General features: G+C 45.7%; 2 protein-coding genes across 2 annotated transcripts in view; one reads left to right on the forward strand and one right to left on the reverse strand.

Moving 5' to 3' along the window:
* Positions 1–9,242: 9,242 nt before the first annotated feature.
* Positions 9,243–31,436, reverse strand: LOC8024707 (acid-sensing ion channel 4-B). The gene is made up of 12 exons (XM_040210424.3): positions 31,201–31,436; positions 30,773–30,839; positions 29,389–29,519; positions 25,523–25,635; positions 24,803–24,960; positions 24,191–24,289; positions 24,009–24,123; positions 19,729–19,801; positions 14,060–14,123; positions 13,528–13,565; positions 13,300–13,372; positions 9,243–9,389 (listed from the first exon to the last, which is right to left on the reverse strand). Exons 1-12 carry the CDS (start codon positions 31,434–31,436, stop codon positions 9,243–9,245), a joined length of 1,314 nt encoding a protein of 437 aa, XP_040066358.3.
* A 14,791-nt stretch (positions 31,437–46,227) lies between these two features.
* Positions 46,228–51,313, forward strand: part of LOC8024546 (COP9 signalosome complex subunit 1) — a 26,028-nt gene continuing 20,942 nt past the window's right edge. Inside the window, exons 1-4 of the mRNA XM_029993851.4 lie at positions 46,228–46,370; positions 47,498–47,587; positions 48,355–48,536; positions 51,000–51,164. Of these exons, the coding sequence (XP_029849711.1) occupies positions 46,332–46,370; positions 47,498–47,587; positions 48,355–48,536; positions 51,000–51,164 (476 nt within the window). The 5' untranslated portion in view covers positions 46,228–46,331. The remainder of the gene's footprint in view (positions 46,371–47,497; positions 47,588–48,354; positions 48,537–50,999; positions 51,165–51,313) is intronic.

The following is a 51,313-nucleotide window of genomic DNA, read 5'->3' on the forward strand; positions in this document are numbered from 1 at the left end:
AGCTGGTAGGGCTTGGGGATCTTTTCCCCGCACGTGCTGTATGACCCGTTGGTGCTGTAGCACGCGCTCGAGACGTGCAAGAGGGAAACAAGCGCAAGGAGCGACAGGTGTTTCAGGAATGAGGCCATGCTCGAATAGCGTCCGGTGGGAACCTTGGAACACCTTTGAAAGAGGAAATCAGAAATTGTCTGTGACAACACACACTAAGATCGTTTGGGTCTAAAAACACTTTTCTAGAAACTTACACCCATTACTACACCCTTTCAGGACCATTGTTTTACCTAATGCACCCTTCTCAATCTTAAATGAAGGGTGTAAAAAAAAGGATAGTAAATTTTGATTGTGGAAAACGATAAATGAATACTCCTGCTTGGCAGCGATATGTAAATATTTTACCATGTTCAATTAATTCCGAATTTAGAAGCATACCATTAAATGGCTTAACCTTCCTTCTTTTTTTTTTCTTATGGAATATTAGTTAAGTGTTGAAACGAACGTTTTGGCTAGGTGGTGTAAGCCGCCGCCTGATTAAAAGGGTTCAGCACCATCCACACATCCATCCATCCATCAATCCAAAAGGTCGTAACGCAGTCAGCAAACGCAAATTTATGCCACTTACCTGTTCTAGCTTTTGCTTGTAACCAGCGCGCTCCCAGTCGCGTAGGTGCGACCGTCGTCTTCCGCGCTGCTCCGACTGATCAGCCGCAAACACAACGCGTTGGGAAGAAACGGACGCGTACACACTCCGTAACGGAAGCCACGCCCTGTTTTTTCCTCCTCGCAGCTGATTGGATGGTCGGCGATCCCACCGCGCGCGACCGAAGAGCGAAGTTGGTTGAACGGTCGGTTTGTTTATTGATCAGTTCAGCGGCGTATAGAACCAACAGGCAGCGAGACAGATGCCATAGGTCAGTGGTCTAACTTGTGCTCCCGACAGCTCCGAACACAGGGTGATTTATTTCATTGCGCCGTTTACATTGTGGGACGCATAAAGGCCGGTTCACATGAAGGGACATCCCTTCCTAGAACCGACCAGTTTTAAAACTTTTCAACAGGCTGTATCCACGCTTTACTTTTTTTCTTTTTTGCGAGAAGCCGCCTGATTGATTCAGCCCAAGTATTGTCGTTGTATCATCACTATATCAGTGATGACGACGGGACACACGATAAATAGACAATACATCTTTCTGAAAGACAGAAGAAAGCTTAAAGGGGTGGTGCAACAATTCTTGTACCTCGCGCGCATACCGCTTAGAAGGAATCCCTAACGTTTATGACCAATGAAACACGTTGGTTCTTTTTACGCAATGCTGCCGACGATGTTGTCAATGCCGACAATGACAATGCCGAGAAAACGAGATATAACAGGGGACGAGAGCGCGGCGTGAGAGTCGCGAATGATTAGGGGGAAGACTAAAGCTATGCGGACAGCAAGTCGTCTGCTTCTTGTGCAAGAGTGGCGGTGACGTCAGAAAGACACCGAGCTCTTATTGGCTGATTGAAAAAAAAAATTAGTGGGTATAGATCCCAATGCTTGGTGCTTTGAGGTCTACCCACTATTTTGTTCAATCAGCCACTAAGAGCTCGGCGTCATTCTGACGTCACCGCAATTCCTGCGCAAGAAGCAGACGACTTACGACTGGAAGAAGACTTTAAGCACTGCTCATAACGATACAGTAACCGCGCGCAGGCGTCGACGGAATATCGGGTATCGTTATCGGAACTATCGGAACGGTCTAGTCAGATTCTCCCATAATCCGTTTCCTGATGCCTCATGCATGCGGAAGTACATTCATAAGATTTATGAGGGGACATTCGAAAGCAAAGATGACATAAAAGAACTGTGCAATCGTGCAACAATCCATCTCAAAGAACCGTGATGTGACACTCAATCAGACCTAAATCCCAGTGTACAAAGATTTTTTTTTGGCATGTATGTGTGTATGTGTGTGTAGCGGGTACAGTGAGCCTCTAAGGCATGGGCAATAGCCTTTTCACTGCCACCCGGGCTTTAGAAATCGAATGAAGCATTATTATTACTGGAGAAAGCGTGTCACTCAGTACAGGCAGAGCAACCTTGAGAGCGTTGGGCGTGATGTCCACGTGTGCATCCCTGGCTCTTCCAACGATTCGGGGTACTTTCGGCTCGCGCTTGCGTGTCGTCTGTTGAGCTTGCTTAGTGCGGTAACGGAGCGCGCACTAAAAAGTGCTCCTTCACCACGCTGCGCTTCTTGGGCAACGTGAATCTGATAGCGGAAGAACGAGGCCGAAGGTCATGCGATGCGAGCGCTCGGGCAAGCAGTTCGAAGCAAGCCAGCAAAGAAACCGGACGTCTTGTCCGGCTAGCTGGCAAGCGGAACCCGCTTCATTTGGTGTCAGAAGTGGAGCTCCGCTCTGGTCAACGCCTTCTCCGAATCATGGAACCTGCTTCCGACCCTCAACGGGACCACACCACCAATACTACCGCTGAAAATACGGCCCTGTCGGATCCGCAAGCTTCTCAACTCACGGTTTTAATCACGAACCACTTGGAGCGACTCGAGGCCTTCTACGCCGCGCGGGAGAGCAACCTTCTGCAGAGCTCAACGTCAGTGCTTCAGGAAATGACCGCCTCCCTCACTGACCGTCTGGAACGCTTAGAAGCCCGGCTCCCCGCACTCGAGGAACCTCATACCGGTGTCGTTCCAGCCCAGGCCCTCGTCGGACTGCCAAGCATGAGGCTAAACTCGTCAACATACGACGGTACCACTCCTTGGGGACCTTACAAAACACAATTCATCCTCATCGCGGATACGAACAATTGGGCTGAGGCTCAAAAGGCTCAAGCCTTGGCCGCTCATCTTGCCGGACCAGCGTTTGATATACTGCATCACCTGCCATCTGAAGCTCGCCAATCCTAAAAGGCCTTGGTCGCAGCATTGGACGAACGTTTCGGGGATGGGCCGCTCCACTATCTCCACCATACGCAGCTCCGCAACCGCCGGCAGTCAACGGTTGAAACGATCTCTTAACTCGCCTATGACATCGAACGTCTAGCGCGTCTTGCCTTCCCCGGTTGCCCAGAGGACGCAACTCAAGCAGTCGCCAACATGTCATTCATCGATGCTATCTCGTCTGTCGACGTGCAAGACGCCGTTCGCTTAGCACGCCCCCAGACTCTGCAGGCCGCACATCCTTGTGCCCTGGAGGTAGAAGCTGCTCGACAGGCCTCACGGTCCACGTCACTACGACCCTTTATGCAACCACAGACTCCAGCTCTTGCGTGCTGGAACTGCTACGAGCCAGGTCACACGCGGGCACAATGTCCTAAGAACGACCCTCGTATTGCTAGCCGGACCCCAACAATGCCAACGCAAAGCAGAATAACATCAACTCTTGCCTTGGCCTCGTCCATGGCATCTATCTATCTCCAGGGTATCGTCGACGGTGTGCCCATGCGCGCACTTGTCGATACGGGGGCAACAACATCTGTCATCCGCCCTGAAGTTCTCCTCAAGGAGAGCCGACTCGTCCCACCAAACCCCGAAAAATACGCTCTGCAAACCGCCACAGGGGAGATGGTAACTGCACTGGGCTGCACGACCCTGCCTTTTAGCGTGGGAAGCCTTCAAGTTACGCTGCCTGTTGTCGTCGCGGCTGTCGATGAGCAATGCATCCTCGGCGTCGATTTTCTTAAGGCACACAAGTGTGTACTCGACTTTAACGCTGGGCTACTGCATTTGGGAACTGAGTCCTTTCCCTTGGGTGCTGCCACGGTAAAACGCGGAAACGTTTTAAGACCTAGCTAGAAAATTCTTTTTCAAACCCCTACAAATATATATATATATATATATATATATATATATATATATTAATGCCGGGCCGGCAGGAGAAGGCATGAACAAGTTGACGTAATGAAGCCGAATGATTTATGGCGGAAGGGCCGTGTGCAGGGGCTTAGCGCGGTATACTAGTAATTACCACTGCCGCAGCGGTCGCCGTTTTTATCGTCTCAACGTTTATATATATATATATTTGAGAGACGCGTCTTGCCCAAGTTTTCGAATTCTCCATAGCACCATCTATCTTCTTCTTCTTCTTCACGTATAACCAATAATGTTTGGACTTATTCCATAATTATTTGAATTTATGAACGTTCAAATTAATAATCAAAGGAGAAAAAAAAAACGCCATCAGCGCTTTCGCACGCGCGCCAGATTAGAGCTGCCATTGCCGACCTTCCCTTGCCTCACCCAGATGCCGAGCCACTGAATCGGACGTTGATCTGCCTCCACAAAGGCCAATCCTGGGAAGAAGGACGGTATATTCCAAAATGGCAGTAACCTGCCCCGCTGTAATAATGATGCAGTGAAGTAAACGTAACAAGAGGAAACAAACAAAAAAAAATGGAAGGCCCAGTCATGGCGGCGCCCATGTGCACAGCTGCTGCAAAGCGTCTACATAGCGCTCGCTCCAGCCGAGAACAAGTCGTCTGGTTCTTGCGCAGGAGGTGCAATGACGTCAGGACTACGCCGCGTTCTGATTGGCTTTGATTGAAAGGATAGTGGGCAGACCTTAATGCCAGATGCTTTGAGGTCTATACCCACTATTTTTTTCAATCAGCCAATAAGAGCTCGGCGTTCTGACACAATCGCAACCCCAGTGCAGAAAGCAGACGGACTTGCGCTCCGCATAGCCTTTTTTTTTTTTTTTTTTTTTTGTGCGGCCAACGTGGCAGGACCATTATACGAGGAAGACCCGCCACGGCTTTAGGGACAAGAAAAGGCAACACTCGGAATCGCGCGTGTTCGCAGCTGCTGCAGAACTGTCAAAGAATTCTACGGCGTGTGTGCGCCTCTGGAAGACGCGTGTTTGCGCAGCCGACCGCCGCTCGTGTTGTAAGCAACGCTGCCATTTATTTCGTTCGTTTCTTTCGTGGATCCACGCCGGACTTTAAAATGTTGCCGAACAAAAACGAAACAAAGAAAATAATCGAAACCCACTATAAATGTTCATTGAAAGTGGAGAATTACGCAACCGTATGACATTGTTCCCAGAGGGGAAAAAAAAATTCAGTTTTTCTAACTCGTTTATGTAGCTTACGTCCGGCGTTTATTACTTTTTTCAAGTCGTGTCTGACTTTTTGTTTTTGTGTGTGTGTGTGTGTTTTTAATCAAACTGGCAGGTGGCATGATAGTGTTGAAAAAGCAACGTTGTTTTATTGTTGTTCTAAAAAAAAAAAAAAAAAAAAAAAACGAGTTCCACGAAGAGAATAGTTTTACATGCATCGGTGGGTGTCCTATTAATGGGCCTTCCGTCGTACAGAATAGAGAATAACAAAATGGTCCCGAACAAATGGATCGCAAAAAGACAAACACATCCACAACGTCGCTTTAACCTTTTTTTTTTTTTCGTACATTTCATTTCAAGATTTTGTTTAGTCTGATAAGGTGAGTATCTTATTCCTACGTTCTGAAAGACTGTCTTTGACTGCTTGACGAATGCACTTGGGACGACATACGCGATTACAGAGAGACAACACTTATTGCTTGCGCCGCGTCTGTCATGTAGCGTTTTAAGTTCCTTTTTCTTTTTACCTAGAACTACGTCTTCCTCCGCGCTTAGGAGGGGGTGCAAAGTTGGAAGGTCGACGTCACAAAAACTTGGTCACGGAAGTGACGTCAAACAGATAACACCGGAGCGCCGCGCGCCCTTTCTTATATGCTGGCTTGCTCGCTTCAACGCGACGCCCTCCTGTCTCATTGAAAAGGCGACAGACGCCACGGGTATTCGTTTCTTGTGCACAACATCGTCAAGCGGCAGGACCCCGTGGACGTTTTCTTTCAGCTGAGGCCGTAGTTCTACGGAAATTTATACAGCGTAGGAAACCTACGCACCGACCCATTTGTTTTGTTTTGCTTCAAATCGATATATATTAAAGCATCAGGGCACAACAACCGATCGGGACTCAAACCCAGACTGAAAATGATAAAGGACAGCTGAAGCATGATTCCGCCGTTTGAAATGTATTTCTGGTTTGATTGGTGTAAATTAAGCAGGGAGGCAAGCAGAAAACGCACTACTCAGTAAGACAACTGTATACTGCAACCACGGCTGCAATAAAAGAGCAGCGTGATTATGAACTAATGTGGCGATGCAGGCGAGTTGGTTATGCATGTTGAAAGTAGTGAAAGCGCACAATAAAGACGAGTACGAAGACGGAGAGGCAAACAGGACGAGCGCTGACTATCAACTGAATTTTTTATTGGAAAAAATAAAAACAGCAAAATAAAACCAGGAAAAGCCACAAATACTACAAATGTGACTAGTCATCAATGACTCGGCCACCACACGTGTCAATAAAGTCCACTTCCTTTCTGTGAAGGAAAAGTGAGGGTTGACTGATACACTTATCAGGACATTCCTTCTTTATCATATAAGCCTCCAGTACCTCCCTCGCCACCTTTTCTTTACCTCTCCCAACGATTGTAGTGCCTTGGAAGTTGGGAATGCAGCGGCAATCTCTGCAATGTATGTGTAAATGGGCTCCTGTTGTTGAACGCAGTGATAAAGCATGTTCGCGCAACCGTTCATTCAAGCACCTTCCGGTCTGGCCTATATAAACCTTGCCGCAGCCCAATGGAATTTTATAGACCACGCCCACCGCACATTCCACGTATTTGTTTACGTGCTTCACTGTGCATTGCCGCTTATCTTTGTTTTTTTCTTTTATCCTCGGACATAGTTGAGCCAGTTTACGTGGTGCTGAGAATACCAGAGGTACCTCGAACCTTTCCGCTACTTTTTTTATATTGTGTGACACCCTGTGTAAGTATGGCATCACGTGGGGTCTTGCTCTCTTTTTTTGCTTGTCCTTTTGGCTTTTGCCCCTGAACTTCTTCAGAAGTTTTTCAGCCACTGCGAGCATAAGGGAAGTAGGATACCCTGCAGTTCCAAGTCTCTTGACCTGACTACAGAGGCTGTCGTGCATGGCATGGTGACATGACTTTTCCTTCACAAAAAGGAAGTGGACTTTATTGACACGTGTGGTGGCCGAGTCATTGATGACTAGTCACATTTGTAGTATTTGTGGCTTTTCCTGGTTTTATTTTGCTGTTTCTATTTTTTCCAATAAAAATTCAGTTGATAGTCAGCGCTCGTCCTGTTTGCCTCTCCGTCTTCGTATTCGTCTTTATTCTGCGCTTTCACTACTTTCAACGTGCTTATGAAGATGCACTCCTGAATCTTCAGCGTGCGTCCACTTCCTAGTAGAAGACTCGCTTTGGCGTCACATCCTCTGGACTGCTAACTCTGGAAGAAGAAATCTGAAATTACTGACTGATAACTAAATAAGTATAGATGTTCAACTTAAGTGCACACTAAAACCCGTTCAAACACTTGCAACAGAGTACGACCAAGTGAGACAAGACCGATCCTAAGCTTTTTGCGACGCGTAAAACCAGATACGCAACCAGACGTGGCTGGTTGCTGTTTCGGCCAACGTTCACAAGAAGCAAGATATTTTGAAATTTACTGCCTCTATCCTACATGGTCTTGGACACTGTCTGCGTTCTGCATAGTCTTGGAAGTAACTCGAACTGCGTAGTTGTTAAACATATTTTAGTCCAAGAGCATTAATCCAGCATGTATACTTTGATTGGAATAGATTTATCAACGTTTTGAGGCAAACACAATCGTTCGTTTCCAGGCGCATTTCCCAAATTCGGTTTAATATAGTTATCCGGAACCCTGGTATCACCCTTGTATCTGCCGTAAAATCCATTCAAAACCGAATTTTGGCAATGTGCGGTGATAGTTAGAAAATACTATCTCCGCACAGCCAGCACCACTTTAATAAAAACATCTCTATCCTTGCCCACTCTTTCTCTTCGTCGAAAGATATCCCGTCTATGCTTGTTCCATAAGATTTATCACTGTAACCTATACCCTCCGCCAAGCGCTATTTTCTGAACCATTTTACAGATCATCACGCACTGATCATCAACTAAAAGTTGGGATCCCTCATTGTTGCACATCTACCTTTAATGCCTCTTTTTTGCCTCAAATCTCGATCGACTGGAACCGCCTTCCCGCAGCCATTGTCACAATCACTGCCTCAGATAAATTTAAGATTGCCATTACTAGCCTGTTACATGATGTTTAGTAGTCATTTTGTGTATTTGTGGCCTTTTCATTGATATTGGTTTTATTCCATGTACTGTGCCATTACTAACCTGTTAAATGATGTCTAGTAGTTATTTTGTGTATTTTTGCCTTTTCATTGTTATTTGCATTGCTCCATTTACTGTGCCCACTCCTCTCTGTAATGTCTTTGGGCCCTGAGAGATATAAATGAAATGAAATGAAAACTGGATTAACGGAACAATAATGCTTATCTTCACAAGCCTTTGTTTGTTGAGCAAAATGCTGCATTGGTTTTGTTTTTGTCTACTAAGAAAGTTTTGTCATTTTTATTGTATGATTACTGTTTTACGAAGTATGTGACAAGAACAAGGGTTACGTACCACGACAAACTACATTTTAAAAGTACTTGTACCCCTTTACTCAGGAAGCATGCTCGAAGTACTAAAAATCTCATGGGCAAAATGCTGTCTGCTCTCAGTGCCTACTGTAGTCTCTGACAAGATGCGAAAAGCAGAGCGTCCCTTTCAGAGAGTCGGCCTCTATCACGAACTCGTTGCTTTCCATCGTGCTTTGGCTGCGCATGCCTGCTCGAGTCTCACAAGACGCCAAAGCATTGTCGAAGGTAGAAATCTCGCGCTGAAGGTAACTGAAGGACCTCCTTGCTATTCTGGTTCTGACAGTGAAACGAAAGAAGCGCAATCACCCATCAACGTTATTAGATCGACTCACTTACGGAACTGCCCATGGACACTGCTTGGACGAGCAGTACGTACCTCCCTCTTTCCCATGGTCCGCCTCCCGTCGTTCGACGCGCCACCGTTTTGATGACGGCTGCAATGGTAACTGCAGTGCATTCTATGGGATGCATATGTTTCGAAGCACAACGTCTATAGATGGCGCTTCAACACACTCTGCTCTATGAAATACGCAGTGTTAAAACAAAACTCTAGATGGCGCTTCAAACGACGGGAGGCTAAGGCGGCTGGAGGAGTATGAGTCAGTATGAGTTGGGGAGTATCCTCCTTCGCGAGAGTTCCAGAACTGAGCTAATCTAGTAACGTTGACTCGGTTGACAGCCATCGAATTCCTGGGATGATGTGACGTATTCGATGTGGCACCTACTCGATCGGCCTGACTTTCGTTTCCTGGATCTTGCGGAGCTGCTTGTCCCTGATGTAGAGGATGAGCGAGTCCAGGACCGAGAAGAAGGACATCCCGAGCCAGATGCCCACGTAGCCTCCCAGGTAACCGAACACCTCGATGAACTGCCACCAGAACGACAAAATGATCGCACAAACAAGAGCCACTTTGTTAAGACTTCGTCCAGCCGCGTTCACGGACAGTGGCAAGTCGAAAACTTGACTCGGCGTAAGACAACACACTCTAGTCTGGCAGTCTAAAAAAGATTCGTCTGGCGCAGATGCTCTTATGTAGTACTTGACATCGTTCATTTGGCGCATATATCAATCAATCGATCAGCGTTTATTTCAGCTTGAAATACAAACTGAGGGTGGCAAGAAAAAAGCAGTGTCGTCCACTGCTTGACGGGCCTCGCCACCCTTACAAGTCAGCAGTGTAAACGCGGTAAAAAATAATATATATACAAAATTAACAGTACAGACAAAATGAGTACAGAAAAATTATAGAAAAGCGTTCCTAAGGACAGTAGAAGACATATCATTCAAGTGATCACCATAGAGGAGTATTAAAAAACTTAGGCAAGATATATCGCAACATTGTAAAGCCATAGTTCGTTCTACATCTAGGTAAAATAAAGGTGCATTTTTCCCTGGTTGCATAAGGTGTATTGTGGGGCACAGTAGAAACAATACGTGAAAGAAAATTATCATTTTTTGCTATTATATTTTTGTAAAAACACGCGAATCTATATTCAAATAAATTATATACAGGCACAATTTTAAACTGTAAGTAAGCCTGCCCGGTTGGGGAATTATATGGAGCTTTTGTAATAGCACGTAGCATTTTCTTTTGCAAGATCAGAAGCTTCTGAATATTGGATGTTGTGGTATTACCCCAGGCAAGAAAACAATAGCTTAAGTACGAATAAAAGAAATCGTAATACAAAGTAAGTTTAGTGTTTTCAGGTAGAACATGCTTATTACGTGAGGTGATTCCAACAACCTTGGAAAGGGCAAGACAAACCTCATTTATGTGGGCGTCCCATGTCGTTGCAGTAAAACTTACATTGAGAGATCTAAACCTTTCTACGTACTCGATAACGGTGTCACTCAAAACTAAAGGCGGTGGGTGCATTACAAGTTTTCCTTTAGGACGAAATATTACGGCTTTAGTTTTCCCTTTGTTTATTTTCAATGAGTTCACTAATGACCACCGTGCTAATAATGTCAATACTCGGTTAGCGGTGCCAGTTAGTTCTTCAACGTCAGAGGAGGAAAAGAAAAGGCTTGTATCGTCAGCATAAATAACGTATTTTGCAAGAGTACTAATATTGGAAATGTCATTTATATATATTTAACAAGGGTGGTACAAGGATGCTACCCTGAGGGACACCACTAAACATTTAAAGGGAATCGGAGCGAGAATGATTTATGGCAACATATTGTAACCGCGAGCTTAAATATGACTTTATAAGGTTGAGGGCGTGTCCTCGTACGCCGTAATGCTCGAGCTTAGCGAAAAGTATTTTATGATTTAGAGTATCGAACGCTTTACTAAAGTCAATAAAAATACCAAGAGTAAGACGTTGTGATTCAAAACTGTTCAAAATATATTCTTTTTGGGCAAGCAAGGCATGTTCCGTTGATCTATTTTTAGTAAACCCATACTGGCAATCGGATATTACAGAATGCTTTAAGAAGAGACCATTGAGGCGGCAATGAATTATTCGTTCTAACCCTTCAGCAAAAAACAAAAGTATAGATATTGGTCTATAGTTACCGAAGTCGTTCTTATTTCCTTTTTTATAAATTACGGCTACTCTAGCTAGCTGCATAGCTGTTGGAAAGTGTCCCGTCATGAGCGCTACATTATAAATATGTGTCAGGCATGGTGTAATTATTTGCAAAACATATTTTACTGGGTGACTTTGTATATTATGGGAGTCAAGGCTATTCGTATCTTTTAAACTTTTGCAAATTGAAAAAAAAACCTCAAGCTCGTCAGTCGGTTCAAAGAATATTGATTCCGCCAACCTATCACTTAGAAAACCAAAAATGTCGGAATTGTAGTGACTGTCACCTACAGTCGAACAAAAGTAATTGAATGCTGTAGCGAGATCTGAACCCGATAGCTCAGTTCCACTAACCGTTAAGCTTGTGATCACTTGGGTATGTCTATTCAGGAGCAAAATTAGAAGCCTCCATTTTCCCTTGAGATTACTTGAAAACTGGTGACCAAAGAAATTATTATAATACATGTTTCTCGCCGATTTCATTTCCCTGTTTAGTCGGTTGCGTAAGGACTTATATTCTGCTAGCACGGTAGGATTTTTGTTTTTAATAAACGTTGCAAATAATTTGTATTTCTTCTTAACGAGTCTAATTAAACGTCTGGTCATCCATTGTTTACGCGCACTTTTGAATGGTTTTATTTCTACAGTTATATTCATTATATACGGATGTGAAGAGCTCTAGAAACTTGTTAAAAGCATCATCTGCAGCGGTCTCATTGTAAATAGGGCTCCAATCCATTAAGGAAATACGGTTCTTAAATAGGTCGAGCCTTTCTTGAGATATTAGCTGACGTCTCAATTTAGCGATATCGTTCGAACGAATTGTTTTTTTCTATCCGCAAGAAAACAGGTAAGTGATCGCTAATATCGGCGGCAATGCAACCGGAAAAGAATGCGTTGTCATTATTAGTTATAATTAAATCTAAAGTAGAAACAGAAGAAGCTGCAATGCGTGTTGGACAGTTAATAACCTTTTGAAACCCCGTTGAGTGAAGTGTGAGTAACATTTGCTGCTGCATTGGGCTGTTCGTACCCATATCAATATTAAAATCGCCAGCTATGATAGACAAATAATTTTCAGAACTAAATAAAAACGTTTCACGTTCAAATATTTCCCAAAATTCGCCGAAGTTCCCATGAGGTGGTCGATAGACAACCGAAAATATGTTACGTCCAGATTTCACGGTAAGCATTTCAATATCACAGTTAGAAAAAGAGTGGTCAGATAGCATATCACAGACATAGCTACTTTTAATCAGTATAGCAACGCCCCCGCCACGCTTTTCTGTGCGATTGATAAAAAAAGAATTATTATAATTAAGTGTATCTCACGGGGCCCTTGTACTTCGCTCCAAGTCAGAGCGTAGCCGACGGTCGATGAGGCCCATTGAGCCGCGCCAAAAGTGCAAAGTCATGAAGTTCGATGTTGTTATCTGTGTGTGTGTGTGTGTGTGTGTGTGTGTGTGTTTGTGTGTGTGTGTGTGTGCGCGCGCGCGCGCGCGTTCGCGGATTAAATTAATCTAGCACAAAGACTACACTGTGACCTTGCGCCTGCAATCTACGTCTGTATTTGTTCTTGAAAACGTCTTATATGAATGTCTATATCTTAGATACAAGCAGAATGATGCTTTTGTGGGCCAGCTCTTTATCTTGTATCACTTGATCTGAAAATAAAAATTGAATTGAATTGAATAGGATTCGGTATGTGACGTCAAGTCATCTTTGGACAGATGTTGGGCGTCAATGTTCGTATAAGTCCTCGTGCTTTCGACTGTGTTTTTACATCAGGTGAAACACAGTACAGAACGTAAATGATTAACAACTTTCTTGTCCAATTTGTTGCTTTAGATAACCAACACCTTATAACTTGTGATGTCCAGCGATAACGTGACGACAATAATCACAAATCTTATATTAAACTTTCAATGATGAGATGGATGTTATCTGCGAGAAAAGTGAGCTCTCTTTATTGTTGCCCGTGACAAGACCTTTGCCTCGCATACTAGACCGAGTGAGGTGATATTGTTTCAGAATTGCACTATAAAGACTTGAGATGTTTACGCGGTATGCTTTGGCTTTGGCCTTCATAGACTGTCGATTCTCAGGTTGGATGGGAAACCGTTTGGCGAGACGTCGTTTCAATTCGACGCCTCCTGCCGTTTGAAACGCGGTGTGATGAAATCATCGTTTGCTAAACTAATAGGAACCAACATATTTGAGGATCGACTTTTGAGGATTCTCACCGTGAACTTCTTGAGATGTTGCAGTATGGTGTGCTTTTCACTGGCGAACAAAAGGTTGATTGTGAACAGCAAGCTGCAACAAAACACAACCGTAAAGGGTTCATCTTTAGCCCCTTTTTTGCGCACACGACACCAAGGTTCGTGCAATGTTGCTCTAAAGGCGTTTGGCAATGTTTTATTTTTATTTGGAAATATTCTTTCGTTGGAGGGCAGATGTGAAACTCTTACCTTTTTGGTTCTTCCTTAGGTTCTTCATCCTCGTAGTCCTTGGGAGAGCATGAGAAGAAGAAAAGACATTGGTCCAATCGAAGTTGCCTTGTGCGGAAACAATTAACAGGAAGAATGAAAGAGAAAGAGCAGACCACATATATACCAATAGAAAAATGAAGATCAAACTAAGATGAAAGTCTTCCAATAGTTTGTGTATTCGTGGGACATCATACAACAATAGGTATCACAAAGCAGCAATATGAGAAGACGGATTAGTTGTCGATTGGGGTACGAGACAGTCGCCGAAGCACAAATCAAGGAGTATCAAGCTTGGACTTAATAAATCATCCTACGTTTCTCAAGCTGCCATTCATTATAGTTAGGTTTCAATATTCGTAAGATTTGTTTCTTGACACATTTTATCTTATTGAAACAGCTTGAGGTGAAGTAGCGTCTAAATGTCCCGGCTGTTAGATAAAAAAAAAAAAAATAGGGGGTATTGGAGGGCCGTCATATTATTTTATTGAAGTTGCTGGGTGTCTTTTCATACCTCGTCTGTGTCTGCATTTTCTTTTTGACCTTGTGCCGTGATCTGAACCTCGTAGGTGATCTCTCTGGAAACGAAAAAAAAAAAAGAAAAGCTGCACACGTATATATACAGGGTGTTTCAGAGAACGCAGGCCAAATCGCTCCTGCGAAAACTACTAATCGCAACGAAAAAAGGCTTGTGGCGTTTTGGTCCTGGGCCAGGGGCCCTTAGGAAAATTATTAAAGTCCGGGATAATTAAGTTGTTAATTATTTTTGCGTAATTAACTTTTTTAATGTTGTGTCATGGTTTAAATTAAAAAATTGCTCAGCATCATCGAAAAACACCAAATGAACAAGTTGCAAAACGATAGAAGGCACGCGAAGCATTTTACAGGTTCCTGAAAAACAGTAAAAAATCGACGGGTTTTTAATGGTGAATTCGGGTGGTCGCCTCTCTCCTCTGACCTCGATTCAGCAGAGCGCCCCCTCCTCGCCGCCACAGCTACTCGGGATCCTTTTCAGCCGATCACAACTGCTGGCTTCAGAGCGCTCCGAGATTCTCGGACCAATCACGGAAGTAAAATTTCTTGACATTGGTAATGCATTAAAAACAACGCGATCTTACAGCGTACGGTGGACGATTGAGGAAAACTTACGCTCGCAACGTGATAAAATAACGGTTGTGGCGTAAATTGTTTTACTCATCGGCATGTAAAAAAAAAGAAAACAACAGTATGCGAATTGATTTTTGCAGAACGGAACGAAAGCCAACGCTTGGAAACAGTTGTCAACTCATCGCGTTTTCGACAGTGAACGCGCTGCGATAGCGGACATCCATACGACTGAGCAGGCGAATATAAAATGGTTAATAAACCACATTTTTCTCACGGCGAAATATCGTGCGAGCATCGCCATGTGACACAAATCACAGTGCATTATATTCGGCTCTCCCTTTATTTTACAACACAAACCTTTGAACGCACTTTTACCAAACCTCAAAATTTTCTTGAAGCGACTACAAAATCCGGTAAAACAGCGACGAGCTCCGCGAGCTGTTTCGTCGTCGGTTAGGCTTAGCGGATTCACCGCTGTGAGATGAACGATCTTGTGAAAGCACTGGGAACACTTCACACGTCGGCTTTTCCTGTCACGGTCGCAAACGAATGTCGTCCCGTCCGTTGTAATCCTCGCACCGTCGAATGCACAAGCACTTTGTAGAACCACACATCAATCACCGTCATGCCGGACCCCGCACACTACCACTATGGTGGCTACTACCACAGACCACTGCCGGCCATCGTCAACAAAACCACGTGATCACCGTCCAGCTACCACGTGACGCCTGCGCCGCTCCGCACTCCGACGGCTAGAGACGGAGTGCCAGAGAGCGCTCCGAGAGGGAGAGGCGCCCTCGGAATGAACCACCCGATCAGGCCACAGCACTCTCTTTCAACCACCCGATTTCGCGCGATCTGGAAAAAGCGTTCGAGAGCGCGCAGAAAGAACCACGCGAATTCGCCATGTGTTTCGGTTTGCTATCGGAGCGCATCTCAGCCCCGGCGGCACCGCGCCCCGTGGAGAGATAGCGCAACCTACCTCTGCTGCGCTGTCATCGCGCGACGCAGCACATATATATGTATATAACACTTTTATTGGCGCTGTTAGCGCAGCCGTCACCATCTCATCATGACACGGTGCTCTGGTGCTAGAGCATTCGCTCTGTGACGCGACGAGAGAGAGAGAAGAACTGACCTCCCAGGTCAGTTCTTCTTTCTTTCGTCGCGTCTCTCGTTATATATATATGGGTGGCAAAATCGTGCAGGCAAAAAGGGTCGAATTTTTAATTTCGCTGAAAAAAATATATGTTACGGCGTCGTTTCCAAAAACGCAGTAGCCACAAATCGCAAGTTCGTCGGATTTTTCGTTCTCGACGCCCCCGCGGTGAATTGTTGACGAACTTTGACAATTAAATACTGGCGATCTACTTGGGTTACATCATTATTTATGTCTATAGAGAGCCCAAAACACGCTCCTTATAGATATAATAAAATCACTCAGCTGCATCAGGTTTCCTTTGCGGGGCGTTTACGTTAATGTTATGCAAAAACCAAAAAATACCCATTTTAAAACCGATTTTCTCAGAAAACCCATTTTTTTTTCTGTAAAAATGTAGATATGATAGTGGTCTACTAAAAAATCAAGTCAAGAAAGTGTGTATTTTGTTTTGTATGTTCTATATTTTAGCCTCAATATCGGAAAAAGCCGCCTTCGTTTTGCAAGACCTAGGTTAGACAAAGCAACCCGTGCGTTTCTATGAATTGTGAAAAAGTTTTCTTGAATTTTCGTCTGCGTTTTTTAATCAATTATAAACGTATTTAGTGGTATTGAATAGTTATTTATGTTTTGATAAGAGCGGGAAACCACGAGAAACATATCTAACCAAACCAGCAGGCCTAGTAGATCTTCAATACCCAAGAGGCACAGACGCTGTATTGTTTTGATTTATAAACCTTTCATTGTAAACTAGCATGAGTAGCTATTAGATGTCATATTACTAAGACATAGTAAGTCACCACATCATTGATATATTATATACAATTCTTTCCGAAACCAGACGCTACGGTTTGTTTACCGCACATCGCACAGATCCCCAGGGAATGTCCCTTTCACTTCCGTAATGACACAAAAGTGATGACGCAGAAACGGTCCGAAACACGCGGAGAGAGTGTCGTGGAAAAGGTTAGGGAATAAAAATAGGTAAATAAGAATAACATTACCCAATTAACTCCGATCTTAATGAAAATTGCGTTAAAAAAAAAAAAAAAGATTTAGGTTCGAGTGGTGGCAAGGCGATAGGCCCACGCCTGGTGGAGAGTCAGACAAAAAAGTCAACGACACGTAAAGCTAGAAAAAAAAAAAAAAAAAAAAAAAAAAAGAAAAAAAAACGAACACGCACAGGTGTAATAAAGACGGAAAAACTCAGCCGCACATGGCGAAAACAAAAACCAACTCCCCCGGGCATTCCCTAAACGGGACATAACTGAATGCGTGCGAACACGCTCTCTACAGCACCGTCAGGCCGCTACGCCATGACGAAATAAACTCCACAACTAAACAATGCTAACAAACAGTTAGTCATCAAACGTTAAAAAAAAAAAAAAAAAAAAATCGTTCGGCGAAACCGCATCCGAAGAACAAAGTTCAGCGGGGCGAAGAAACACGCACGAAATAAAACAAAAAAAGTTTTAACTGACCGACGCCGAGTCCAGTCCGACGACACTGAAGCCTGGCAGGATGAAGGTGTCCAGATGATGCTCGAATCTGTTCTTCACTCTATTACGCACATCCATGACGGCTGTGCGGAACAGTGGCTGTGCGGAACAAAGTGAAGAATAGATTCGAGCAACGATGCGCGAGAAGGTAACCGAGACGTAACATGCCTCGAGCCTCATATCGGGAGAGGAGCTTTCGAGGTAGTTACTGCAGTTACTCAAACTTTCTCTTTCCCCTTCCCTTTTTCAAAAGAAAACGTCAGCCGGCGCTAACTTTTCATCTCGGGAGAAGGCCACTCTTCACAATCGGTTATAGTTGACAAGGAGGCTGACTTCGACCCAACTAGTCTCCGGGCAGAATAAACACAAGTATATTTACCAACACGCTCGTTTTTAATGTCAGTCTCCGGGCTTTGCTGTTTCCAAAAGAGATAACCCTTCGGTGCTATCGGATCTCCGCGGAGAGAGATGTTCGCCGCGTCAACGACACATTCGTACCATTTCACTCCTCGCGACACAGGGTGCGCTGCTCGCTTTACTGTCACGGGCCGTCCTATCTAACACAACGAGCGTGAAAGGTCGTGGTCATCTGCTGGTTCCGAAAGGACGGGACGTTCATATAGGCCAATGAAGGCCCCGAATCAATACGACGTCTGCCGAGTTCTACACATTAAAAATTTACGACGCCTGTTGGTCTGTTTAGAAGTGTTGCATTCTCCCTTGAACTCCTCCAATGTAGCTTTCCGCCTATGATGAAATTTAAATGATCAATAAATATAACAGGGTGGAATTACTGTATTTCATTTTTATGTGGGAACGTTTAAAAAAAGCAAAAAAATATTTCACCGTTTGTGTAAGCGCGCAATTCGCAAGTCCATTTCGCGCCGTAAAAACACGATTTTGTACGATATTGATGCTTAAATATAGAACATACAAACAAAATGCACACTTTCTCGACCTGCTTTTCGTGTAGACAACTATCATATCGACATTTTAACAAAAAAGAATAAAAAATGCTTTTTTTTTTCGAAAATCGATTTCAAAATAGGTACTTTTTCGTTTTGGCATAACATTAACGTAAACGTCCCGCAAAGGATATTTAAAAAAGCAGAGTCATTGTATTATATATATATAAAGAGCGTGTTGTGGGCTCTCCATGGACATAAGAAATATTATTGTAACCCACATAAATTGCCAGTTTTGATTGTCAAAGTTCGTTAACAATTGACCGAGGGGGCGTTTTTGACATTTTTACAGAAAAAAACCAAAAAGCCTAAAAGTATTTTATGGTATTCGAGCCTTTTAAATGTATTCACATAGTACTTGCAAAAAGTTAATATAATGTGGACTGAAAATCCACTGCGGGAGATCGAGCGAAACATCCGACCCACGACGAATGTGAAAAACACTGTTTTCCGCCGCGGCTTCTTTGAAAATTCGTAAGTCGAGGACAAAAAATCCGACGAACTTGCGGTTTGTGGCTACTGCGGTTTTAGAGACGACGGCATAACATATACTTTTTTCGGCGAAATTAAAAATTCGAACCTTTTTGTTTGCACGATTTGAGATGTACCCGCATATATATATATATATATATATATATATATATATATATATATATATACGCAACGCAATAACCACGTTCCTTGTCCAGCCTACTCTTTCGAGAAGTCGGATACACACAGAACATGGAAGTCTACGGAGACACCCCCACTCAAAATAACGCGGGATTCCGACGTAACTTTAGAATGGACGTCAAATCAAACGGCAGCGCTTTCTTACATTTTTTTTTCTTCACGCCTCTTGATATTGTAAAGCACAGGAAATAGTATTTCTCATCTGTATTTTTATTGCTTTGTAAAACGGTGTTTGAAGTGGTTATGATCAAATAGTGCTGCATCACTGGTAACCTTTGCAGGGCAATGAAAAGCTCCGACATACCGGCTATTTTTGTATTGCTGGAGAGTTTGGCGGCTCTATATTCGAATCGATACAATATTCGCGCACCCCTGCTTTTTCAAAATAATGCCTAAAATTCTCATTAAGAGTACTTGGCGAAGGAAGGCGCGTGAAGAAAAAAATTACATAATAAATTCATAAAAAAAACTAACTGGCAGTAAGATGTCTCGGACCTGTACATGAAAAGGTTATCGGTGTCCGGGAAAAATCTTACGAAATAAAGTTTCGGCTTCTTGTGCGGAAGGAATGAGAACCATCGTTTTTATGGAGAAGTGCTAGCTTCTGGAGAACCGAATCGATATATGTTTTGCAGACCGATGAATGCTAGTTGTTAAACCCACAGTTACTTCCTCTTCGCAAGCCCCAGAAATAGATCGAAGCACGTAAAAAAATAACTTTTGTACTACTCTGAATTTTATTTCTTGAGATGGTGAGCCAACAATGAAAACGATGTCTTACTTGCAGGGCTGTCGGCACTTCTTTAGGCACTTCTTGGTGAACTTCTGCGAGACGTCCACTTTTGCACAGGATTCTGCAACACCAACGAGGTTTTCTGTCTTATTAAATGTGTGACATTCTAAATCACGCATATTGCATTACTTGTACAAGAAGTGTGCCATCTTGATTTAAAAATTTTTTGTTGTTGCATATACCAGTTATTTACAGGTATGTACATATGTCCACCTTTTCAACAGGCTCCCCTTCTAGCCGAATGCCCTTGCACCATCTTTGTGGCAGCCTCACCATTCCCTGCAGGAACCACTTTTTGGGAGTGCCTGGACAGCTGCTTCCAGCTTAATAACCCTCGCAGTTTTCTTTTTAATTGCACCGAACAGAGGAGGCTATGGTTATACTCACTGAGGTCTCGGTAAGACCATATACCATGCGCAACCAAACGTCTGACTGGTCATAGAACATGTCAAAAAGATGGCCGAACCCGACCAGACGCCAGTCAATCTCGGCCTCGCGTGAATGCACACGACGCAGTGATTGACCGGCGCGCGGTCGGGTTCGACCGTTTTTCTAACGCGTCGTTCGACCAATCAAAGGTTTGGTCTTGCATAAGTATTACCTGGCCGAGGCTCCATTGGTTATTACCTGTTAATTGACATGAAAAAAAAAGAAAAAAAAAAAAAAAAACTCCTGCGGGGGCAGCATTTCGCGGTCCTTGATAAGCTGGAAGCAGCTGCAGGCGTGGGAGTGAACCATTCCCAAAAAGTAGTCCTAGCAGGCCACGAAAGGCTGCCACACAGGTGGTGCGAGAGCGTTCGGCTACAGAGAAAGCCTGTAGAGGAGGTCAACATATGTAGATGCCTCCAAATAACCAGTCCCTGCAGCAAAAAAACAAAAAAAAAAAGAAAAGAAAAAAAAGAGAAAAAAAAAAAGAAGAAAAGAAATTGCAAATTAGTATAGGACGCCCCTTGCACACACTTTCATTTACCGGTGTTTGATTTCAACGCTCAGCAAGTTTGATATGGCACCCAGCAAGTTTAAAATTGTAAATATCTGTTTATTACCACAAATTAAAAAAAAAAATGATTGAACAAATCTTAGATAATTATGTAAATTAGCGCTACGATTGGCCCCCAAACTTATGTCCACCTGGTCGTATAACTCACCTGCACAAACCGCACTGAGGTCTCTTCGAATTAAAATCAAACACCCGGCTTAGCTTCGAGCTTATTGTCATTCGAACGCCGGCGTCCGGCGTCTGGCGTTCGACCGCGTTCGAGCAGTGAGGTGAGACAAAGGCAGCTAGGCTCGGCGTCCACCCGCCAATCGTTCCAACCAGAGCTCGGCGTTCAAAAATCCCCGCGCGCTCTCGTCTATGTGGAGCGCAAGTTCGTCTGCTTCTTTTGCAGGCGTTCTGGTATGGTGCCTCGATTGCGTCTTCGACTGGTGTGTTTAGCGCCCTATCCCGCCCATACATCAAAAGTGGTCCCAATGTGGCAACAAATGACGCGAGTGTCATGCTGTTGCCTGTTGCGATCCTGGCGGTTGGCCGTAGAAATGCTGGCGAAAAGCACGAGCGAACGCGAGTGTCGCTGTCGTCGCGGCGTCGCTTTAGGCGTCCCAACTTCCGGCTGCCCTAGCTTCCGTGGACTGTCACAATGGAAAGCGACCTGCAGCAGAACAGGCGTCTGCCATTTTTATCACAACTGTTGGGACGCCGCCAGGGTCGCGACCGGCGACAGCATGACACTTTTATGACGTCATCAGGCGGAAATCAAGGGACCACTTTTTTGGCCGCGGTAAACACAGCAGTCGGAGACGCGTTCCAGGCACCATAGTTCTGGTGACGTCAAAAAGACGCCGGGCTCTGATTGGCTATGACTAAAAGGATGGTGGGTATACCTCGAGGCAGCTTGCTTTGAGGTCTACCCACTATCCTTCAATCAGAGCCAATCAGAACTCGGTGTCTTTCTGACGTCACCACAACCCAGACGAACTTGCGCTCCACATTCCTCTCTCCCTCCGTTTCTACCCCTACAAGTATAACCAATTAGGCTTGATAATCGACGTTGCATGCCGTCAAATAACGACACCGAAGCACGGCACAGGCTTGAACGAAAAGAAAAAAAATATTGGCAGGGACCTTTATTTCCAGAGTACTAGGATGCACGAAATGCAGTGTTTTATGAACGCTTGCTCACATTTGATTAGAAGCCATTCAAACAGTCGCCTCTGAGAGTAAAGGACATGTGCTGTTTAAATCGCCCGGACTAGACGTTCCGTGAAATGTAACGACGAGTTTAAAAGGGCGATGCAACGATTTTTGTACTCTGCGCAAACACCGCTTAGAACGGATCCCTGACGTGACCTGTGAAACCCCCGTTCGTTTTTCGCCATACGCAATCGAAGTCGCGCAAAAAATGAAAGAAAAAAGGGAAAGCCGTTTACAACTCCCTGTAACGCCGAATTGGAGCGCAGCTCTTGAGGAGGAGGAGGGAAGGGTACTGAGGCGAGGGTAGACCCCTCCTCCTCCTCCTCCCCTCATTCTTTAATATGCTCCGGGGGGTCACCTGACCTCGGGGGGGAGGGGGTCACGTGACCTCGGGGGGAGGGGGGGGGGGTCACGTGACCTCGGGGAGGGGGGCCACGTGACCTGGGGGGGCCACATGATCTCGGGGGTCACGTGACCTGGGAGGTCACGTGGCCTTGGGAGGGGTCACGTGACATCGGGGGTCGCGTGGCCTTGGGGTGACCTTGAGAGGGGTCACGTGACCTTGGGGACACGTGACCTTGGGGGTCACGTGTCCTGGGGGTCACGTGACCTTAGGGTGACCTTGGTTACGCCGACGGCGACGGCGACACCGACGCCGCTCAATACGGAAACGGGCGCCTAAGAGCTGCGCTCTAAAACGATCAGTGTTCATTCGCCCCCGCAATTTGCCGTCAGAACAAGTGGCCACGTGATCCGGAGCCGATTATATGTCGCCAATGTTGATCATAGCCACGCCCTTGGGTTGGCAAGGCACAGGACACGCCCTGAATTCCAGACATTGCTATGGTTCGGCTATTGTCGTCACTGCAGCGATTGGACACGGGCCCCGAATGCTTCTCCAGCTATCGAATATCACGAGCCCAAATCGAGTGCTCACGCAATGCTCGTGTCCAATCTATGAGCCGCATCCAAATATCGTCACCGGGGGATGCTGCGACCCCCACGTTACGTCACCAAGTTTTGCGAAGGAGAGAACGGGAGAAAACACTCGCTTTCATTCTTGAAATTACACCGCAACAAAAGAGGTTTCTTGGTCAATGGCGTTGCGCGCGAGTATCTTTGAGTCCAGCTAGTGAAAGTAAGCTCGTGTAAAGTGAAAAAAATTCCGACTGATAATCGTTGCACTGTTCATTGAATGGGATGGGGCAAGTTCGTGTTAGTCGGACCGTAAGAGGGCAACGAAGGTGGAGGGGGAGGGAGGAGAGAGTGCATGATAGGAAGAGGGAGGGAGGTAATGGGCGGTAGGTGCAGAAGGAGGAGAGAGAAACGTTAATTGGGAGGGAAGAGGGATGGAGAGAGAGAGAGAGGAAAAGGAAGTAGGTGGGGAAGAAGGATGATGAAAAAGAGGGAATAGAGGTTGGTGGGGATAGGGAGGAAGGAAGGGAAGAAGGAAGGGAGGGGAGAGATGGAAGGAGGGAGGAAGGGAGAAAGGAAAAAACGGAGAGAAAGGAAGGGGGAAGGATGGAAAGAGGAATGGAAAGGAGGGAGAAGGGTGGAGGGGTTGGGAGGGGAGAAGTGTAAGTGGTGTCATGTGACGTGAGGTGTATAGGTCACTTGACATCAATCGCCCCGCTAAATTAAGCGGCGACATAGCATTGATGTTTAGGTCACGTGATGCTAAAGACCCTGCTAGATTTAGCAGGGGAAACTACATTCATGTCCATTTCACATTACTGAAAAAAGAAATTCTCGCCAATAGAACAGAAGCATCTTTTCGCCGGATCCGGGAAATATTCAGCAGTTCAAATGTACACAGATACGAGGTCCTTTTGTCGCAGGGTGCTGATGCCCAAGTGAAAGAAAGGCTGCGAACAAGATGTAATATATAAATGAACAACTGGATTGATATATCGGTTGTGTCGGGCGACAGCCTGGGCCATCTAGCTTACGAGCAGTACTGCCGTCATGGCTTCCGCGATTGACACAGTGCTTTTTCTTCGCACACTGGCAATCTCGGAGTTCCTTCTCAACACACGTACCCTGTCAAACCCATAATATTGCTGCGTGCATTTACCTGTCTTGGGAACGTCGCAGATCTTGGATCCGTGGAGGTCTCGGTATGCGTAGCGGCTCGAGATACATCCGCACTTCTTCAGCCAGAGTTCCATGCGGCAGCGCTCGTAGCACAACTGCGCAGGAAGACAGAACACCATTTTTTCTTCAGAATCTAAATTTCAGACGACGGCATGCACGTACGTTTTGCGTCATCATGCCGTAGTACTTCTTGGATCGCTTCATGGCCTCGTAGTTAACGCACTTGGTTTGGTACGGCTTGGGCAGGGCCAGGGTAGTTTGCTGGAAGATGGGAGGGGACAACGGTGACTTCGTTCTTATGGCAAGTGATAAAAGCGGCGTGAACACCAACACGTTACTTATTAACAAGAGTGTCTGTCCACAAGAAGAATACGAGGAGGGATGCCCTGAATAGCGGCCAGCAATGCCTCCCTGGAGTGACGTCAGCACCGAGGTGTTGTCACGGTGTGGCCAATAAGGGGGAAAAAAAAAAGCAATGCGCGATTCATGTTTATGCGGCCGAGACCACGCTCTGACAGAAGGTATTTACAGTCCTCCACCCTTCCCCTTTCGTTATGCTTTACTAAACTAAAATATAAACCCCAAGGGTGCTTCAGTAGCACTGGATGGGTGCAACAGGAGCACCCTCGTGTTTTAGCTCTATGACAAACTGAAAAGCACCCATAGGAGTGTAAAGAAGCCCATGCAAAGGCAAAACATATAATGGAGCCTAAGTGTCGCTAGTCAACGTATACCACGTGACAGCCCAATCTCCGGAACAACCGTGAACGTTACCTGTTCGACGAGGATGATGTAGCGCGAGTGCGGCTCGAAGAAGAGCGAGTGAGCCTGCTCGGCCGAGTTGGTGTCGTGCTCGTGCACCGAGGCATCCGCTCCGAAGGGGTCCACTTCCACCACGCGATCCAGGTCCCAGCCGACGGTAGAGTTCATCTCTGCGCACAAGACCGCAAGGACCTCGCACGGACGACCCACCAAAGCAAGACCGGCAAGTCTAGAGTCATCAAACTAAGCACGAACTTGGCCGGAAGAGCACGAAAAGTAACCGTCTGGAAGCCACACAACTCCAACCGCGCAATGTTTTGCTAAAAGACCTTCTTCAGGACGCCGAAGCCACTGTCTGTCGGCTAAGGGCCGATGCACTGGACCTCGCACCCTGGGGTCAGGTGTGGATATGATGGTCGGTGGCGTCATCTAGGTAGTGTAGACTTGACTAAACAAAAAATGAAACACTACACTTCTCATAGACCATACGAAAAGGCATGGTATACGCTGCAGACATGGTAGCAGAATCATCTGCGGACGCATGTCAGGCATGCCTGAATCATGTTTGCTTCATGTTATACACACATGTGTGCTTGAAACATGTCTGCAAACAGTTTTTGTTTGACCAATGTGAACGAGATTGTCATACAGCGAAGAAACACGTCTCGGACGGCGTCTGCGCAGACCGTCTTTTGCACGGCGTTTGGTTTTTTTTTAAAGCTATATACTTACCGTAATCCCAGGGGTATCGGCATCGCCTGAGGGGATGCGAGTCGTTCTTGATGCGACTGTAGTCCAGCGTGTAGCAGTAGCTGTCGGGGTACCGCACGAAGGACTTGTACCAACTGCGGCAAGCCACGAGCAGTAAACCATTACTCTGCTGTAAAAGAAGTTCTGGGTCAAGTTCTTAACAAAAATGCTCCGAAATCCGAGCGACACCATAAGAAAAATAGATAGACCGCCTTCACATAACAGAACGAGCAAATTACTTGAACGGTTTCGCTTTTTAGACGAAGGCATCATCAATAATATAGAATAACTAAGAGAGAATTATTCACCGTAGAGGCCTATTTATCGGGAAATAAAGTCCACGGTTGATAATAACACAGACACCGGTATTTGAAAAGCTGTTGCGCACCATCCATGTAAAAACTCTAATCTATTTGATAAGGCTGACAACTAATCACGTCTCTGAATAGACAGTCTTTCCTCAAATTGATGCTGCCAATAACCACCTCTCCCGGACAATGACGTAAAAAAAGGATAATATATATATATATATATATATATATATATATATATATATATATATATATATATATATATATATATATATATATATATATATATATATATATATATATATATATTCTTCAATTTCTGAGTCTAAAAGTAAGATTCAATAAACGGCTGCTCAACCAACCCAATTACAATCCTCTGGAGTCTCGTTCACGAAAACAAAACTACCAGTTTGATGCCATTTCAGGTGCGCCGTTTAACGAGGACACTGCAACCGATTTTTATTAGTTCTGTTTGCTGCGTTGGATTTTTAGAAGGTTTCCCTGTTTGTTTTTGGCTTATATTTCCTTTGCACTCCTCGAAACCCATTTGTTCTGATTGATAGTAAAGAGTGTGAATGTACTGAGGCGAGTCGATGAGAGTCGATGAGTCCCGGTTCGGCGCGGTTTGTCACGGAACGGTGGTAACCTTTAGGTGAATCGAAGTCGGATAACTCACACAGGTTCGTTCCACTCGATTTGCACTTATAGCCGCGTCCGACACGTAAATGGCGGAGCGCAGTGACTCTGGAGCCCATTGCGCACGACGATGACCTTTGCTCAGTGACCAGTGTAGTGCGTATGCTCTCTTCACGTGTTTATTGGACACAAGAGATTTCCCCTACAAATGGCTTTTTTCACTAGGGAGCTGTACAAAGTAACCAACCGGAACGAACTTCTCAGGCTAACCCGGTTGTTTTTTTCTGTTCCGCTTTGGGTCCTTTCCCACCATGACAAATTTTGACCGCAGTTTTCTTTTTTTGGCAAGGAAAATGCAAAATTGATCATGCCAGTGGCCACTGACCACATGTCGTGAGGCAGAGATTACATTTTTCTGCCCTTATACAGCGTGCTAGCGTCTCGAGTGTTTCTTTCTGTCCTTCAATGAGCACAGGCCAGCGTGGTTGCGGGTAGCTCTTTTCTACAGCCCATGGCACGCTGCAGGTGTTCGTTGATTCGGAAGTTGAGCAAAGCATAGATCATAAGCGGGAACTCCTGAAAAATGACACCTGCTAGAAACGATTACTCTATTCCAGTGTTGGGCAAGGTACTTTTAAAAAGTAATTGAAGTAAAGTACAACGTAAATAAGAGGCTATGTACTTCAAGTAAAGTAGTTAAGTACACCGGGTGCACTGTACTCGGAGTAAAGTACTATGAACACAATGTACCTTCAAGTACAAGTACTTTCAACACAACCCTACCGAAAAATCCAGTATAACTTTTCACTATCCGGATTACTGAACCGGAAATTCGTTTCTAGAAACCCGAAATCCAGATTGCAACAAAGAAATAATTTTTGAAAACCTAAAGTCCAGATAGAGTCCAGATAGAATCCAGATAGATTTCCGGTTCCATAATCCGGATAGCGAAAAATTATACTGGATTTTTCGGGAGGGAATTCCGTCATGATGCCCTTTCATTCCTCTATACAATGTCCTTCTTATTTTCTTTAACTGGTATGCATTACCCCAAGGGAAATCTGGGGTGCATCAGTTACTTTCGGATATGACGGCGAATATCTGGCAAACTCAAGTGGTTTCAGAGTTGACCAAGCATCGTTTTGTGATACGAATTTAACGAGACCAAATTGGGGAAATGTACTATGAAGTCGGGAGTAGTACACTTTCAGAAAAAGAAAAAAAGTATATTCTCACACCCCTTGTCCCATATATAAGACACCCCAAAACTTCAGTTCAAGTACAAGTACAAGTACTTCAACACGCTGATGTCGAACCAACGGTACCAACTTTCACGAGCGGTTTGATAGCCGTGTGATTCAACTTATTAAAGTATCTAATGCATGTGTTACTGTGTACAAAAGAAAATCTTTTTTTTTTTTGGCTTTACTGCAAAACCTTAGTAGTTTTTATTTTCTGTAGTCTTTGATACGTACTTTAGCTGTTTAACAAGTTAGATCGCACCGTTATTAAGCCCCTCGTAACGGTGGAAGCCGGCTGTTGGCGTCAGTGCGCTATACGTCCAACCGAAGCTCTGGAATGCATTACACGTATATGAGACAAAAGAACGTAAGACGATACCCTTTTTTTAGAGCGTACATTTGGTCGTACTATCCTCGGAAAGTACCAGGAAAACAAATACTTTAAGTCTAAATTACAAGTACACACTCGGAGAATGTACAGGGAGTTTCCGAGAAACGAGAACCGTGTTTTTCGGCCCGGTTAAATAAACTATGCATCGCAGAAAGCTCAAACTAGGTTATACAAGTGTGAGCTCCTTGCTCAAGGAGGCACCTCGACTACACGAACTCTTGCACAGCAGGAACAACGGCAAGAGATAAACCTATGAGCTCGGGCATGTAGGTGTCAGACAGTACCTTTAAAATGAAAGTATTTTCTTATATTCCTGCTATAAAAATCGCCAGGAAAGCAAGAATTGCCGCATGAAGAGATAATTCTATATGCCTGTTGAGCCTAGAGAACTCTGCGACAGGGAGATGATGGTGTGCTTGTTCTCGTTCTATTGAAAAGTGCCAGTACTGTGGTATATAGTGGTGTTTTAAATTTTTTTTTTATAACATCAAGTGTGGACCCAAAGTGCGAATAAAAGCCGAAAAGGGCAAAGAAATGAGCTCACAGGAAGCAAAAGTCACAAGGTTTTTTGTCTAAATAATCTCTAGGGCGTCGGACAGTCGCCGGCTGCTTTCCAACGTGAAACATCAATGCTGTTTGTTTGCCTTTTTTTTACTTCCAATATAGCAATATTGCTCCCCCTCTGTTGGCCCTCGTTCTTTTGGGGGTGGGCTATCTGGCCCCCACATTTGTATAAGTTTAAGACCCTGCTTTATACAGTGTTTTCTTCTTCTTTTAACTGCATGGTATGTATTGCCCCAGGGGAAATCGGAGGCGCCTCAGTTATTTTCGGAAATGGCGGCGAAAATTGGATAAAGTCAAGTAACTTTAGTGTTAAAAAAAGCACAATTTAGTGATACAAATTTAAGAAGACCAAATTTGGAGAGTGTACTTTGAAGTCGGGACTTGTACTTTCCTCGGAAAGAACCAGAAAAAAAAGAGTACCTTAAGTATAGTACAAGTACTTCAAGTAAAGTGCAAGTATTCCAAACTTCCTTGAAGCGGTACTTTGAGTACAATATACCTAAAGTATTTCTTAACACTGGAAAATGAGCTTCGAACATGCGGGAAGTGTGTCCGCAGAAAATTACGTCACCATGTCTGCAGTGAACGCCGTGTATTTTGTGTGATGTATGACCAGTGAGTGTCTGCGTCTTCATTATACACTGACTCTCCCCGTGCAACTAGGGACAGGATATGTAGAGCGTGCTATAAATAGATCGTACTCACTCTGTGTGACAGTTGAACGCGTCGCAGCCACTAGTAGGTTTCATGTTGCAGTGCTTGATGACGTCAGGTATGTCGAAGGCCAACGAGGACAGGTTTTTGTGTTCCCGGATGGCTTCTATGATCGTGGTCGGCTTGAAAGATGCACGAAGAGAAATTGCACTCGCTGCCACTCCTAACAAGTTTTTTTTTTCTTGAGCGCAGCTCTTAGGCGCCCTTTTTCGGCTTGAGCGGCGTCGCCGTCAGCGTAACCGCGTGTTGCATTATGGGACGTTTCTCATAATGGCCTAGCACATGACATCACGTGTGATGTCACGAGGGCAAAATTTTCCCGCTAAATTTAGAGGGAAATCTTTTCACTAAATATAGCGGGAAAACTTTCCCGCTAAATTTTGCGGAAAATTTTTTGCCGCTAAGTTCAGCGCAAAAATTTTGCTCTGGTGACGTCACACGTGGCGCCACTCAACCCGGGAATATTTTTCCGCGATATTTTCTCGCTAAATTTAGCAGAAACTTTTCCCGCCAAATTTAGCGGAACCATTTTACCCTCGTGACGCCGCACGTCTGACACCACACGTGACCCTCCCCTCCTCCTCCTCAAGACCTGCGCTCTAATTCCATTACAGAGAATTGTAAACGTCTTTCATTTTTTTTTTGTATATTAGGGGGGAATTTGAGAACGTTCTCCGACGCCGTATAATTGCATAACGGAACATCTGCAAAACATTCATTGTCAGTCTGCTGCAGCAAGCGTAAAAGAATATTACAGAAATCGCGGGCCTCCAAACGCAGCCGACGCTACGAGCTGATGGACCAATCAAACAGCGTCAAAAGCGCGCCATCATGGCGTTCGCCATGTTTCTGTACGTGTTCCATCATGGCGGAACCGATACTAAACGGAAAAAGGCCCAATGACTTTCGCTTTTGACGGTGCTTGATTGGTCTCATTACCTCGTATACCGCCAGCCGCTTCTGCACTTGAGCTGAAACAAAGTATAGTCATATTCAAGGTACTCGAGCACACTAGTGTTCCTGATGGCCGCCCCGAAGTGGTGGCGCTGGCTGCGATGCGCAGATGCTTTATCTATTAAAAAGCCGGTTTTTCATGCCCATGTTTGCAGTTTTTTTTTTGCGCAGTGTGAAAAGCTGGGGTGCAGCCATGTACTATCCGTTTACGAACAAGAGCCTGTTTTTCCACACTCGGTGTTAGTAGCGCGTATGCGTAGACACTGACTTTCCGAGACGTGAAGGGCCTGCGCGTGCGCGCCGCCGTGGCGTCAGCAAATTTATGTCACAAGCTTGCGTTGGACATCAGCGTTTAAACATGGTAGCCTTAGATTGGCAGAACGACCAAACATGCAGCCAATTATTTGGAAAAGGACCGTACTGAAGTGTCGTTCGTGGCGCAGAGCTCCTTCAGCTTGTCATCTGCACACAATTTCTTCTTGTCAATCCTAAAAAAACAAAAAAAAAAGATGAAATTAGGTGACATTGACAAAATTATCGTTCACATCAAGCGGATTAAACTTAACACCTAAAAATTAAAAACAACGCAAAAAAAAAAAAAAACGAGGATTAGACGAAAAAGTTACACGGACGCCCAGCGCTGTTAATACACTAGTTTAATATGACGGACACTGCTATGAGGGCTGGAACATGTATCCGACATTCCATGTTTCACAAAACGGAAAATGTGGAAAACGTTACGTGATTCTACAGCCTATATAATTATTTTTGTTGAAACTGGGCCCATGGATTTTGTGCACTGGAACATCTGTCATGTTATTGTGTATGAAAAGTTAATGTAGGACTTGCCAGTTCTTTATGCAAACTGTGAAGGCGGGAAAGACCAGGTCCTTCATCGACTCTACCCTGATGTTGGTGGTGGTTGGGAACTTGAAGTACATGATAAAGAAGTCGGTGGCCTGGTACGTGAAGCCGGCCACGCAGGCCACGGTGATCAGCAGACGAATCAGGAACAAAGGGTCGAGGAGCCTGGAACGCGGCAGATCGAAAATGCCGAGGAAAAAAAGATGCTGCGTTTTTTGCATTTGGATTAATGATTTTATTTATAAAATGTGGGAGTAAAAATGCAAAAAATACACAATATAAATTTAGTGGACACATACATATTGGGGTTCGTCTTTCTAAACAAATAAAATTAGACAGATGTTATGCACATATTGAGATCTTTGGAACAAAATATTAATCCTTGATACAGCAAAATTCGCCATATAACGAACCCTCCAACCCTTCAGTACGCGTTCGTTATACGAACATGATAGATCAGGATAGTGAGGAATATGACATGACGAAGTAAGGTTGAAGGCAGCCACGGTAGCCAGGGGGGGGGTGGGGGGGGGGGGGGGCAAGCGGCCTCCCCCCCCCCCCCCCCGAAATCTTCTACTCTGATGAGACCTCCTCCGCCACCCCCCCCCCCCCCCCCCCCCCCCGAAACAAAATCGTGCCTGGTTGAAGGAATTATTTTAATGTATTAATTAATTTGTGGATATTTCTAATATGGCTTTGCAATTAACTGCAATATTTTTATTAGAATATTGAATTATCCTTTTCACGCAGTAATAACGGGGAGGTAAGGACATCTCGGTGTTCTTTATTTGTGCATTTGCTGCGCACACGGATAGCTTTTGAAACGTACATTATGTTTCAGTGGCTACCAGAACAAAAACAACATCGCACAGAAGGAAACACAATCAAGGGGCTGATGGGGACAATCGCACAAGCGTTAGCAGCAGTTTTTTAAAGTTATATCTATTTCAAGTGAGTTAAAATCTTTGTGTGAACTAACACCGGTAGAAAAAAAAATGAAAGCCGTTTACAATTCCCTGTAACGCCGGTTAGAGCGCAGCTCTTGAGGAGGAAGATGGAAGCGTACTGAGGGACAGGTGACTCCTTGAGGTCACGTGACCAGGGGGTCACGTGAGCTCAGGGGGTCACGTGACCTAAGGGGTCACGTGACCTCATGTGGTCACGTGACCTTCGGGGGTCACCTGACCATAGGGGGGTCACGTGACCTCAAGGGGTCACGTCCTAAGGGGGTCATGTGACCTCGGGGGTCACGTGACCTAGGGGTGTCACGTGACCTGGGTGGGTCACGTGACCTCGGGGGGTCACGTGACCTCGCGGTTACGCCGACGGCGACGGCGACGCCGACGCCGTTTAAGCCGGAAACGGGCCACTAAGAGCTGTGCTCTAAAACTGACTGAGTTGCAGCTGTAGGCCTACACATAGCTCTTGTTACATATATTCTGCGCGCATCTACACCAGATAAGTTATGCAAATTTACCCTTAAAGGATGGGCGTCATAAATGCTTATTTTGAGTACTTGATCACACTATGTACGCTACACTTACTTCGCTTTGATTTTCCTTGTCAACGAAGTTCTTTTTCCCGGTGGGCTGAGCCTGGTAATTATGAGGTTCTGATGCTGGCTGAACGACTTGCTGAGTATCGGTTTGATCGTGTCCAAGGACCTAGAGTTGTGCCTGAGAGCAGAAGGCAGTAGTTAAAAACGGGAGCGGTTTTATTGAGGAATCTTGAAATGACGAGAACACATTTGTCATCGCACTTCAACCATCAATAGACCCATTTGAAAAGTCACATAGTGATTGTTATTGCCCCACCCCCCCTCGAATCCCGGAGAAAAGCTCACCGGAGAAAAGCTCACCGGAGATAAGCTCACCGAAGAAAAGCTCACCGCAAAACCGGCGGATGCGGAGAAAAGCTTACCGGCCATTGAGCGTATGCGGAAAAAAGCTGACCGATTTTTTCCGTTTTTTTATAGATGAAAGCTGTTGGATCATGCATAACATATATCCAATTTATTATCATTAACATTCGCCAACTTTGTAAAAAAGAAAATGTCCTTTTTATGAATAGCTGTTAAGCTTATTCAGTATGTTGCTCCCAAATTTATAATTGCCGGCGAGTTTCTTTTTTTTTTTTTTTTTTTTTTTACTCTCTAGGCAACAAAATCCTAACTAAAAACTTTATGAACTTGAAGAACAGGAAAAAGTTCGAAAACTTAATAATATCTGCCTAAAACCTAAAAATCAAAACTGTAATTGCCAAAGATCCGGAAGTGGATGCGCAACAACGCGATGCCTGATATTCTCTTTGAAGCTTTTGTTAACCTTTGAAAACAGAAGAAAACAATAAGTAGGATATCGAGGTTTTTTTCTTACACGGACATGCACGTTTCCTAGCCATTCGTGCTGGTGTTTCCACACGTTGCCTTTGTGTGATAAAGTGCCTTTCTACAGCGAGCTACCCATGACCTTCAGAGCTGCACATTGGCACCGTTGTTACTCGTGACCTATATAAGAACTAGTCTTCTGTAAGGTAGCGAGTTGTTAAACGTTATAGAAGACGGAGTGAAGACAACAAATACAACCAGGACGAGGCTGTTCTTTCAACTAAAGTATAATTAGTGAAACTAACAGAAAGAAAACAGCGTAGCCGACACTGATTACATCAACAAGCACATTATCTATCAGGCACAACACAATCTTTGTAGCTGATGTGGTTCACCACACCGCTATTCATATTAGCTCGCAAAGAACAAACCTCTTTATTTGCCAACTACAAACGGCGCACTGTCAGCTGTCGATTAATTGTTGTGCATCTTACCGTGTCCGATGCTCCGATTTTATACTTGCGGCTTCATTAATCTACAGAATGGGTGATTGCTAGTTTCAGAGGAATTAGTAAATATGCGCAATGAACTTCAAGAATATTACAAAAAAGATGACATATTTTTAATGAAGTGACTGTTAAATTGCCACGTGTGACGCAGAATTCGCTAAGCTAAGAAAACAATCTTAAAAATCGTTGAGCTCTTCTTCGCATTCGCTCAAAGGCCGGTGAGCTTTTCTCCGCATCTGCCGGTTTTGCGGTGGGCTTTTGTCCGGTGAGATTTTTTCCGGTGAGCTTTACTCCGGTGAGCTTTTCTCCGCCGCCCCCAGCCCCCAGCCACAGCACTGATTGCAGACATGGTACCCTTGTTAGTAAAAGTTTCGTTTTACTTCAGCGTATCTAACACAGTCGACAAAAGAACACGTTTGTGAATAACCACATTTTTGTTTTTGCTTCTATACTTCTCGGGGGAAAATATTGATAAGTTGATTTAGCTTTCAAGAATTCCGAACTGCGACACTTCTTCACATTCTCCTCTCCTTCGGTGCTGACAAAATAAAATCAAGCGCTAGAAGTGTCGCTGTACATGGTGTTTTTCTAATGGACTGTTTAGTGGGTGGCCAAAGTAAAAAAAAACAACATCGGTCTATAGTTACGGCACCTTTGATGGTAATCATATCCGTAACTTGCGATTTCATAAACTAGGTCTCCAAAGGGGAAAAAAAAGTTATATGAACATGTGCAACAAACAAACAAGAAGGCATAAGATGGCCTAATGACTTGTATACGCCATATACAATTTGTAGAAGTACTGTTACGCTTATTGGACAACTCATACAAGAATAGCGTTCGCATTTTCGAAAAATTATTTACCTGCTCCAAGTACGGTACATCGCAGTCGGTCGACTGGCCGCATAGTTCGGTGGGCTGGTTGACCTGTATAGATCGAATAAAACTTGATAATGGCGCGACCACAATTCACACAATTCCGACTAATAAGACGACATTTGTCGTTTATAAAACCCAAGAGTAGGGGGTTCATGTTGTTTCTTCCTGCCTCAGCGCAGCTCTAGCCCATTCGAGCTGTGGAACAAATGACGTGAAGATACAGAAGACAGACTACTGACAGTCTGAGGCGTCTCTCTTCTTTGTATGACGGCCTTATCAGATTGGTCACAGAAGACCTGTCTGCAACCTGCGCATGTATGAAGAAAACATGCAACGTGCAGGCTTGACGCGCAGATAATCCTCTTATCATTTATGTCCTCAACGAACACCGAGTCGTTCGTATGATGTAGGAACAGTGTGGCTACGGCTTTAGTGAAGAAAAAAAAATGTGCACCAGAACAAACCTATGATTGTTCTGGCTTAGTGGCATGCGCAGCACGGATGCGCAGTGGGGATATCGGCTAATCCCTGTGGCTGCCCTCGTTCGCTGTGCCAGGAACGGTTATACAAATAACGCGGTGACTTAGAAACGCTGCAATATACCGCGTTCTCTCACCTGCGCTGGCTACCGTACATCGTGATTATCCGGATGTCAGTCTTTGGTTCCGAAGACTCCGCAGGTCCGCGGATACGTGGCAATCCGGGTTAGGAACTCGACGTGGACAACACGGGCTCGAAAGCTTTCACCCCGAAAATCGATATAAACATTTTGCCGAGGGGCGTTTCTGCTTATTATTTGCTTTGTCTATCGGCATGAGTGAGAATACGGGACGGATGCGACGGGTCGCGTGAACTATGGTGTCCTGGCACGCCATGTTTAGGTCAATAATTTATGCGGTGTTGAATTTCTCCTCCCACGCTCACCGCATGCCGAGAAAGGCGTAACATTTCCACTCTATGTGTGTCACCATAGTAATGTTCGCCTAACGACGCGGGCACGTTTAATAGGACACTTCAGCGAATGAGCGATTGAGGGGATGCCTTTTAAAGCGTGTAGCAAAGCGAGTATTTGAACACGTAATGTGCTTTCCTACAAGTCTGAAGAAAAAAAAAGTTTGAAGTTACTTTAAGTTTAACTGTGGAATATATTTTAGCTATTTTCTTTTTCTGGTCAAAAATGGAAGCCTAAGACAGTGATATTTCCATATAACAGCTAACAGGGTGACCATAGGCTATTTGCTAGCATTTGCCAGTGCCATGAGTAGCAGGCGTCGAGAGAACCCATAAAGGAACATAAGCTTTGTACCACTGCTATGGTGCCTGGAGCGCGTCTTCGACTTGTATGTTTAGCGTCCTATCCCGCCCATACATCAAAAGTGGTCCCAAAGTGGCTACAAATGACGTCACAGAAGCCGAAGTGTCATGCTAGGGAGGCTCAAGTGAGGGTGGGTGCAACTCCTAGATCGGCGATCACGGGACATGGACGCCATTTAATTGCTAAATTTTGCTGGGAGTCTATGGGGCAAAGGGTCGTTTTCTTTCCTAACTCAGGTCATAAGAGCCCATTAAGGTGCTTGAATAATTTACGCAAGGTATAAATGATTACTTTTCCATAGCCGCCAGTTTTGTTGCGATAGGTTAAGTATTTTTTTTTAAAGCGAGAAACGGTAAATTCCGCCATCTTGGACGTTGCTGCTTGTCTGGCAACCTTGCTTTCTCCGCTCGACGTTTGCAATAGACTACTTCCATAAAGCCCTGCATGCAACACGGCGCGCTTTGCACTCTGGGAACTAGTTGGCCAGGGAGGAGGGTGACATGGTTTCGGTTTCGATCGACACGTCGGCAAGAGATTGTTTTCTGGTACCGAGAGCGTCATTAGTGGTCTCTAAACTAACCTAAATGGCCAGACTTCAAAGCTTGAGCACAAGCCTGGGGCGTATAGCTTGTCTTAACACATGCTTGTTGTATTTTTGTACTTGAGCCTTCCTGTTAGCGTTCCAATCGAGGTATGTGAACGAGCCAGTGCTGGGGATCTTGCTTGTGTACGAATCAACAGGCTGTAGCACCCAATAAGTATGCATACATGGTGCTCGCGCCTTTACATTAGTGTTGTTGATCAGAAAGTTTGTTTCATGCGTTCATAGACGAAATATTACTTTTTGCAATTACTGTTTTTCTTAATATGCCTGAGTATGCGAGGTAAAACTCGGAGGCGCCATTGAAAAGCTCAATTTTAACGCACTTCTTATCTCTTATCTGTACTGACCCGCAGCACCGCACGAAGTGGTCCCCACGCGCTTGCATTCCATTCAACATCGCGTATGCACATAAAGTTATCCTGCAATCATATAGGCAATTTCGCGCATACAGTCCGTTTTAAGAAAGCAAAAGTCGAGCACTTGTGTGAAGAATGTCGCACCGTTCGCCAGAACTGCGCCAGACGGACATGAACCCCTATGCGCACCGCATAGGGGTTCATGCCCGTCCGGCGCACGATGCGACATTCTTCACACAAGTGCTCGAACGAATTCAAAGCGCATTTGACGGTTGCTAATGGCCATACTATTTGTTATGTGTTTGCTTTCTTCCTGCCTGAGTATGCCGAGATAATTTCAGACACACCGTTCAGGCACAGACCTTAAAGGGGTATTCACACGAGGGAGAAATCCCGGGGATTTCTCCCCGGCACGCGCATCCCACGACGAAAACGACAGGCTTTGCGATGTGCAAAAGCCTCGCGTTTTCATCTCGTGATGCGCGCGTGCCGGGGAGAAATCCCCGGGATTTCTCCCTCGTGTGAATACCCCTTAAGCGTCAGTAAAAGCTCGCCCAAAAAGGCTTAGCGAGGAGTAGGGGACGCTTGTTAGGGCCTCCGTCGTAGCTAGCCGATCTCAGCGTTTGCGAAAAGTTAATCTTCTATCACCATAAAATTTGAGTGGGAGATATATGATGACACGAGGAAGACATCATAGTAACTTTTGTGCAGTAGTGAGGTCGAATTTATTGCGTTTCCTTAAAAGTTCATGCGTAAACGCTGGGCTCAACTTTGATACCCTGTGAGGATGCGGCTTGCTTTTCGCCCAATGAAGTAACAAGAAGCGGACGTTTGGCGAACAAAATACGTGTAAGGCTCCAGACGAACAAATTTCAGTTGTAGTTCACTGGTACTAGACGGGGTTACTGACATTGAGCTCAAAGATGCACTCGTGGGGTGAGGTGACTAAGCCACGACTTACTACGTTCGCATACGCACGCACAATATCCGGTGTTTCGGGAACCAAGGAAAGTGCCCCGGTCTTCGTTTTGTATCGCTCGAGAATGAGTGTATTGTACGTTCGTGAAAAGTCAGATAATCGAAAACGCAAGCAGCGCGTTCGGTCGCGGCGTGATAGCATGAGATGAAGCTGCTCAGTCGAAACCGAAACTGAGTGGCCAACTAGTTCCCAGAGTGCATTGCGCGGTATTTCGCCGCGATGGGGCGCGTCGGTTTTGGAAGAAGTCCATTCTCGGAGCGAGAAGGAAGCGAGAGAGGCTGTGCCAAGGCGCTCGTTGCTTGCAATGGGAGGCGAGAGGAGGAAAGGTGCATGGAGCAACAGGGTTGCAACAGAGCGGGCGCTTGCTCTCGTGCAGGCAACACTGGCGCATATCCTTTCTCGAATCCTCTCCCTCAGGCGCCGCCATTAAATTGCAAACGCTCTCCAGGTTTTGAGTTGCGCCCACCCTCACTAGAGCCTCCCTATGTCATGCTGTTGCATGTCGCGATCCTGGCGGCTGGTCGTAGAAAGGCTAACGAGAAGGCTATCGAGACCACGAACCGAGGCTCTGTTAACACATTTAATATCCTGTGCTGTTTATACACCTGCAAATTGCATTGCAGCAATTAAGGTAAAATCATTTTCACTCCCAGGGATATATTTGTATGTTATCAAATGTGTCGAAGTTGAAAGCATAAAAATCAACTGCAGCAGAACTCAATGCATCAAATGAAATTAGGAAACGGTAAACCTTTTTCAGGTTATTGTTTCCTGTCAATGCTTACTTTTATCAACATGTTCGTACGCACAATGTTAACATTATTTTCTTTTTCGAAGATTGTGAGGCTTTTTGCCTGATGTGGCTGTCTTAACTAAAAAAAAAAGGGGAAAAAAAAAAAGATTTCTACAGCAACTCTTTTGCATTGACACTGCGACACGAAAATAATAACAATAATTTATATTGAAACTTTTGGCGAGCAATATTCTCTTACAATATTTTGCCACCAAGGGGAAAGGCACAACGGCGCATGCGGGTTGGGTCTCCTGCAAGAAAAACGGTCGCTTCCCGCAATGCTTGGATAGAAAACGGCGTACCACTGCGATTCCTAGTGACCTCCGCGCTTCCCCGGCCGTGCCCCGTTGTTCAGCAGCACCTTGAGTTGCAGAGTGAATTTTACGACAGCGTGAAATGCGGGACATTTTGATGATTTGAGAATTTCTTGCGGGACGCGGGACACGAGCCCTCAATGCGGGACAGTCCCGCGAGTCGCGGGACGGGTGGTCACCCTACCGTCCAGTTGTTCCGGCGAGTTGATATCAATAAAGCACCCGGTGGAACCAAGATCGCGAGGGCAACTTTAAGGGTTCAACTCACATAGCCACTTACTGAACAATTGAACCAGGGGCGTTGGAAGTGTTTTGCAGTTGGGGGAAAGCGGGAAGTGTGTGTGTGTGTGGGGGGGTGCACAGAAATAAAGATTTTTGTTCTACTTAATTGACTGCCATAAACGTCTAATTAAAAAAAAAAAAATCGCGCCGCTGTCGCACTTTCCCCTCTTCCCCCTGACACACACACATACGCTCTTCTGTAGCCACTGGATTCTGGATCAAGCGACCAAGCTCATCTCTGGACCGTGAGTGGCGCAAGTTACAAATACAATCGTCAGGGTAAAGTGAAACACTGCATGCTCCAGAGGCATACACGTCTTCACGCACATTGCACTCGCGAAACACATCCATACGGCGTCGATTCTTCATCGGGATTCAAGCGTGTGAAGGTGGACGCAGCACTTCGGCGTGCCAAGGAAATTTTGATCACGCCGCGAGACCGGCGAGACTTATGTTCGACGAGTTCTGACTTTTTTCTGGGGCGTTGCGCTTTCCAAAAATGTCCACTTGTTCTCAAAGGCAATTATCACCGTTTACACAAGGGTTTAGAAAAAAACGTCTTCGGCGAGCGACGACGAACGAATAGAAAGCTTGTCTTCAGCACGCTGCCGCCCCGCTTCTGCAACGCTCCAAAAGGCCTAATTTGCAGCATGCAAGATGGCCGTCCTGTGGCCGCGGTCAGGCTGCACTCAGAGCCGGCCGCACTGGATTTTCCAAAATAAGGCAGCAGAAGCTTTGAACGGGACTCTACAAACTCCGCGCGACCTCACTCATTCATCGATATCTCAGATGAATGGCCGTATTTTTTGAAGGGCGCGATCAACCGAGGACTCTGCCGTCACGATCCTCTTGGAACAGTTGAGAATGAGGGGAAGCGGCCTCGCTTGTCTCCTCCTTGCTTTGGTTCCCCAGCTCGACGACTCGACTGGACGAAGCGAGGAGGAGTGGGGATGAGAATTGTGACGTCACATGTCTCGTCGGCCTCGTCGGCCGTGTTCAATCGCGCATTTCTTTTCCAAAGCTACCGTCCATCCGTTAGAGATATCGCTGTAAGAGTGGTGTTTTCGGGTTCTATTGGGCGGCGGGCGCGAACTACAGGGGGCGCTTCTCTAGGGGCGGATCCAAGGGGGGGGGGGGGGGGGGGGGGGGGGCGACAGGAGCGGCCGCCCCCCCCCGTTCCCCCTTCTCGGAGGGCAATTTGACATGGGTGGACCCCCGGTGCACAGAAAGAATGGGAGAATAGTCTCGTTCCTACTCTTCGTCCCTGTCGAGTAGCGCTATAATGTTCTCCAAGCTGTAAGTACACCTATAAGGTACTGTAGTTTGTATAATGCGCTTCTCAACGAGTGATTTTAAATTTGTAAATAATTCTTCGTAAAAATAGGACCGAACAAATTAATCAATCACCTGAATCTGCTGCGCTATGTGCGACAATTTAAGAATGTATGAAAATTTCAGCTTTTTTATTTTAGCAGAAGTCGCGATGGTGACAAACTTCTTTGCCACGTATTCGAAGCGGGAGGAGTTAAGCGTCAGTTGCTGACGAGCATTTGCTCGTCAGCAAACTGTCGAGTTACACTTGGATAGAAGCGTCGGCATTGGCAACTTCATTGTAGCTAAAATAATTAGTGCTCGGCGCTGCAATACAACTGTGCCCGCGCGCACAGCTAAGAAGACAGCACGTCATTTACTCTGGTAAATGCGAAACATTTTTTTTTTTACAGTACCTCCGCAGATCCGAAAAAAAAAATAATAAAAAATACCAGAGAGGCTGCACGCCGCACAAGCTGAATGTGAAGCTCCAGGCTTGTTTCTGAACGTAAAGGACGAGCGTGTTGTTAATAGTACTGAAAATAAGGGAGGGGCAAGGGACGCACAACAACGACAGACGTTGTACTTTGTAGGGTGGAAAGTTGGGCTAGTTGGTAGTTATTCATCTTGGTTTTAAAAGCGCACAAAAGACGAGGACAGAGTAAGAAACACAAACGACGGACGAGCGCTCACTCGCAACTGACAGGTTTTATTGGAACCTGCCCTCGTCTTTTGTGCGCTTTTAAAACCAAGTTGTACTTTGTCGTTGTCCCCTTGTCCCTTCCTCATTTTCAGCATTGCTTTTGAACATATAAATCTACATATATATATATAAATATATATATATATATATATATATATATATATAAACAACTTCGAGGCGCTGTTATTTATAAGAAAAATCAATCACAAAGACCTCATACTTGTTCCTTTAATAAATAAACCCTTTTTAATCGGCATGGATGCGAACTAACATAGCCACTGCGTGCTTTGACTCCGTGCGTCGTCTGCTCACACCTTACCAGCTCCGTCACAGGAGGGCGACCGCGAGGTGGCGCCACCTAAACATCGCCCTGTTTCGTGAGCTCGAAATTTGGCCCTGCAATCAGATTTAAGCGTCTACCCTTTTGGGGTTTCCACGTCTCTTGGGGTTCGGGCAAGCCAGCGGACACGGAGAGAGTAGCTAAATATTAGTGCGTCATATTTTAACCGGACGACGCGGAAATTTCCTCAACCGACGAGGGCGACCCGCGGTACCGAAAGCGCGCAAAATGTGACGTCTTTGGTCCTGGGCTTACTACTGGTTAGAGCCGCTAAAAGCTTCTTTTTAGTCGAAATACAAAATATAAGTGGCGCGAACCGTTTCAATTATTTATAAAAGTAGTTCTTGTTCAGTATTTTAGATCAAAAAAGAAACGAATGCAGTTCATAAAGTACGGAAACAAGAAATGACCCGTCGACATACCCGCCACCAAGCGGTGGAAAAGGCGGCGCATACTAGAGAGGAGTAGTGGGATCAGGCGCCGACACTGATCTCTATGACAATTGCTGGATCGCGCTTCCCCGCTTGTTCGCTGCAGCGCAAGTGAAGCCACCGGGCTTCACTCGCTTGGGATACGATTTGCCGTTTTTGCTAGCCTTTGCTGCGGTTTTCCAGCGTGCTGACGACACGTTTTCTACTCGTTCGTCGTCATTCGCCGAAGAAGTTTTTTGAAGACTCTGTGTATTGTTGAGACTTTCCGTTGTGAACACGTGGAAAATTTTACGAAAGTGCAGTGTCGCAGGAAAAAGGCACAACGCGTCGAAAGGAAGGGCTGGCGGCGTGTTCAAAGCATCCTTGGCACGCCGAAGTGCCGTGTCTCTGTGCCTTCGCACGCTTGGATACCGACCAAGAACCGACGCCGTGTGTATGTGTTCAGCGAGTGCAATGTGCGTGAAGCTGTTCGTGCCTCTGGATCAGCGTCTTTTCCCCTCGCGGTTTAGGAACGAGCTTAATCCAGCGTCCACTAGCGACGGAAGATGGGGAGAAGGTACGTCTTTTTTTCGTCCTTAGACGATTTACACAATACCGTGCACAACAGCTCCTCATCACTGATCAGTGCTGGCTTATTATCAACCTACGCGACTCGCCTAATTGTAATTGGTCAACAGATTGCACACGACCATATCGGCCGCGCTTCAAAGATTTTCACTCTCGCCGTCTTTTACATTTGCTTTCGAAAACCCCCCTGGCTCCACGTACAACGTTGCCCTATTCGTGCTCCCACGGAATCTATTAGAGTAGATTTGGGACATAGCCACGGTTAATATAGTACATAAGAATACGTACAGATCTCCCCCTTTTATTGATAGCAACTCACCGGAACAGCTGGACGATCCAGAACTCCGTGGCCGATATATATAAATGATCTAAAGGCATCTACGCGCGACACACGTTCAGAACTTTGGCGCGGCGTCAATTCTTGACCGGTATCCAAGCGTGCGAAGGCACAAAGATGCATCACTCGGCGTGCCAAGGAAGCTTTGATCACGCCGCGACACCGGCGACACGTTTTCGACGTGTTGTACCTTTTGATACGGCTTCACGCACATTGCACTCGCTAAACACATTCACACGGCGTCGGTTCTTGGTCGGTATCCAAGCGCGCGAAGGCACAGAGACACGGCACTTCGGCGTGCCAAGGATGCTTTGAACACGCCGCCAGCCCTTCCTTTCGACGCGTTGTGCCTTTTTCCTGCGACACTGCACTTTCGTAAAATTTTCCACGTGTTCACAACGGAAAGTCTCAACAATACACAGAGTCTTCAAAAAACTTCTTCGGCGAATGACGACGAACGAGTAGAAAACGTGTCGTCAGCACGCTGGAAAACCGCAGCAAAGGCTAGCAAAAACGGCAAATCGTATCCCAAGCGAGTGACGCCCGGTGGCTTCACTTGCGGGAGCGGCAAGCGCGGCGCCGACATGAAAAGGTCCCGGATGTACGCGGCGGCGCTGCTATCGTTTGGGCAGGAGGATCCGACCGGCTCCGAGCGTTCCGGAGGCCTTCGGCGAGAAGCTTTGTCTTGCGGTTTGGCCGTTTCGCGGTATGGCAGCGCAAAATAGCTCCCATTCTGAACTGATCTTTACCTCGTGTTTGCTGTCGATTGTGGCCAATGAAGTGTCATGCCGAATTAGTATTTAATCGCGCAGCAAATGCAATGAGAGCCGCTCTGACTGCCCTCTGCATACAGCCTATCCAGAACACGCTTCGATGGCGCCCTCTCGCGCCGTCGACTCGGAGTGCGGCAGCCGTGAGCACTCGATGAGCTCACTACTTCTCCTCTAGTTCACGGCCACTCTCAAGCAACCAAGGACGTCATGGGGGAGGTTATTTTTTGCTTGTTTTTGTAATTTTAATTTGCCTATAACTTTTAAAATAAAGGAAATTTCGAGAAAAGAAAAGTTCCACTAAGTTACTACGCTCAGTGCGCTCAGGTTCGGTGCAAATTAAGAATTAGTAAAACGGCATTGAGGGCCCCTTTAAGTCGGTTTACCTGGACCACCGTGCCCTGGACCCAACGTTACTTTGCCTGGAACTTAGCACTGCTGGCGCTGCAGCACTGCAGCGACCAAGCGGGAAAGCTTTCTGAAGGTCCGTAGAAAACACGAATGATGCACGTTTTTTGGAAAAAAACAACGTGTTAATTTTTAGACGAAAAGTTTAAAAACTAATTTCAGAACCATGTGAACCATATGAGTAACCTCTTGTATTGAAAGCACACCCCGAGAAGCTGTCGCGAAGCTTGTATGTATGTATGTAATATATTTCCTTCCATAAATCCCTACATGCAAGACGGCGCGCGTTGCACACTGGGAACTAGTTGGCCATGGAGGCGAGTGGCATGGTTTCGGTTTCGATCGACACAATTAACGGCCGTTATCTCATGTTTTCTGGCCCCGAGAGCGTCATTTTTGGTCCCTAAACTAACCTAAATGGCCAGACCTCGAAGCTTTAGCACAAGCCCATGCTTGTTGTATTTTCGTACTTGAGCTTTCTGTTAGCGTTTCGAGGTATGTGGACGAGCCAGTGCTGGGAATCTCGACGTTGCGAAGCTCGGGGATCTTTCTTGTGTACAAATCAACAAGCTGCAGCAACCAATAAGTATGCATACATCGAGCTCGCGCCTTTAGATTAGTATTGTTGGTCAGGAAGTTTGTTTCATGCGTCCATAGACAAAATATAACTTTTTGCAATTACTGTTTTTCCTAATACGCCTGAGTACGCGAGGTAAAACTCAGAGGCGCCATTGAAAAGCTCCATTTGAACACACTTCTTGCCTCTTATCTGTACTGACCCGCAGCACTGCACGAAGTGAAGTCACCACCCGCTTGCAATCCACTAATATTCAACATCGCGTATGCGCATAAAGTTATCCTGCAATCCTATAGGCACATTCGCACATACAAACCGTTTTAAGAAAGCAAAAGTCGAGCACTTGTGTGAAGGATGTCGCACCGTTCGTCGGAAGTGCGCCGACGGGTATGAACCTTTATGCGGTGCGCCAAACGAACAAAATTATTCAAAGCATACTTGACGGTTGCTAATGGCCATAATATTTGTTATCTGTTTTCTTTCTTTTTGACTGAGTATGCCGAGATAATTTCAGACACACCGTTCAGACACTGATCTTGGGCGTCAGTAAAAGCTCGTCCAAAAAGGCTTAGTGAGGAGTAGGGGACGCTTGTTAGGGCCCCCGTCGTAGCTAGCCGATCTCAGCGTTTGCGAAAACTTAATCCTCTATCAGCATAACATTTGAGTGGGAGATATACATGATGACACGAGGAAGACATCATAGTACCTTGTGTGCAGTAGTGAGGTCAAATTTATTGTGTTTCCTTAAATGCTCGTGCGTCAACGCTGGGCTCAACTTTGATACTCCTGCGAGGACGCTTGGCAAACAAAATACGTGTAAGGCTCAATGTGACCAAATATCAGTTGCAGTTACTGGTACTAGGCGGGATTATTGAAATTGAGCTCGAAAAAGCTTTCGAGGGGTGAGGTGACTAAGCCACGTCTTACTACGTTTGCATACGCTCGCACAATATCCGGTGTTTCGGAAACCAAGGAAAGTGCCCCGGTCTTCGCTCGAGAATTCAGATAATCGAAAAAGCAAGCAGCGCGTTTGGTCGCGGCGTGATAGCATGAGATGAAGCTGCTCAATCGAAACCAAAACTGAGTGGCCAACTAGTTCCCAGAGTGCACTGCGTGGTATTTCGCCGCGATGGGGCGCCTCGGTTTTGGAAAAAGTGTCCCAATAAAGAAAAGCTTGTGAAGTAAAAGTGCCGCCCCCACGCGGTAAAATTTAAAACTAGCCGCTTCGTTTCGCTGGCGCGGCAGCCATTTAGAGCTGGTCGTCTCCTATGTGTTGGTGGGCTGTTGCAATTTCATTCACGCGTTTTTTGATGTGATGCCACAGCCCATCCCTCATCAAATGATACTGTTTCAGGTAATTAATTTGGTTAATCGTATCCTCCGTCATTGCCGATACATTTCCTAGAAGAGCCAAGTGCGCCTGGCGTTTGCTTACAGTCGTGGATCTATCCTGCTCAAGATTCGAATCGCAATGACAACGATAGGCTTGCATCTCTCGAAATTTTCTGTGAAACAATGCATTACTAGCCGCTATGCTTGGCTAGTAAATTTTGCGATTCGTCTGTCATGCTGTTAATTCCCTTTAGCCTTAGTCCGTGAACAGGGAATACCTCGCAAATGGGACATTAGTTAAGTATTCGGCGTCGTTCCCATCCCTCACAACGGAACGTCATCTTTTAACTGATCCTTTGAGTGTTGGTTTACATTGTTATTGGCAGAAGAAGTGATAGTGCAACGCATTATTGAGCATACTCTAAGAGGTAGACTGGCAACGTCTTACTTGAACGGCTGTTAACGTTCCTTCAATCCCTCGCTATCGATGTGCAAACTTCAACTATTTAATTAGATTAATATAGCTGGTAAACAATGTAGGTACTTGCACTATAAGAGATCAAAGAGTTGGAGCACATAGGAGATGATTGCATCCAGTGATAATGACCAAGAGCCAGTCTCCTTTTCTACTTGTTTTGTCAAGATGTGAGAAGTGGCCTATCACCTTTCTGGGCCTGTTATAAGTGTGAGGTCTTTGCCTCTTGAGCTAATGGATGTCTGTAGAATTGCAACTTCGACGTGCCACAATGCATTCCTTGCCCTTGTAGACGTGTATACATGGCTTGTACATTTGATGTCATCGCGCATCAAGTGTTGACAACCATTGTGCTTTCTTGCCATTTGCCTTCAAGGGCCGCTCATTCCAGTGCTGCACCACCATTTGCTTCCATCCAACGGCAGCAGAAGCCTCTTGCATTGGCACATTTTTTTGCTACCTCTAATACAAACACATACACATCGAGCAGCATTAGTCATTCCTATTTGGTCTTGCTGAAGGAAGCAAAATTCGGTAGTGTGAATTGTGCCACACCCGGCAACAGGATCACCATTATGGCGGCCAATGTGACTGCCATGCAAGCCATGCATAGTGCGTGACACTGTGACTTGGCAATTTCTGTTCTAATATGGTGAGTTTTGGTTTTCTGACAGAGTTCGGTTGAGCCGATGCAGGTGGATGCTCAGCCCGAAGACAATGAAGCGACAGAAGAAGAGACTTACGTTGTCGAAAACCCGTCCCTGGTAAGTTCCCCTGTTGCAGCTCATTGGTGGCCGGTGGTGTGAACTCTTGATGAGTCTAACATTCAACGCTCTCGGTTGCCGGTACATGACATTCTCTTTAGGAGTGGACCTGGAGACTCGACTCTTATGTTGCAAAGTTGCGAACGAGGCAACTTGATGTTTGTGGTTTCGACACCTTCCAAATTCTATACGGTTCTTGATTTCCTGGAGCAGTGGAGCCAAACGACAGCACTAGCAAGTGATATTTTTCTAGGGTCTCGAGAGACTCGGAAGATTGCAGTTTCTGGAGTAACTCTGTGACTTGTGGTGCATAGATGGAAGGGCCATCAGAAAGGTTCACTGGATGTCTGAAGAGGGGGAACTGGTGGCTGAGTGTGTCAATGCATTGCAGCTCAAAGGACGTGTAGCGAAAGCTCGCGCTGCAGGATCCAGGGATCCCGGGTTCAGTCCCCACCCCCGACCGTTTTGATCTGGATGAACCTCGCATCGGTATGCGTCCGTGTAATGACTACTACGGGGTGCACGTTAAAGGCTTTAGGCTAACGGTGGCAGCACATCGCTAGTCTGAGGTCTGAATATTTTCATCTACAGCAGAGATGCCAGATGCTGACTGGGGCCGATTAACTTGCCGCCGCCTGAACACGTGCACGACGCAGTTACTTTTGCGTTGGAAGAAATGTGTCGCAGAACCACCTGTTTTTGCTCAAACTGCGTAAAGATTGTTTTCTCTCTCGTCAAGTTACAAGTCGTCCGACTTGTGTTTGTAGGACCTGGAGGCCTACTCCAACAGCTATGGAGGGCTGGCACGACTGTACCGTCTCCTCTACATCGCGGACCACTGCACCTCTCTTCGCGTGGAGGCGCTGCGAATGGCCCTGACCCACGTGCAGACGACGTACAATATCACTAAGTACCAGGAGATCCACAAGAAGCTGATGGACGCGGCCGGGTAAGTCGCCGTCGTCGGCCGCCAATGCTGGCCTGACCAGTCAAAGACTCGTTTTACGGCGTTGGCTGGTATGGGCTCTTATCCCCACTGGAAACGACATCCTGCGTTGGTGTTGTGGTCTCCGTAGTGGGGCACAGGGTATTTGTTGTCTGTGTTGTCTAAACCTCGTAAAAAAATTGTCCGCCGCCTGCGGAATTTGAACCTGGGTCCGCATTGTGCAAAGTGGAGGTGTTACCACGGAGCCACGCCACGGCGTTAGCAACCCGCTCTATACTTAGGATTTTTTTAGTACCCAGTGCCCACTGCACGCGCTCTGGAAAAAAAAACAAAAAGGAATGGCCGACAGCAAAACAAAGCGTTCGAAACAAAATAGGCGGATGTCTGTTTTGTTCCGAATGCTTTTGTTCACAAGCGCCACGGTGCGTGAATGCGACGCTGATGCCCAATGACTTCGTCGCGACAAAGTCCTTTAGTGACTGCACTGTCGATGAACACAAGACTGCTAATTTCTTTAACACGTAACATGTTTCATCGTCCGATTTTTACGGCCGGCTGTAACGAAAAGCGTTTTGCCCATAAGGTCCTTCAGCAGGACTTGAACTCTCCACCTTGAGATGGTGAGCCGGGTGCTTTGCCGGCTGAGCCATCCTGGATCGGCGGCTGCTAGCGTGCAAAAGGGAACCGTTGGCGGGGCGTGCGAACTTTCCCGTCGTGCTGCGCTATCTCATGGCGTGTGTCAGAAACAGGAGAGAATCTCCGGTGAGCGGTGCCATTCGGACGCCCTTCTCTTCTTCCCTGGAAGGCCTATCGCACATGTTGTGCTTACCGGTCTTTGACAGCATGATCCAGTTTGTATAGTTTTTTTTTTTCAGGAAACATATAATTAAACTTTATCTGATGTCGGCAGTTTTCACGAAAATTGAACGACACATTGATTTGGCCTTTAGGTGGTGTTTCTTGTTCTCATCATTGTTTCATACCTGATGTGCTAAATCAGTTGTTCTTTACTGCGTGGCGTTGTTGTAATGCTAAAGGAATGCACGAGTGACACTGGTCATTGGTAGCCAAGGGGTTAAGCTTGACATGCAGTTGCGGACAAAATAAGCTGGAACTCGAACTTCGGAAGCCAGCTCCCATATTTTATTTTTCTCTTAAGGCCCGTTCACACTCTTGTAAACGAGTAAGACCGAGAGAGACGAGACTTGTTAAAACCTCTTAAAATTTCTTAGGACGAGAGTACACACTGGCACGCTGGCGCCATCTATGCGGTGACCCTGGAACTGCATTTCAGAAGAGCGAAGGTTTCGCGGTATTTCTGAGGTCAAATGTGCGTAATACTTATATGAAAGGCTTGTTTATAATGTTGAGAAAAGTTGTTCAAGCCAAGGAAGAAAAAATAATGCTCGAGAAAAATAAAAAATATGCCGGACCGCCAAGTTTACACCGCTACCCAATAGATGGCGCCAGTGTATCCTCTCGTTGTAAGAGGTTTCAAGGAACCCAGTTTTAAGAGGTTGCAAGAGTGAATGGGCCTTTAATCGTGGTGTGTAATCTCTATTTTCTCTGGAAGGAAAAACACGTGATAGAAACAAAGATGTAGTAAGGCCTTCCCGACTACTGTGCAGTTGCAGTGTGCTTTTGATTGGACTTGGGGAGGCGTCTTTGTTTGCGGACAACTTATTTTTTAAATAGTCCGTTGGCTCGAAACATCTTCCCTCTAGCAGACGAAAATATAGTGGTGGCGCCAGCAGCAAAAAATCGGACGTGGCTTTGGATGCCCTCGTTGAACAGCGCTTATGGAAATTTCTTCATCCTAGTACATGTTGCGATGTTCAACCTACGACCAGGCGACGGGTGTAAAGGCAGGGCAGAGTGGGCGAGTCTGGTTTTTGGGGGAAATTGTGGAACTTTTATCATTTTATTTTGTGTTTTAAAATCAGCAGCCTTTACTGATTTGTTATCTGTTTGGTTCCACAAACAAGTTTTTTTTAACACGGAAGGTGTTGAAGGGCAGGGATTCCCGAGGAAAGTGCAACAAAGTGTCACAGAAACTGTTATGAAATGTGTGACACCCTCTTCAGAGGACGGTCTGTGCACAAGGAACGGATAATTGAAAAGGTGGAACACTATTCTGTTTCAAACAGGCTGGACCGCTGAATGCGGGCGTCCGGCGTTCGAGCAGCGAGCAAAGACAAGAGGCAGCCAGCTTTGCGTCCGCCCACTATTCATTCTAACCGTGGTAACCAGGGCTTGGGGCTACGACGTCCACGCGTGCTCATCTCCACTCAGTTTCTATTTGTATAACCAAAAGAAAACTATCCAACCCAATCCATAGGATGAAAAAAGATTTTTTTTTATTAATACTAGGCTGTACTTGCTACAATGCTTCAGTGCTGCAGTTTATTTTTTATATATATTTTTTTTATTTAAAAATATTAAGGCGGTTGTTGCCACTGTCTGCAGGGCGTCGAACCTGCCGGACGTGACGGGGGCGGGGGGTGGGGCGGCCCTGCCCCCACTGGACAGCCAGTGGATTGAGACCAAGAGCAAGAAGGCGGCCCTGAAGCTGGAGAAGCTGGACACGGACCTGAAGAACTACAAGAGCAACTCCATCAAGGAGAGCATCAGGTGGGGACGCTCGCCGGGCCGCCAAGCCAGAGCCCTCGTTTGGAGGGTTCGGCCATTTGTTTTCAGAAGCCTTGGCTGAAACGACGAAGCTCTGTTGGTCGATCCATTGAACTGTTGGTTCTCGGATGGTGTCTCAGGGAGCCCGGTGG

This window comes from Ixodes scapularis, unplaced genomic scaffold, assembly GCF_016920785.2.
Source record: "Ixodes scapularis isolate PalLabHiFi unplaced genomic scaffold, ASM1692078v2 PGA_scaffold6__148_contigs__length_123643588, whole genome shotgun sequence".
In the NCBI taxonomy this organism is placed as follows: Eukaryota; Metazoa; Arthropoda; class Arachnida; order Ixodida; family Ixodidae; genus Ixodes; species Ixodes scapularis.

Coding starts and splice junctions, on each gene's coding strand:
- LOC8024707 (XM_040210424.3), bottom strand. CDS start 31,436: ATGCAAAAAACGCAGCATCTTTTTTTCCTCGGCATTTTCGATCTGCCG. Junction 19,802..24,008: donor CTGCGACGTTCCCAAGACAG/GTAAATGCACGC, acceptor TTGGTGTTGCAG/AATCCTGTGCAAAAGTGGAC. Junction 14,124..19,728: donor AAGTGCCGACAGCCCTGCAA/GTAAGACATCGT, acceptor TTTCGTTTCCAG/AGAGATCACCTACGAGGTTC.